Here is a 61,958-nt window from a genome sequence, read left to right as displayed (position 1 = left end):
AAGTGTGTTGGATCCATGGAAAGGAAGCGGTGCTGATAAGACGAGAGGATCATATGTAAGTGCAGGAAACAGGAAACAGGAAATAGGGTTAGAACAAGAGCATTTCCAATCATTGTGAAGGCACAAAAGTTATCTAAGAAAGTCCCTGAGAACAGAATCCTTCCACTGGGTCCATAATTGGGGTTTTATTTACCCCCCAAAAAAACTTTTATAAAACCAGGACAAACTTAATTACTAGGCCTATTAAAAGAGGTCAACAAAAGATAACTCCCAATCCCCAATCCCACTCAATATGACACTAGTGAAGCTGAGACATTAACAGAATGATATGAGGGAACACATATTTACTGACTTGGCCAAACCACATGACACACAAGGAGTAAACAAAATGAGTGCAAAGTACAACTTAATAAAAGGCAAACCAACTAAACCCAAATCCCAGCCCATGACACAGCAGCCTGGTGAGCTTTCTCCAGTTAGGGTTAAATCCTGGAGAAAACTAACAGTGTGTTCAGGGGCAAATTTGACGTAATTTTACATTTCTTTTAGCTGGACTTCTCCCCAAATGTGACCAACAATGTACAAATATGAAAATAAAATGCTTTTCTCAAATTTTTGTGCACCTGATATACATTTTACATATGCAAATGTACAAGTTTGACCTGTGTTTATTTTTTAAAAATTCAAAAATCAGCATTTAAACATGTTGTATTCATCATATTCTATAAAATGAATACATAGCATACACTTTGTTTGCTCTCTTATAGCTTCAGGAAGGAGCTATAAGGAATAAATCAAACATTTATTATTGACTAATGGAAAATGTATGAATGTGAATTGGTGGAGAGACTAATTATGAGTCAGAATATGAACTGCATGTAAGGGTTAAGCATCCTCAGCCCTTGGCCTCACCTCAGGCCCTCTTCATTTCTGTGGTCATACCTGTTCCCAAGCAAATTTACACTTAATTAATAATAATCACAAATCCACATAATTTGTCAAGTATGTCTTAAAACAACAGTCAGAGGCACAAATTAAAACTCTGTAATCATTCCTCCTGTTCATACTGACTATTAGAAGATCCCTTCATAATGTCATAATTAACATTCAATGTAAGTGATGGAGGACAAAAATCCACAGTCCTCCTGTGCAAAAAAATATTTAAAAGCAAAGAATTAGAAGCTAATTCAAAGCTTCAAATGAGTCGAATCAAGTAGATATCTTTCAACGTTACGGCCTTTAAGTGCTAAAGTTCCTCTTTGTGTTACTATACTTCCATCACAGCCCAACAGGGAAACACACAGAGGGAATTTGATGCTAATGAGTCTGTAAATGTGGCAGATATCCACTTGATAAGATTAACTCAGACTGTTTAACATCAACAGTTAAATGTATCTTTGCTCAAAACAAGGACTGTAGACTTTGGCCCACATCACTTACATTGAAAGCACATCTGGAGGAGATCTTTTAATGTTCAGTATGGATAGGAGGAAGGATTACAGCAATAATCAATAATCTTCATTTAGGCACCTAACTGTTATTTTAAGTAAGACTTAAGAAAACCTGTGTATCTATCCTAAACCCTTACATACTGTTTTTATTTTCCACCTTTGCAGTATGTTTGAAATCAAGTTTAACCCGGTCTAAGAATCACCTCGTGAAAAGTGTCTATACCAAATTTTGAACCACAGATCTGTTAAAATCCACCAATAGTCGATCTGACTGATCAATAAATGGGTGATTAAACCTTGATTAATGATTCAGAGAGCAGAGAGAGTGTATTTTTAAGGTTTTAAACCACTCATTTTTGGAGTAAAAGCATCTACATCTACTATCACACAATATAATGTCCTAACATAGCAATAATGATTGAAATGTATTTTATTGAAAGTGAAAATGACAAGAACTTTATGGAGCTGTGGGGTTTATTGTATAACAATTAGAGCCATCAGTCTTCACTGCTACATCAAAAAAAGAAATCTTCATAACTAGCCTACTATCTTATTAAAACAATTAATTTAACAAAAAGACAATTCAATACGGGTCTAATTTGACACGTATTGAATATTTTTATTCTTGTGCATTTTGGGCCACTTCAGGAAAAGTCATCAAATTTCAGGGTAAAAGACATTTGTGTGTGTTTTTTGTTGTTGTTTGTTTCTTTTTAACAGGTTAAATGGTGTTAGATGTTTGGCGCCACCTACAGGACAATGGTGTCAGCAATGATCAAGGTTCGAGCTCCGGGCAGCCAATAGTCAGTCACCGCTCTTTCCCAGACGAAAAGCACCACTTCCCTGCTGCACTTTCCCTTAGTGTGCAGTCAGTGAACGAGGCGCGGTGACTTGCAGCAGCTGGACACGATGATCTCCAACACGGCTCTTTGCACCAGATATCTGCGGATCAACTGTGCAGCTTTCTCCAGAGCTGCAGAGGTTTTACGGAGGCCATTGGCACGCTGTCCAGTACTATTACCAGCAGCAAGTCGGTGAGTTGGATACATTAGATTAAAATATTTCCAAAATAAGACCACAAAAAAAGAAGAAGCTTGAGACCACTTCTCCAAAGTTTCATCGTGTTTGAGTTCAGTCAATAGGCCATTCTTCCACTCACAATTAAAGCTCATGAATCAGATGTTAGGCTCTAATTAGTATTACTACTATAGACCACATCTGTTACAAAACAACACAACACACTACATATTCCTTGAGAAACTCACTTTTGCCATTATCTTCTGTAAAACATCTTTCGGGTACATAGTTTATTATAAAAGTTATTTATAGTACTTGCTGAACTACTTCCCCATTGATAATTATGATAAGATATGCGGTTGTTTTTATGGGCAATCAGTGAAGGAATCAAAGTTGCTGCTTAAGTGCTATTCCCAGGAAAAAGGAGGTGGGGCATAAGAAAAAAAACAGCGCTGTGTTTTTTTGCAGCAAACACAAAGCATTTTATATAAAATAAACCAAAAATGCATGTATAATTATTATTGCATTATCATTATACCTTCAAAAGTGACCTTTAAGCACAGATTCATTCAGCTTTGCAGCCTGCAGATTTGCACACGACTGAGATTCACAAATGAAAGTTGATAATATGAAGTGAAGTGTTTATGTTGGAAAGCTGCAGCAGGAGTTCAATGGGACCTAACCCTAATCCTAACCTTAGCCTGTATTCCTGTAACAACATATTTTATCTATTTATTTTTACTTCACTGTATTATTTGCGCTTCAAGCTACTTAGGTTTTCTACTCTACTAATCCACAGAGAGAAATACTGTCCACCACACTTATTTCACAGCTATAGTTACAAGCTATAAACTTTCCAGGAACTAAGTGCTTCATTTAATTTACTCAAGCACTTTAAGTAAACACAATTTTCAGGGCACTTTTATACTTCATACTTCTACCCCACTACATTTATTTGACAGCTTTAGTTACTTTTCAGAAGAAGATTTGACACAATGGATAATATAACAAGCTTTTAAACTACAACACATTGTTAAAGCAGTGTGTAGTTGGGCTCACATTTCAGATGTCTATGAGTTGTTAACAGCTCCATCAAATAGTGATTTTACCCTGTAAACTTCTCAGATGGTTTCATTTCAATAAATGTTCAAATGATCCAATATTTCAGCAAAAATCAAACATTAGAGAAGAAGTCTAAAAAAAAAGAAAACAGATTTGTGTATCAGAACTTTGCTTTTCTTGTCTTTGCTCTCTGATTTGGTAGGTAGATGCTTTATTATTAACCCCCGGGAACATCTACATTTTGTTTTTGAGTTGTACTTGTGGCTCGCTGTGTACTATATTAAATAGAAGATGGGGAAAGTACAGTCCCCTGTGGTTCCCCTCTGCAGCTGACTGAAGTCTCTGATGTGCATTTCCACAGTCTGACATATTGTGGTCTGCCTGTAAAGTAACCTGTGATCCAGGTCACAACATGTGGCTCCACTTGCCCCCTGGCTAGCCTTTCTCTCGATCAGTGTAGCTGTACAGTGTTCAAGATGTAGGAGGTGATTGTTTACCTCCTCTGACCTGTTGGTCTGCATTGTGTTGCTCTGTATCTCTTTCCAGGGGGGAGGGGTGATAACAGGCCATATCCAGGACGGGTTGGTTCTTTTATGATACAGCTGGCTTTCTTGCATAGTCGTCCAGTGTATATTTCATTTAGAGGTGGTAATGTGGTCCCGATGACATGCTCAGCAGCAGGTTGGGAGGCTTTCCATGTTGGGAAAGGTAAAAGTTTGTCAGTAGTTGTTGTGGGAGGTGGGCTAGGGTTTCTTCCCCTGGTATAAGATGTGTGTGTGGACCATGCAAATTACCTCAACCCTAAGGCTGAGGTTTGTGCAGGCAGGGTGGAGGAGGGGTACATAAACAGCTTTATGTTGTGGGGTAACAGGACAGTTGTTATTCTGCCCTTCCCAGTCCAGTCCAGCTTGGTGTCCAGGTGTAGTCCCAGGTAGCTGTAGACTACACCAAGTCTACATCCTCCCCCCTGATGGAAACAAGGGTGATTGATGTCTTAGTCCTCCTGAAATCTATCAACTTCCCCTTGTTTTTTTTTTTGCATGTTTAGCTACATGAGGTTTTGGTTGCCTCACCCCACAGTGCTGGAACTGTGTAGTGGAAAAGCTCCATAAATACATTTGCAATTAAAGTGGCTATAATCAATATGATCTCTGTCTGATTTGACAGTGTGTAAGGTGTTGTGGATTTTTAATGACAAACCTTCATGGAATCATCAGCGACTGTGCGGCTCCCCTGAGCTTGACAGATCATTTCAGACCCAGAAGGTGTTTGAGATAAGAACATATTTGACAAGCTGAACCCTTTAGGTGTGTGTTCTGAGCTCAGTCTTCCCAGTGTTTGGTTGTGCTATAATTTATTAATTTCTGCCTGCTTCTAAACTAATAATGCATGCAATTTGCTTTTTGACTGAGGCACTCTGCAAACTTGGTGTCTCACTTTGAAGGAGTCATTTTATAACAAGCTGATTTTGAGTCATATATTCCTCAATAAAGATAAAGGATTGTTTCTTTTAGTTCCATAAACTCCATGACACAACACCATAATTTGCAGTGCAGGAACAAGTGTCCTTGAACCTTTATCATTCCCCTTATCAATTAGGCTATCAGTTCAACAAACGATTAGGTCACTTTACACTTCATTACAGCCAACTCTCCTCCTCCTGTTGAGCCTCTTTAGAAGAGATGTACCGTAAAGGAAATCACTGAAGATCTCATCAACAGGAATCACTGAAACAATTTAACGTTGATAAAAGCAGTTCTGTATACTTCAACAACATGATAATCAAGAGTAAAGCTTAAGTAACGTTTTGGCTATAGGCTTAAAGGTGCAATATATGACATTTAGCCTCACTAAATGTCACACTAGCACCAGTGTCTCAGACCAAAACAAATGTGCGAGCCGTTTATTCAATTAAGTGGATGGATCTATGATAGCACCTTGGGGTACTCCACAATCCAGAGTGGATGTACAGTATGATGGATTCCTATTGTTTCCTATATTCCTTATTCAAACATTTACATTTATTCAGAACTATGTTTAATTTATATCTCTATACCACCACCTGTACCATTGTCTGAAACCTCTTTCTAACTCTTGTGTACCCTGTAGTGGCATTCATGTGGACTATCCGCCCATCATCCCGACTCTCACTAGCAGCTACGCCCATGGCACCGGTTCCACGACTTTGCTTCACACCACAGTAGCACAGACCCTGCAGAAGACTGTCGAGCAATGGCCTGACCGAGAGGCCATGGCTTTTCTAGAAGACGGAGTCCGCAAGACCTTTGCACAGTTTTCCCAAGATGTAAGTCATTTCCTCAAAGCATATGTGTCCTGTAAATAAAAACAGCATGTTAATGTAAATCTCATTTGAGATCCTAGTTCTCTTTGTATGAAAAATCCAGTTAAGATTGGTTGATGTTGGATGCTGAAAAACCTCAAAGCAGCCTGCTCGCTTATTCTTTTGGTCCTGACTGAACTATCTCTCCAACTATCAGATTGACTGCCATGAAACTTGGCTCAGATATTTGCCTCTCCCTCAGGATAACCTGCTTTAAATAGCTTTTGTAATCTCATTTTTCCGGTACTTTGGTTTATGACTGTCAGCCTCAGCTGGACTTTGTGTGTTGTGGTAATTAGAAAATGTTATTATTCTAGGTGTCTATGGTGATCGTTGGCTGTGACACATCAGCATGTTAGTGTGATTAATTTGAGCATGTTTACATTTAGCTCAAACATCCTGTAAGTACAGACTCACAGAGCCGTTGGTGTGGATGTAAACGTTTATGAATATATTTATTAAGACAGTAAAAATTAAATTGTGGTTTTGTAAATGAGAATATCTCCACGCAGCATACAGTAGCATACAGGATACACTTTACAACCTTTATTAACTGATAAGAAGTAATTGGCTTATAATTTGCCTCACCTGACCCTCAGAGCAAGCCCCTATTACAGAAAAAAAGACGTAATCAGATTACAGGTACATTTTGTAAAATGTGGATTATTTAGCTGGATTACAATTTCAAAACCCATTTTACAGTAAAGAACGATGTACACAATGTACTACCATGCACTGTAGGAGTCCCAAACACGAGCAGAGCAGGAACGAGAGGGAAACAATAACGTCTCCACACTAACTGCGTGTAGCAACTTGTGGTGGGCTTTGTGAATTAGACATGTTTTGCTTATGTGCATAGAAAGGGAATGTATCATATATAAATGGGCACAGGCACAATGACGCTATATGCTTGGTAGCACAGTTTGCAGCTGCATTTCACATTTTGCGGGTGAATTAGATACTATTATTTGTCTAATTTTCACTGCTACGCAATCCTTTGTATATTTGGCCCTAAATATTGCATATTTGGTATTTAGGTAATCCAAAAGTAACGTACAAGTAACTTGGATTGTGTTACTGACCACATTTTTTAAGAGGTAACTATTAATTGTATGAGAATACATTTTAAAACTAACCCTCCCAACTCAAGCTATAACATCACAAGTTTCGTGGTGTTCTTGTAAAATTAAACATTGTCCAAGTCAAGGCGGATGTATCAGACAGTAAGGTAACTTCCTGTCAGGCTCCACTGAGATGCTTTCAATAATTACTGTGCACTTAAAGCTTTTGCACTGGTTCACCTCTCAGGCAATAGAGAGATCACCTCTTCTTAATGGTGGTAGTTGTTGGGGCCATATGCAAATGTGAGGAAGCCTGCAGGCACTATTCAGGGATTTAAAAAATCGCTGCCACGTCTTATGCAGTGTGCATATTGTGTGAAAGAAAAAAATTGACCTACATTTCATTTATGCACAAGCAGGGGGCCGAAAAGTAAGGAATGATCAACTCATGGAAAGATCAACATGTGAAGTTGTTTTTGTGCTTTAACCCTCCTGTTGTCCTCGAGTCAAGGAATGAAGGGAGGAAGAAGGAAGGAATGGAGGGAGGATGGAAGGAAGGAGGGAAGGAAAGGAAAGAAGGAAGGGAGGTAGGAAGGAAGGAAAGGAAAGGAAAGAAGGAAGGGAGGTAGGAAAGGAAGGAAGGAAGGACGGAGGAAGGAAGGTAGGAGGGAGGGAGGAAAGAAGGGAGGAAGGAAGGAAGGGAGGAAAGAGAGAGGAAGGAAAGAAAGAGAGAAGGGGGAGGGAGGAAGGATAGACGGAAGGAAGGAACAGTCAAAACAGATGGGGTCCATTTGACCCGGGAGGACGACATAAAGGTTAAACTGCAGAAATCACAGAAGCATATTCATGACTGTTGAATGAGGAGTGTGGATGTATATCTGTCTCTGTGATCAATGCTTGGTTGATCAGTTTGGTGAGTTTTTAAGAGTTTAGTGTGCAATTTATAGACAGTTGGGCAAACTCGTGGCTTTGGATGACAAATACATCACGTTGTTACACTAAATCCAGTACAGACTTAGTTTCTTGTGACTGAAGTTTTTCCTAGTCCAAAATCCAGAATAATATTTAGATCATTGGTCATTTCTCCTCAAATGGAAAGTGTGAGTTTTTGACTTGATTAGACTAAACAAGACATGTGGAGACAACCCATTTGCTCTCCAGCCCAAACACTTATTTGCATGATTAATCAACTGTGAATGTGACAGAGAGTTGCAACCCTACTGCAGACATTATGCCTTGTCATTGTAGGAAAAGCACAGCATGCAGGGAAAAAGTATACAGTCTGTGAACTTTCACCCAGTAAGCTAAAGAAATGTAGAGCACAGAGTGGAGATTATACAAATGTACAGTAAGGCGATGTCGCAGATTGGTTATATTAACTGGACATAAGTAGAGTTCAAACAATGTTCAGATACCAGAAGTAATATGAACGATCTACCCCAGTATAATTATAATTTGTATAATTACTGCTTTGCTAAATATAAGACATACATGTTCTGTTTCTCCTCCCTACTCTGTACTTGCACTATTAGAGTCAGCCCTCATTGCAGATTAAGGTTTAATAATATCAGTGATTCTTTTTCTTTTTATATTGCATAACTTCATAACTGTTTTAACCACCCTACTGTTAAGATATATTTGTCCTCAGCAGTTTTGTTTGGAACAAAATATTGTTTTTGTAAAAATATGCTTGTTTCAGCATCTATAAACTCATTAAACTCAGTCCATGTTGAGGTGTTAGACTTTGCTCTTTTGAGGCAGATGTTGATGTTCTGCAAACTGGTATGAAGTAAAACTGAAACTGTTCTAAATTTCTACCAGTCTTAACAAGTTAATTGTTTACTGAGCTCTGAGATGCTTCATCTAGTATTCATGTGACAAGTCATAACATGTCCCAAACTTTTCTATATTGTGCCAACAACCAGAACACACAGGAACAACAAATCATTTTATGATATGAATTTAATGTATGAGGGTAAATTGTTCCACTGAAATAATATTTAAAATAATCTTTAAAATACAGCATTTTTTAGCTTGTTTCTGTAGAGACTAAAATTCGAAGGTCAGACTTGGTATAACCCAAAAAAGCTAGAAACACTTGTGTGACAAGTTTTTCTCCTTACATTAAATGATTGAGATTAAGAATACCTCAAGCTTGGTTTATAGCCAGTTATGCATTTAAAGTATGAATGTGTGTTTTGTCATATCTCCTGCAGCTCCTGTCAACACACAAGTTTTACCTTTTTGTGTGTTAATTTGTCCGCAGGTGGACCAGGCTGCAGCCGGGCTGCTGGCACTTGGACTGGAGAAAGGAGACCGTCTTGGTATGTGGGGACCCAACACTTATGAATGGATCCTGTTCCAGTTTGCAACAGCCAAAGCTGGCATTATATTGGTGAGTCCAGGCTGCAGTAGAGTGTATGCATATCCTAATGTTTTATCAGGTGTTAGGAAGAGAAAAAAAGGCATTCACATTTTGGATAGTATTAATTCAACCAGACAGATTTATCTACAGCTATGGCATTGGTATGGCCTTGCACTATGAAACTTTCATTTGATACTTAGCAAATGACTCTAACCGTAATAGATATGTATATATATAAATACACACACACACACACACACACACACACACACATTCAGCTGAATTTGACAGATCCAGATTAAGGCCCTACCATCACATACATCACCACACACAAATTATGAATCTAAAAAAATATTTACAATATTTACAATGTGCAAAGTTTGAAGTCCAAATCAATTAAAGTATAAATCTGTGACACTTTTTTCTTATTGTCAACAGAACAACAAAAACAACAATACATTCATCCTACCAACAAGTATGTGTGTGTATCCAAAGTCTGGTGTTCTTCTTTGCCATTGTTGTCCAAAAACTATTAAAAACATATCAATGAGCCATATCGCTGCACTGCATCATATGTCTGTAGCTTATTTTGACTCAGTCTCAAGTGCACCGTATTTCTAGTGGAAAGTAGCTAAAGCCTGCTTAAAAAACTCACTAAATTGCGATGCATGCGCTAATTTGCATATCATCAATTCAATTCACATTTTCTGAAAAGTAAATGAAATCAAACTAAACTTCACTGTCTTTAACTTAAATATTAGTAGTATTAGTAGTAGTCCAGAATTAAAATATTTAGAGTAAAAACAAAGATTTATTGCTGAGTGCCATTTTGGGGAAGGGTCATCAAGGTCAACAGGGGTTTTAAATTCACCAAATTATCGTTGTCAGTAAGAAATGTATAGAATATCAGGTCTTGTGCTTTAACATTAATCAACACAAACGAAGTAAATCTCAAAAAGATCTGGACACATAGTTCATAATGGGACAAAGGTTATATGTTTTGTGTTTTTGTTGCTTTTTGGGTCTTTTTCTGTTGAGTATTCCTGAGAAAAACATCAATAAAAGATTAAAGAGGAACGAAAAGAAGTAAGGAGTAAGGAAATTGATTAAATGATAACCAATCATCAATGAAAATAGCTACACAAAGTGGAGGTAAAATAAGTGCTCAGGTCATATTTTGTCAGTAATCTGTCCTTCATATATTGTCTTTGCTTCAGCTCTGGTCCAGGTTTAAGTCACTCAATGTTTTATATCTTCAACATTACAAGTAACTCTTTATAATTTCACCACCAAACAGGTGTCTGTGAACCCAGCGTATCAACTGCAGGAAGTGGAGTTTGCATTGCGGAAGGTGCGTGATTTTACATATCAATTTACCGCAGTGGCATCCAGAGACTGAACCACATCAGGAAAAGGTTGAATCCTCTGCTTCTCTCTCTCCACAGGTCGGATGTAAAGCTATAGTGTGCCCATCAGAGTTTAAGACTCAGAAATACTGTGACATGCTGAGAAAGATATGTCCAGAGATCGAGTCCTCCACCCCAGGAGATATCAAGAGTGCCAGGTACAGTCACATGGTCACATCTGAACTTTCCAGTAATCTGCATGAAGTGATGGAGGACTGCAAAACACACAGTGGTGGAAGATGTGTTCAGATCCTTTACTTAATTAAAAGTGCCAATACAATAAGTGGGAACGTGGATGTGAGATGATTAATGAGAGAGAAAAGAAGAATAAACAAAGAAAGAATAACGTTTTCAGTTTTTAAACTTTTTGGTCAAATATTGGATCATTTGAACATCTGTTTAAATTGTTTGATTGTATCAAATCTTCATATGAAAAGTAAATAAAGGTGTCAAATAAATGTAGTGGAGTAGAAAGTACAATATTTCTCTCTGAAATGTGGTGGAGTGGAAGTATAAAGATGCATCAAATGGAAATATCAAAAGGTACCTCAAAACTGTACTTAGTTACTTTCCAGCACTGCGAACAGTCAAGGCAGTTTGCTATTGGTCAAAAATTCACTTACATAAACTCCACTGATCATGGTGATTGCATTATTTTATTTTATCATGAAATTCAGCTGTTTTAAAGGCTGGAGTGATTTGGCCTTTAATAGATTTGGGTTTTTTTTGTCAAATATGAAAATGTATTTGAAGGGATGCTGCCACACTTGAGTAAACTGAGCTCCATCTGACCTCCAGCCTGTTTGTACATGTACTGTATAGAAAGGTTCATGTTTGTCTTTCAGTTAGGATTAACAGAATTTGAACTGTACCATGCTGGTTTAACATTGAGAGACAAAGCTGCCAGATGTTACAGTATAACTTGGGGTGTGAAACAGTATCTGTTATGAAACACGACCCACATCGGTGTTTATTTTGTTCCCCCCCTCCAGACTCCCAGACCTCCGCTCTGTGATCGTCCTGGACAGACGACAGCCAGGAATGCACCATTTTGAGGACGTGATGCAGGCGGGCAGCAGTCAGTACGTGAAGCAGCTTCAGGATCTGCAAAAGAAGATCTCGTTTGATGACCCCATAAACATCCAGTTCACTTCGGTAATAGTTGCATAATTTCTGCTGAATTTCTGCAAAAGTCCCCCCGCCCCACTCCAATGACGCTATATGCTAGCTGGAACATGAGTCCTGTAATTTGAGTCATGAGGGTGTGGCAGGATTTGCTCCTTTTTGGCTGGTTGCCCTAGTTTTTCCAACTCATTGAGACTATTTGCACACACAATTATAGCTTCCTGAACACTAGCCTCAACACTTTGACCCTTAACATGATGGTCTTACCATGGTGTCTTGACTGAAATGTTTGTCCTTTTACATTTTTCACACTTTGTCACATATTAATTAAATAAGTAAGTGATTATTAGTTTTTTTTTTTTACAGATGTTTGCTTAACATTCAAAGGTTTAACTCTACCATATCTTCATCACATAAAAAGCAAACATGATGAAAAGCAAAGTTATCTAGTGTATACTGTATAGAATATAGGCTCAAAATTAAAGGTTTAAAGGTTTATGTTTACTTTGTAAGATCACTGTTGGCTTCATCATGTTTAAAGAGCAATAATTCTTTCTGTCTTTTTAAATACAATAACTCATGCCTAATATCTGTCACTAGGGCACAACTGGAGCTCCAAAGGGCGCTACATTATCACATCACAACATTGTCAACAACGCCTACTTTGTTGGCAAACGAGTTGGATACACCTGGAGGGTGAGTTTGACTATTTATTAACCTCTTCTGACCTGTGAGTGTTTTTTAGGCCCCAGAATTATTCATTTAAAGAGTTGATGAGTGAAATAGGGGTATGGTATACTTTGGAAGATGATTGAGCATAGCTGGAGTCCTAAATCTAACAACCAGTATAGTTGTGAAATTGCAGAATTGTCTGTGTAAGCTAAAGCTAAATATAGTGTCTGTGGTGTAGAGCTCTATTGTTGTCCAAAATACTGAAAATACTGACTAGAGCAGCAAATGTGGGTTAGTCCATGTCTGAATATGGTCTTCGACAGTGCCTAGACGTACTTTAGAAAAATAAACTATTTATGATTTATTTTCCATATCCATGTCTCTCAAAAGAAAAGGAAAGTCAGCTTACATTCAATAAGTGATTCCTCCGGTGCATTTTACATTTTTTTTTACCGTTTCCTCTCCTGATTGTGTCCCTCTAGCCTCACACTCGTGTCTGTTTGCCTGTGCCTTTGTACCACTGTTTCGGCTCTGTGGGTGGTGGGATGTGCATGGCCGTACATGGCCTCTCCTTGGTCTTTCCCTCTGCTGGGTACGATGGAGCGGCCAACTTAGCAGCCGTGGAGAGTGAAAGGTAACATCAGAAGTCATTAGCCCACACAAGACTTTTGAAAATGTGCTCAGGCCTGCTAACATTACTGTCTTTCAGAGTGTGGCTCAGGTTAAAGCTACAGTGAAGATTCTGGTAAACTAAAAGGTCAAAGAGCATCCACTAAGAATTAAGAAGGGGGCTAAATAACGCTCCAAAGTTAGGCTAAATTTGGACATTTTCAGAGCTGTCCTTTGACTTCTCATCTCAAGATATCTGAATGAAAACTGGTTCTATGTGTACCAATTAGTCTCCCCTGTACAAGCATGCCCACTTTATGCTAATCCCATGCAGTTTTGAGGAAAAACAGTTTTTTCACTTATACTAAAAATGGTATTATTATATTATAATAATATTTCAGCATGCTGGGATGATGTAATCCCAGCATGCCCATAGAAGCCATTTCATTGTAGTGAGATCATTTTTTTGAAACTCACCTACCATGATGTCTATGATAATCACAGCTTCATGAAACTTTACAACTGCAAACTAGAGGCCTCGGTCATTCAGAGGATGTACGGTTTTTCTACATATATTGACAATAAGGGGTTTTCTGAGCAATTTCCCTAACAGGAGTTCTCACCATCCAGTTGCCGAAAAAAGGCATTTTTTACAGAAATCTGTCAAAAGTTTGTGAAACCAATCAGTGCATCAATTTTTCAATGGTGTTTCTCAAAGTTTTGGTGTCTTAATGTTGTAGTTTGGAGGAATTTTTTTGACATATTTTTTATATGAGACATATGAGATCCTAAACTTCTCAAATTTGAATAGGTGCCTAACCAAAACACATTGTTTGTAACTGGAAAACTTCAGAAATGGGGCTCCGCTGCTCTGCTTCATCTCAAATGAATCCTCAGGTTGCCAGTTTTTGATGATGTATACCACTTCTATGTGGTATATTCTGTTTGCCTGCTATCTGTCCCCAAAAAGCCCCCCTAAAAAGACAAAAATGGGTCTATGGTACAACGGGGAGTCAAAGAGGTTAATCCTCTGCTTGGCAAATTGTCATGAGGTTTAATACCCTGTACAAAAGGATTAAATGAGCTCACATTTTAATTACCAATAATTCTGTACTGCTTGTACCACAGCACTGTACCTTGATGCTCTGTGACATGCAGCTGAGAAAGGGTTGCTTTGTGATTTAAGCTTATTTCAAATTAAATGCTGGTTATTAAGTCTAAAGGAATTCAGTCTTCTAGTCTTGATCTGTCTGCACGGCGGTTAAAACCATGAGAACTGGTTGTCACTCATCTGGTATTTCCTCGTCCTACATGAAGCAATGATTCAACCGTAAAGTGCAAACATGTCACACATCACCTTACAACTTGATGAGGTGTCAGTGTTGTGTTGATTGTGTGTTTCTGCTGAAACTGAGACAACAACAAAAACCCCACTTTTACACAGTCTTGATCAGCACTGCCAAGTTCAACAGTTTTATTACAGTTTTGTGAGCTGAGGGTTCAGGGGCCGCTTGCTTTCCCCAAAATTTGTTGAGTAAACAACACACGCATATATTTTCTGAGATATTGGTGCAAGTGCGACATCTAGTGGTTGCTGAATATCATATATTGCATTTTAAGTAACAATGCAGACATATTAGCAACACAAATGTACTTTAAGTATCAAAAGTATATCAAAAAGTATCAAAAATAATGATTTGAATGTTGTTGTTATTGAGGCACTAACATGTAAGTGGTACTAACATGTTTTAGTTGAGTTCATTTTGACTACTTCATAAAATGCATCACATTTTACAACCTGGTCATTTCGTATGTACGTAATCTGTAAAGTAACTGCCAGATACTATAAATGTGACAGGGTAAAAAAAAGTGCAATATTTCCCTCTGAAAACTACCATAAAATGGAAATATTGGAGGTACTTATGTACAGTAATAGAGTAAATGTTCTTATTACATTCCACAAGTAGAAAAAAATAAGTTTAGTGGAGACAATGAATGAGAGAAACCATCTGTGTGTGTGTGTGTGTGTGTGTGTGTGTGTGTGTGTGTGTGTGTGTGTGTGTGTGTGTGTGTGTGTATTTCCAGTTGAAGTCGAAGGTTAATCGTGGGTTGGTGTTTTAGTTTCTGGGAAGCATTAGTGTCAAATGGACACTTCCTGAGTGGGATCAGATATCATAAAGACAAATTGAAGCATCTCCACATTTGCATTTCTCATTCAGTCTTATGTAAGTAGAAAACACTTCCAGCAGGTTACATGTTTGCCAACAATCAATCTCCAGGGTATATTCAAATTTCCATGTTCCATGTTCAAACATCCCCAAAACTATTTAGGTGACTCTGACCTAAATAGCAGCCTTTCTGCCTTCCACTGAAGTAAAATATGACTCTTCTCAGTCAGTTTTTATCTGCTGCAGATTTAAAGTGAAGGAAAAGTTTCATTCTAAGAAAGAGGCATACAAAAAAAAAAAAAAAAACCTGTACGCTTTTGTTTATGGTTCAATGGATTTACCTCCCGTCACTGTGTAAGCAGTCAGTGTTTGTCCAGCTTGGAAAGCTTAAAGGGATCAAATGAACACAATCACTTTTGGGCAATAATGTGTGTGTTTTTATATCTTCATACATTCTTGTATGAAGTGTCTGTGTTGTATTTTTATATTTTAAATGATATTCTAAGATGTCAGACTATAAGACAATGTTTTTTAAAGTAGTAAAAACATATAAAACTGTCTTCAAAGGATATCAAGAACAAAAGTTTCCCATTGTTTTAAAATCAGAAATACCAATTATTTATTTATTTATTTATTTTAATTTCTGTAAAAGATAAATCACAGCATGAATAACAATCTAATTTTGGAGCATTTCAAAGAGACACTAAGGACCACTAAGGAGCTGCGTAGAGAGTCAATGAGTTATATTTTAATCCGCTGTTACACACTCAAGTCCACTAGGTGGCGTTAAAATCCCTAAAAGCTGGTTTTCCAACTGCCATTAAAACTCAAATGAGGAGAAGAAGAAGAAAAGTTTTTCATTTCAACTTGCTAAAAAATGCAATGTCAGCTGCAGTCGTTGGTTTTTATTTTGAATTATGGAAAACAGTATAGTAAACTACAGTAAGTAAAATCTTAAGGAATTGATAACAGAAATTGATAAATAAAAAATATGGTGGTCAGTTAAGAGACGCATTACAAAATCAATAGGTGTTATTATACACCAGGTACACTTTAAAAATATATATAACTCCTGGACGACATTTAATTGTTAGAAGTGTAAAAACGAAACTTTACTTTTTCTTCATTCTTCGTTTCTCGTTTTTAGAAACAAGTAATTAAAACCAGAATCTCCTCAACTATGCTCATCTGGAGTCTGCTCTCATCTGCCACCGGGTATATCCAAATGAAATTATACGGGCTTGTAGCCTACTGGCAGGCTTTACTGTTGATTTAAAGATTGTTCTCCTCCATTGGAAGAGCCAAAACCACATCTTGCTGAATAATTAACATTGATGGCAGCCATTGCCTCTTGAATCTCTAACCGCAAGGACTAATAATTACCAAGGGAGGTTTTATGAAGTTTGGTCTAATTGTTCCGATAAACGAAGGAACCTAACAAATATACCTACAATTATTTTTGTTGTTGTTTAAAGGAAAATGTGCTACCCCAGATATTGATACGTGCTTGTTTATTTTTTATTTATTATGTATATGTCCCCTTTTCCTCACAGATGTACCTTCATCTACGGGACCCCCACCATGTATGTTGATATGATTGGCCAGATGGGCTTGCATAAATATGACTTGTCGTCAGTGCAAGCAGGTGAGAAAAGACTCAAATGCTGCTTTTGGGACACATAACAGCTGAATGCTCATTAGCTGTTATATGTGCCTTTTGTTTGTGCTGTTTTTTATGTATATAAATATGTACATAGGTCTGTCTGAATCTGACTTTTCCTTCTGTCGTATAGTGTTTATTCACATTTCCAATGCTGTTTTTTTGTTTTTGTGGTGTAGGCATCATGGCCGGTTCCCCTTGTCCTCCAGAGATTGTGAAGAAGGTCATGTCTGTAATGGGCATCGAGGGAATAACAGTGAGTTAATCTTAAAAATATAGCTTCAATATTGGTGTAAATAATTGAAACTCTTATTCATCCCACCAAACAACTCTCTTTGCTTTATAACAAGATGCAATTCAGCTTTGACCCACTAGGTGGAGACAAATCACTAGAATAATATCCAGTAGATTTAGCAAACACATGAGTATAAACCTTCTTATATACAGTCTATGGTATAAACTCTGCTTTTGAAAAGAAAACGAGACAAAAAAGAAGTATTAGTTTAATAAAAGATTTATTGGATGTGAGCAGCCTCCACCTCCAAAAGTCCAGAAAAAAAATATTGAATAAACATAAGATATGCTTAAAGTCTACACTTGTCAGTAACCCTCATATTTGGTGTGCAAGAAACTTTTTCTTTCTGTTCGAATCAGCTTTTCAAATGAATTTAAAACATTAAGTGTGATACAAAGAATTTGCATGATGGTAAAGACACAGTTTGTGTTTTTTAGGTTTAAAGTCTTCTTGAATTATCATGTGTGCACATTCTTAGCTGTGGTAGAAATGAACTAAATCCAGTTTTATAGATCTACTGTGTGGGATGTTGAAATATCTTAATAAGAGGGAAATTATGTCTCCCTTTGTCCACCTACTAAGCTTGCCCACATCTTCAAATCTTACTGTCTTTTAAATTTCTTGGGGAAATAGGTCTTCAGTCACTGTGTCTTTTCTGTGATGGTCTCAGGTGTTTTCTCAGTCGATGAGGGGTAAAACTGACATTACAAAGCAGCGAAGAGGGTAAACAAGAGCATTGATGCCTGCCTGAGCGACATTTGTAGGATGATTAACATTTAGCTTATATTTGAAGGATCATCTTTATCTTTTTTGGAGCCATATCTGTTTTGATGATCAATTCTTTACGCAGGTAACCAACTAAATAAAGGAGCATCTCCTGTTTTAGGAACTCCAGTAACTTAAATCTACACCAATACGTTTTATATTAACAATGGATCAATTTGCTACATGTAATGTTCAATGTATTTCTCGTAGTGACAAACCCAACTCTAAGAAGCTTTATAGCCTCATTTAGCTTTGTGTTTCTTGCCTGCAAACTCTAGTTTCATCCACCGTGTTCCTAGCACCAGCACGCCCCTGTTTTGCTGAACTGCAACAGACAGACAAAACTATCTGGTGAACATTGTAGAGCATTTATCAGCTTATAGTTAATCTAGATCTAAACAGAGCTAAAATTAGAGTGAATATTGGACTGTGGACAGAAATAAGAATCCAAATGAATGCTAATGTTGCTCTGTTTCTTCTTGATGACAGAATAAACTATTTGGTAACACAAGGTGATATAATATCAGTGTTGTGTTCTTCACTGCCCCCTTGTGGCCAAAGAAATAATAATGTTAAAATGAATGCAGCTTCAAAGTTTCAATATGCAAGTTGTGGAAACTTGGTACTTTGGCCGTCTCTGATTGGATAGACGGATGAGGCTCACTTTAAAGTGGAAACAGACAGCTGTTTTTGCTTTAACTTATCATTTATGATGTCTAGAAAATAGACAGAAAATATGTTATCACTGTTTCGGTTGTGCAGTTTCTTTCATTTTGTAAAAACATGAACATGCTACCAACCCAGTTTGCTTTTCTCAACACATACTAAACATTTTATATCTGCTTTTAATGTCAAGTAAATGAAGAAACTTACGCTTTAGTTCCTAGTTATGTCTTCTAATGTTACTCTCCCCTCCCCTCCACACCAACGCCATCCTCTGCTGTAGTTACTTGTCTATGCGAAGCAATAACTCAGACTATGTTACCACTATGCAATGCACATCTTTAAAATAGCTTTTGCCTTTTCCCAAATACAGAATTTTGACAATTTCAATCAACTTCAATTTCAATGAACATGCCTTTTTCTTCTCTCTTATTGGTGCCATTTCTTCAGGGAGCTACTCTCTGAGGAAAATGGAAAGTGATCTGGTTGTCATTGCAACACCAGAGCAAACAATAATACCATTTGGAAATGCTCAGGGTGAGGGGGAGTTGAAAAGTTGTCTGTTTCCACTTTAAACATGGAAGAGAATATCTTTGTACTGCTGCCAGTCTGTTCAATGAGCCTGAATCACAGATGTCTTTGACAACACTAAGAACATTAAGATATGCTTTGGCGCATACTTCAACAAAAATATAAGAAATACTGCAGCTTCAGGCTCATCTGGTTTGTCCTTACATTATATTCAGGCTAATTAAGACACTGGAACATAAGAGAATACTATCTTCAGTAAATAACATTCAGACTTTTCTCTGTATTCACTGTTCTGAGGAAAAGGCAACACATCTTTCCTTAATAGTCTTTGTAGCTGTTGTTTATTGAAATGCATCCTTTATTTGGGTGTTTACCTGAATTTTGTACACTTCCACTTCATACTTAAGTCTTCATTTTTGGTATAAATGAAGGAATATGAAATGAAATGAGGTCCATAAAGCTCTTCATGTGTTTGCGTGTGAGAGAGACAGACAAAGAGAGAGCACGTGTATGTACATTATGAATGTGTTGGACAACATCTGGCAGATGAATAGATGGACAGTCACGAAGTAGAATGAGTGAGCGTTGCTTTCTTTGCACATGTAGCCGGTCACCTGGACAGGCTCCTCCTCAGCGTCTCCTGCGGAAAAGACACACAATCAGCAGCCAAATCAAACAGTCTCCCCTCCATAAGAGACCCCATGACCTGGACTCTGTGTACTGGACCCCAGGGCCAACATGGAAAAGTTCACACAGGGACAGAGTAGAGAACAGAGAGTTCTGTGGTCAGGAAGAGAGAAGGGAAAAACAAAATCATGCAAAGCCAACTCTGGGCCACTCCAAAACCATCATAAACCTCATGTGGTAACGTCTGAATCCAGGAGTCCAGCTGAAAACCTTCCCCAGACCATCACAGGAGGTCTGTGATTTTAGACTTGAATACAGGCCATAATGAAGAACAAAGCAATACCTCAAATATTTGGTAGTGGTCAGTGAGGGTGTCACTTAAAAAAACAGAACTACCATTTAACTGTAGGGAAGTATTTGGAAGGATAAAAAAAAGAAAGAAAAGAAAGCAAGCTGAGAGATGATTTATAATGACTTGATGATAATTTAAGTGGTTGGCAGTATAGTACACCCCTAACCAGCCACCAAGACTTTAAAAGGGGACATCATCATGCACATTTCCAGGTATTTATCTGACTAGTTTAAAAAAACTCCTTATTTATCTTATACAGGCCCTTTATGCAACCCGTTAGTTCAGCCTTTTCTGACATATACATTTTGTAAATTTCTCATCACATCATTTGTTTGTACTGTACCTGTTCAGTTGTGTGTTCAATGACGTGCACCCTTTTTGGCTCTCTTCTGCTTGACTCTGCAGCCACTAAAGGCGGTGCTGTCTCTGACTTGCTTGCCTTTCTGTGGAGGTGGAGAAGCACACACTGCATCTGGACGATTGCGGCTCGAGTCCATCCACCTTTTTTTTAAGTGTAGAAACCAAAAGAAAATGAGCATTTGTGAGGACTCAGAGGGTTGGACAACTTATATAAATAAAGAGAAGGGCTGCTTATTTGAACATTTAAGATACAGAGCTTCTTGGGTGATATTATAGCTCAGTGTCTCGCTATTTGTAGGGTCAGTCAGTTGATCGGTCCACTGCTTTGGTCTAGGCTGAAATATCTTGACAAATATTGGATGGATTGGCCCATTTGGTACAAACATTGAAGGTACTCAGAGGATGAATCCTAATGTCTTTGGACTTCACCCAGACTGTTTTTCTAGTGCAGCAGGTTGACATTTCTGGTAGAAAGTCAAGTCTTGACTACTATTGAATGTAAAAGTTTCAATCACTTTTCATCTACCACCATGTCAAAACTACTACATACTTTGGTTTATATCCAGATACCTACAAAACTGCCACTCCCATTAGACTCAGCTATCTTTGTGAATAGTGCAAATTACCAAGTATTAGCATGCTTAGACACTATACTCAGACAGTGAACATGGTAAACATTATACCATATTAAAATTGTTATTGTGGGCATGTTAGTTTGTTGATGTTAGCTTTTAGAGACTAAGTACAGCCTAACAGAGCTACTAGTATGGTGTTGTCCTACTGTTTTAGGTGAATCTCTTACCTGCGTAGCGCAGCAAGCTGACATGTGCAGGTCCATGGGTTGTTGGAGAGGGTGAGGTTTGTGATGGTACCAAACTCGAGGCTTCTCGGAAGAAGCTTTAGCTTGTTGTTGTCCAGGTTTAGCAACTTGACTGCTGTCACACCAGAAAACGCACCCTCAGAGAACTAGAAAGACAGAGAAATTCAAGAGTTGTTTTTCATTTTTACATCACAGCACTGAGGGATTCCTACTGGGATTTTCAATTCACTCGGTTTCTAAAAGCCTTTTAAGATGCTCCCTTTAAAAAAAATTTTTTTTTGTCTTTCATTCAGAAAGTGTCTCATATTTGGCATTTTTAATTCCTCCTTCTGAATGTGATAAAGAAGAATATTTTAAAAGATTATCTTGTACTGTTGCGAGTCAAATGCGATGAAATCACATGAAAGATGTGTGTCTGTTTTTAGCATACTGATAAATTTGAATTCATCAGTTGATACAAACATCAGGAAACTAACCAAGCTTGTGTGCAGTTTGCATACAGCGTTGGTAAAAACATGCTACACATGGCATGCTGACCCATCACCGCCACTCATCCTCGTGTCTGTCAGAAGGCAGACAGATGTGCAGAGTTGGGGAATCTCGCCAGTGTTGCTCTGGCATGAAAGACTCCTCTCATCCTTCCCTGTGCACCGGCACTTGTGTAAACACTGACAGTCACTACCCTCCTTTTTTCCACTTGTGCTTCGTATGAATCTGCGAGGGTGCTAAAAGCTTCAGAGAGGTGCTAGATGAACCGATGTGCGTTGTGTCAAGTTTAGTCTCCTCCTAAACTTGGAGGATGAGAGAGGAGTTGGACATGAAGGGCTTTTTTATGTGAGTCTGGCTGTTTTAAAAGTGTCCTTTGGAAATTTCCACTGTAGAGCGACGTGTAGCTGAGGGTATGGTATTTTGAAGCAATGGAAGATGGATGACTTCCAGCATGGCCGGGGTGTTTTTGCTCTCTGTCGTCTCCCTCTTCGGGCCGCTCCTTTGCCAGGAAGGCTTGCAAAGGGCCCAATTGTCCATTCAACTGGGGCGATGGCAAACTAAAAATACTCCTCTTCATGGACTGTGGAACACCCTGCCTCTATTTACCTGTCTCCTAACCCCTCCTGACCTGTTTACAAGACCCTCCTAACGAAAGTAGAAAACACACCTAGCTGAAAATAACACTTGTGTAATAATTAGACTCAGACATGCTTGGCTAAGGTCCAGCAAACAAAAACACTCTAAAAATATCTGCATTTGGCTGGAAAATGGCTTAGTCTCTCTGGCCATGTGTGCTGCGCTCGCCGTCTTCTGCTGCTTCCACCTGGCTCTTGCACAGTCCCAGCGTGAGAAGGTTGTTGTTGTACAGTTTCCCCTCGGGGATGCCTCCATACTGTGGCACAGGTACACTTAAATATAGGATTAACCTCAAGTATGAAGCAAATGTGCTCTCAGGAATGTCTGAAAAATAGCATGGTATAGCATAGAGCTTATACTGTACACATTCAGTATATAGCTGTGGAAAAGCTGGAAGATCGACATTTTACAGTCAGAAATATGTGAGCATCATTCTCGAGGTTAATCTGATCCCATGTGGCAGGTTGTATTTAGACTGATATGTCATGTGAATTAGAAACCTGGAGATCTATTCTATGTGTAAAAATGTAATGAAGCTTTTGGCCATCTCAGATTACACTTTAAATTTAGGAGAGACCAGCACAACCACCAGTCATCAGGTTCCCTTTGAAAGCAAGATATTTAGATCTGCAATTACTTTTGTTTTGAGTTTCTTTAAGAAGAGATTTTCTAAATTATTTGATTCTAGCTGCTCAAGTTTGAATATTTCTGAGGTTTTTGGGCTTCTGTGATAATAAACTAAATATCTTTGAGATGTGGACAAAATAAGACATTCAAGATGTCACCTTGGGCAATTTTATAGACCAAACAACTAATCTAATAACAAAAAATAGTATTTTTAGTTGCAGCCCTAAAGATATTATTAATATGTTAGTTCATCCAAAGTACAGGATGAACTCTACTAGCATCATGCAAATATTTTTTTGTTTTTATTCTCCTGGTTCTAGTGCCTCCACCCAAACACTAATAGTATGTGTAATCCCCCCCAAAAACACTATTTCTGCCAAAGAAATAGTCCCTCTTGATTGTATTGTCTTGGTCATTCAGAGTAACACTGACACTTTTTGGAAAAACAAGCTGTTTTTTCAGTGCATCCACCTCCATTATTTTGGAGATTTATATAATAAAACCTGAGGAAATATAACCAGGATGGTCTCCTTTTTTTGTCCTTTGGGTGAACCAACACTTTTATAGTACCTTCAAATGGAAGGTTATGACTAATGGTTTGGCTTTGGTTGCTTGAATTGAAGAGAAGTACCTCTAAGAGTATGTTATTTTCACAGGTCTGACATAGTGAACATGTGCAGAGTCACAGTATCACCCTATGAACCAGTCAACAAAGAGGTTGTTTCTTAACTTTGTAGCCTTTTCAATCAACGTGTGTTCTTAATTACATAATCAAGGATTACTCAGTTGTTCTTCCAGCAGAGAAACGCCTCGCTGTTTCCAGCACATGTGCATCCTGAAGCTCGACCCAAAACACATTCCTTTTTTTATAAAAACAATGGAAAAACACCTCATCCTGAGCCAGATGGGGAGGCAGCAGATCACACAAAATCAACTTCTGCATTAGGTACAGTTACACACTTTATAGTAGGATTTATGATCTAGTGTAGATGTATCCGTTTACATCAGACATATGTTGGGCACGAGATTAGAAAAATGCCTGAAGGCTGTTTTGTGAAGGGGCGGGGGCGTTGGCTGTTGGAAAGTCGGTACATGTAAATATGCTGATGAAGTGTATGCCAGACCAAAACAAATAAACAAACATTAAGACGGACATAAAAATATCTTTTCATAAGATAAACACATTATTCTGCTTCTTATTACATTTATTGAAAGCTGAAGTAGCTGAATATGTGTATTCTATCTTACCTTGCAATTTCAGAGTCCTATAAGGAGTTAAAAGTGACATAATCCTAATCCCCTGAACTCTGAGCTAAAGACAAGCCACCTTTCAGCCAGTCTTTTAGGTATTAGGTATAGTCTTTCAAAAAACATAGCTCAATATATTCAGAATATTTTGACATCTGACAAGGAGCACTTAATCTATTTTACTGTACAAATGTAAACCAATTTTTAAGCTTTGACTGTCCACATTCTAGACGTTAGATATTACAGAGTCCTGCTAAGTCTGTGTAGTAAATACCAGGTGAAACTATTGACTCACCCTTTCCAGACCCATGTTGTCCAGGTGTAGTTTCTCCATGTAGCGCCCAAAGCTCTGGAAGGCGTTGTCTGGGATGGTCCTCATGGGGTTCCTCCCCAGCGTGAGTTCCTCCACCACTCGCAGTTTGCTCATTGCCACACTGGGATAGGTGGACAGCTTGTTCCTATCCAGGTGAAGTATAGCGAGGTTCTCCACGTCGTCCAGACAGCCCGGCTGCATGGTCAACAGCTCGTTCCCGCTCATGTGCAGCCAGCGTAAATCTTTGGCACCTGTGAACGTACCCGACCTCAACTCCCGGAGCTTGTTGTCATTGAGCTGCAGAATAAAGAGGTTGATCATTGGGGAGAAGATGCCCTTAGCCAGGTCACTTATCTGGTTCCCATCTAGATAGAGGTAAGTGAGCTCGGTCAGGTCATCGAAGGCGCCCGGCTTGATGCTGCTGATCTCGTTGTTGGACAGGTAGAGGTAGATGAGCTTCTTCAGCCCCTTGAAGGCCTGGGATCCAATCTCTCGGAGTTGGCAGTTCTGCATGTGCAGAGAGATGAGTCCCTTGCTTTCGCTGAAGGCCCCGGTGGGTATGCTGCCTAAGTTGTTCCTCTGCAAGTTCAGCAGACGGGTGGCCTCCGACACCCGAGGGATCTTCTTGAGCCCGACGTTGTCACAGATGACATGCTGAAGGTCACCGTGGCAGTGGCACAAGGTGGGGCACTGGCCCGGGGCGCCCTGCACTGCGGGGCCCAGGACCAGGAGGCAGGTCCCCAGCAACAACCAGCTCACACACCGCATCCTGACAGACTCCTAAATGTCTGCCAACTTTGTTATAGGGTGTCTTCCAGTCTTTTAGCAGAGCAAGAAAATGCAGAAAAATCCTCCAGAGAGAAGCAGTGCTGAGTCGTGTAAAGAGGAAAAGGCAAAAGTGTGTTTGTGTGTGTGTGGGTGTGTGTGTGTGTGTTGAGAGAGAGAAACAGGCAGAGAGAAGGAGTGTAAAGGTGACTGAGCAAAGGTGGGCAGTGCAGAGAGACATTCACTTTGAGAGGAGGATGGCCAGTCAACAGAACACACATCACTATTTATAACATTTACTTGAGGAAAAAAAACGAGGAGGGCTTGCCAGGGTGTTGGAGTGAGAGGTTTGCAAGAGGAAGTCAAGTGTCTATGAGAATTTTAACCCTAAATGAGCAGGAAGACGGCACTCAGCCTCAGCTAGAGGCTTCATTTTTACAGTACTTGCATGAACGCTCAGATAATTTGAACAAACAAATGCTCATACATCCATTTTTTGTGTTTTTTTTTTTTAAACAACATTACAGTAACCTGCAGGTGTATGTTAACAACGTGGCGTGAGGTCAGGATCGATCTGTGCATGCTGCCAGACGTCTCTATTGTTTTTCAGTCTGCGGTGGCAGGAAAAGGAGCCACTCCTGTGCAGCTGTTTTATAACCGATAATAGTCTCCAGATGGTTGGCAGGAGGAGAGATGCTGTTTCAAGTCAAAACAATCGCAAAAAGATACTTCCATCATGCCAGGAATGAAAGTTTGAGATGCCACTTTACATTCCTGTGTGCATTCTTTTCCGTCTTTTTTGTTATGTAATGTAATGGTCTTTTGCAGTGATTGTTGCTGTCAGGAGTCTCTAAGCTTATTTTTCAAAGTCTGCTGTTGCTGTGACCAAAAAAGAAAAACGGGACTTACTGATGAGAGGTTATGGGTCAGATCTGAGAATAAACTTTGTTTTTTTTGTGCTCATGATACTTACTTTGAGTATTAAAATAAAATGTAAAAAAGCAGAAGTCTTGTTGCCTAGCTTAGGTCTGTGGATAGTTTGGCTAAGATTGATGGACCCACCCAGGATAAATGGAATCTAGAGTTTACTTAACAGATCTAACATTTTATTGGGAATATCGTCTCCTCCCTGATTTTCCAGGTAACCTCCTCTAAAATGCTGTACAGGTCTTATTTGTCCAACAGATTTTAACTTTTCTGCCTCTGAGTGAGTTTGCACCTGTGAGCAGTAAATTATGTGTCACAGATCTGGCTTCTTCTCCTTTGAATATTTTCCTTTTTCTTCTTTCTTCATGGGTTCATCTCATCTGTTGTTGTAAATCAGAATTAGCAAAGGACATGTAGAAAGTATTCAAAAATAGAAATACTGAAGAACATTTGTTGAATAATAATATTGAGTTTACAGCAGAAACATTTAGTTTATATGTAGGGTAAATTCTAGCCTTTTCAAATATGATGGTTTTCAGCTGTTTTTCAGGTTTTATATCATTATAATCTGAGTTTTCCTGCTTTTTGCTCAAGTGGTGTTACTGAGTGTACAGTAAGTTACAAGTAACAAGAAATAACTGCAGATATTAGTTCAGGAAATTGTATTATTTCTGTCACCCATCCAAATACTTTCAGGTTCACCTCACCCGGACAGAAAAAGAGAAAGATTTGTTTTAAGGCTCAGTCTGTGATTGTTTGACTGTAATGCTTCTCTTGGCTCACAAGATCAGATCTTTAAAAAGAAAAAATCCCTGGAGAAGCCACCAGGACAAGATCTTTTTGTTTAAAGATCACCCTAAAAAATATTTCAGACAATGCAAAAAGAAAAGAGAAATAAAATAGGTCTTGATTTAAAATAATGATAGAAGTAAGAGATCTCTGCATCAGATGTGCCACATACCTCACTGAGCTCACAGGCTTGCACTTGTTTGCTCCTGTGCAGTTATGAAACCTCTGGTAGACAATTAGGAAAGAGAGAGGGGGGGTCAGTCTGGTTACCTGGACATCCTTGTGACGTGTGGTTTGTGTTTGTGATTGACAGATTGGATATGGCACCACAGAGAACAGCCCTGTGACGTTCTGTGCTTCGCCAGAAGACAACATGAAGAGGAAGTCCGAGACAGTCGGGTACATCATGGAACACTTAGAGGTACCAGAGCGTGGTATTAACTATTAAACATGACGAATACATGAATGTAAAAAATGCGTTATTAGACTACATTATGAGTTCATGAGCAGTAAGTTTAACCTGCTGAATCAACATCATGCTTCACTGGTGTCAACAATGTTTATTGCTGAAATTAAAACCATGATGCCAATAAGAACATTTTCCCAAATCAATATACATACACTCAATAGCTACACTTGTACACTCAGCCAATCATGTAGCAGAAACTCAATGCATTAAACCATGCAGAGCAAACCAAACATCAGAGTGGAGAAGAAATGTGATCCAAAATCACTCTGACTGTGGAATGATTGTTGGTGCCAGACGGACTGGTTTGAGTATCTCAGTCCTGCTGATCTGGGATTTTCACGTACAGAGTTTACAGAAGGAAAAAAACTGGAGATGATGTTGAAGCGGAGATATGCAGTCGACAAATCTGCAGCAACAGTGTGAGGCCATTATATCCACATGAACCAGGAATGTTTCCAACACCACAAATAATTCAGATTGTTCTGGTCACAAAGTGGGTGGTTTCCACTGTAGGTAATAAAAATAGAAATAAGTCGACTTCTGAGTGTATAATATGGCAAAAAAAAGGTTAAACTGACCTCTTTATTGTACTTGTTGTCATCTAGGAGTCTTTAAACGTGTATAAAGTGTCTGAGTAGCTTGAAAAGTGGTCTAAAAAGTCCATGTAAAAATATATATATATATATAATATCATTAAATATATTACATTCATATGTATACGTACTCTTAATATGTATAAAAAAAGGAAACTTGTATCAGTTTTTAATTGGATTACATTTGCCTGGTAGCCATCAATACAACAATATGATCCTGTTATCAGAAAAATGGCTCGACTGAAGGTCCATAGATGATAACATTTGCTAAATAAAAGCAATAAAATGTTTTAAAAATATGAATCTACTGCTCCACAGGCTAAAATTGTGGACCCTACAACTGGAGAGCTCCTACCTCTGGGCATGTTGGGGGAGATTATGATCCGAGGCTACTGTGTGATGTTGGAGTACTGGGGCGACAAAGCCAAAACTGATGAAGTCATCTCTAAAGACGGCTGGTACAGAACAGGGTGAGTATTTTCACACACATCTTCAAGCAGTATGAACCTGGAGTTTGAACAGCGACGTCAGAATAGAGTAAAACAATGATCTGCAGCATTTAATGTTTTCTTTAAATCAGAAATGGGAAGCATCTGTTACGTAGAGATAGTGCTTGTGTCCGAATATTTAGACAACCACCAAGAAAATGTTTGCTATTAGACGATTATTATGATTATTCAATGACTAAATATTTTGTCTAAATGCTGATTTTGATTTCCAGTCCAGTCGCTGATGTTTTAATGTTGCCTGTTTCCTGCAGAGACATTGGCAGCTTGGATGCGTACAGCTACTGCCGAATCGAGGGCAGGATTAAAGACATGATCATCAGAGGAGGAGAGAACATTTACCCGGCTGAGATCGAACAGTTCCTGCACACACACCCCAAAGTGAAGGAAGCACAGGTGAGCTCAAACAGCAACAGCCCACAACCATTTTATACAGATTTTATTGCTACTTCATTCAATACTCTGTTGTACAAAATGCTACTGCTCCCCTTCCAAATTATCTTTACACAAATACATTTTTTAAGTATTCAAATTGTTAAAATATTTATCAAATAACTGTACAAAGCGGTATTATTACCACTGACTGTAAGCTGCTGCAGTAGTGGGCCAATAGCACATCACATTAAATCAAAGACTGCTGTGAAAAACCATATAAATAGTCATTTTTTTCTAAATTAAGGTACCAAAAGGATCAAATGCAGGTAGCATTTAGGTCTAGAAGTTTCAATACTAGTTGGTTTCAATAATAGTTCCTCTTGTTTCTGTTGGTCAGGTGGTCGGAGTGGAGGATTATCGAATGGGCGAAGAAGTCTGTGCCTGTATCAAACTGGTGGACGGACAGGAGTGTACTGAAAAGGAAATTAGAGCTTACTGCAAGGAACAGGTGAGGCACGATTCAATATTTCATAATAAATAATAAACATGTATTATTATTTACATTTGTGATGATTTTGACCCTGACCTCCTGATCTGCTCTTTACAGATTGCTCACTTCAAGATTCCTCGCTACGTACTTTTTGTAACCAGCTACCCGCTCACTATTACTGGAAAGGTAATTTCCCAAATCTCCATTTTTTAACCAAAAGTAAGACTGAATGCTCCTGAAAATGTCAAATGGTGTAACCACAAAAGAATGATAAATATTTTATCCACCTACAGTGTATTTAAGTGGACTCACACTAATAATGACTTAAATGGTTCCTGACCTCCATGATTCCCCAGATTAAATGTAATATTTAGAATTGTATTACATTACTTTTATTTAATATAAAAGTTATAATGTAAGATCATGCCAAACTAGTTGATGGTGTTTTATTGAGAATTTACTGTTTTTAAGCAAGTTGAATTATTTGGTACAAAGTTTTTATGGTTACACCACTTAGACATTTTTGCCATAATCCTCTGATATATTCTCTCAAAATGGATTAAAAGCAGAAATTTGATGCTGAGTCCACAAAAAAGGATGTGTGCAAGTTATTCAGACGTTCATTTTCAAATTTTAACCCCTTTTTAAATTTGACTAAACCACATGGACACAACAACCCATCATTGACCCATATTCCTACATACAGTATAGATGACATAAACAACTTTTATATTAGTGGGTTAATTAAAATGAGATGAGCTATAATTAGCTACTGCTGTAATCTGTGATAAGTTAGGCAAGGGGCGAATACAAAAACATCTACTCCCCTCTGCTTCTTGTTTCTCTCATGGGACGCCGTTTAAAATAATTTACTGTAGACATGGCGTTGTGTTTGAACAGCCCTGCCCTGCATGCCCCCAGACAGGAGGGAAAGGGAGCTATTAGTTAGTCTGCACGCACACCACGTCCTGTTAGATGAACCCAGGAGGGCCCGGCAGACCTCGTCCCCAAGGCAGCGTATCAGATCGACCAGACTCCTTTATTTCACCGGGATAATCCGCTCAGTGTTAACGGTGCTTTTCCAGAGACTTCTAGGTATCAACACAGGACACAATAAAACAATTAAAACACATCAAATAGTAGCATTAGTCAGCATACTTTCTCAGTCAAGTGTACTGGCATCCAGATTTCAGTTTACATTTGAAAGCCTGCAGATTAGTTTGTTCCCCGTCTAGCTGATTTCAGATAGTGGCACCAAAATACCTCAAGCTGCTCTTGAATGGAGCGTTTTCAGGAGATGTGGATCAATCCCCCCCCCCCCAAAGTGTCCATTCTCGTCTAGGAGACACGTGATGAATAGACTTACAGACCAGTGTTATTGCAATTCTGTCTGCAATAATAATTATAATGACTTTATTTGTAGAGCAACTTTCATACATGAGATGGAGCCCAAAATACTTCACATACAACAAAAGGCACACATGACAGACCACAGAATTTGTGAGTTCAGTCAATGAAATAACCTAAATGAAGGTATTTTATCATTTTGATTAAAAATAATCCTGAAAATCTAATAAAACCAGAATAAGCCTTTTTGTTTTGCCATATGAAAATGTGTTGTTTTAGATTAAATAAATAAACCCTACAACCAAACCAAACTGACTTATTAAAGCTACTTACGGCGAGTTGGAGGGCTTCGACATCTTGGTAACTGAGTTTTTGTACAATATAAATAAGGCAGTAGCTATATAAAATCATAATGATGGGGAAAAAAATAGAATTAAAACCAGATAAACCATCCTGCTAGAAGCTATCTTAGATCAGCTAGCCTACTTTTAGGAGGATAAACCTTCGAAAATCAAAACTATGGCACAGGGTAAGGGACAAAATTAAGACTTGCGTTTGAGGCTATATCCTTTCCTACCCAATGATGGTAACTGAGAGACTCAGCGGAGGGAAGTGAGAGCTGACTATTCATTCGACCAAGGTGGTAACTGATGCATCTAACCCGTCTAACCTAGCTACCCGCTGGATTAGCTACTGGTTTAGCTGGTCACTACACATCATCTAGCCTCGGCTCTTCATCTTCATTTCCCGTCACCATGCCTCTCATTTACCAGCACCGGCTTATCATTGGCCACATCAGTAGCTGGCTTCGGCAAGGATATATCATCCACTCCCTATAGTCTTAATTTTGTCCATTACCCTGCCCCAAGACAGCAAGATGCTGAAGGGATAGCTGCCGTGGTACAATCAGCCGACCAATAGCTAAATCTTTGATTGTTGAAGAGTTTCTAAACCCACTAATGGTGTATATATATCGTCTTATTGTCCAACTCTGACTGAATATGTTTTAAGTGCTTTAATCTCCTGAAAATAACATTCAATTTGTCTTCTTCTCAGATCCAGAAGCACAAACTACGAGATATCGCTGAAGAGCAGCTGGGACTGAAGAAGGAAAAATGAGGGGCCAACAGCTCATACAGTCCATGGAGAGAAAGAAAGAGAGAGAGATAGATTAATTAGTGTGTGTTATATCCTACAAACACCAATTGGAGTTACATACCCAGCCATCAAAACATCTTAAAACCGGTTTTTAAAATGTATTAAAGGCAGCCATTGTGCCTTCGGTAGACATGATGGATGGGTATAAAGCTGTCCTGAGCCAAATGATTGTGTATCTTCTTGTAACCAGCTGTTAAAGGATCATATTCTATATTTTTTCTTACTGTCAATGAATCCAATGAAAAGCCCAACAATCATTTTAACTCCTTTATCACCACAAACACACGCACACTGTGGTCCAGTTTGAGTCCGTAAACGCTGTCCCGCTGCAGTAAATACACACTAGAGGATCAAATGTGTATTAATCCGCAGCTGAAAATAGTTCCTAACAAATGCGCTATTTGCACCTGTTTCAGTAAAGTTGGCTGAAAACTACAGTGGCCAGCTGTTTAAGGAAATTACTGAGCTTTTTAAAAATTAAAAATATAACTATGTATTTGTAATCAGTTTCTTAAATATCTACATAAATATGAGCTGGGCCCACACAGGGCTCTCAGACCCCATTCTGGTCCCTGTTCTTCGCACATGGATGACCGAGTTATCCAGATTAAAATGTCGAGTTTGACACAAATCCAGATATTTTTTTTTTTAGTCCTCCTTGGGTATTTTATTATTAATCTGGAACTGTTGTCATAGCAACAAGTCTTGAAACCCAAATCTGTAACGGTGACAGTTAGGTGGATCATGATTAAGGCCTTTTAGGATCAATAAATGTTCAGATACAGCCATCTAATGAAAGAATTATGACATAATTATGATTTGTTGTAATTATAACGTGATTTACTCATACATTTGGATACTCGGAGCAAAAAGACATGAACCTTAAAGGACCAATGGATAACATTTAGTTTAACTTTTGAACACTAAACTTTGACTGCCTGCAGAATTCACTTTACTGAAGGTCGTTTATGCATATAAAACTTATTTTATGTAATGAAAGAGAAAGAGAAACACTGTGAATCATGATGTATAATAAAATAACAGCAGTACCAATACAGGATCATATAAGAATCATGCTTTTTGTCTTGAATTTTGAGAGTTCATAACACGCCTACCTCATTTAACAGCAATTACATCATGAGCACCAAATGAGAATTGACAGCATTATTTTAGTCTAGCCTCAATTAGCCAAGCCACATTTGAAGAACAGAGTCTTTTCATTAGATTTGTTGACATAAAGGAAAATACTCAACCATAAAAGTATCTTCCCAGGCTGCTGACCCATTGCATTCAGACATGCAGAATATTAAAGATCAGTGCAGAGCTTTTTTTGTAATTGCTGAATCACAGTTCCCCATTGTTCTTCTTTTCATCAAGCAGAAGCTATAAAAATCTTTTTATATATCAACTTGGAAATAAACTTCATACCACATTATTAAAACCAGGCGTGGGTGTTTCTCTTTTTACGGGAAGAATTGAGGTATTTTTATTGATCTCGGCGGCAGGTGTACGCCTCCTAAGCCCTTGGAATGTCTTTGTGGTGTTGAACAGCAGCGAGTATCACAGACACACACCCAAAGCTGTGAAGAATTTCCTCTCGAGTCTGACCCGAGTACATGTGCAGCCTACCTGACGCTGGGCTAGAGGATCGGATGTCGTCTTCTGTCTAGACCTGAAGGACTCGGCCCAGAAATAGCTCTTAGGAGCCCAGAAGAAAACAAACAGCACTCCTGGCTCTTAAGAAGGAACCTCAAGGTTTATTTAACATTTTTTATTTGACATATTTTGGGTTTGGATTGAATGTCTCAGGACATGGTATTCTTCTGTCGAGTGCCAAGTGCAAGAGGCAACCAGTTAGCTTTAACCTGCTCCTGAGTCTGAGGAAATCACTTCAAACCCAAAGGAATGTACATTTTTGGGGTGAGGATAAGTAGTCCATCTCTTTTTTCACAAGCATGACTTAGTGAGAAATGTGGCCAGTTCTCTCTGTACACTTTTTAAGCTGCGATTTGGAAATAAACTAAATTAAATCTTCCTGTTGTTTCTGTGTTTTAAGCAATCAGCTGTACTCACTAATTAACTCATAGTTTGTGCTGCCAATAGCTGACACTTCAACAAAAAACGTCGAGCTCCCTCGTGTGGTAAAAAGAGAGCACAACATCTAAAGTTTCAAGCATCTTCTACGACATGTACACTTGTGGAATGAATCTATATTTAAGGGAATAAAGATGCATAAAAAAGACTCAAGATGTCACTGAAAAAAAAAAATCATACTGTTAAAAATCTGAAGACAGGTTGTGATCAGATTACTTTCATAGCTGTTACTGTATTGTTATTGGTACTTTTAACATTTGTTTCAGTCTTTTCTATGTGTTGTAACATAAGGAGGGATCTTGTTCTTGTGTTCTGCCATTCCAAATCTTAAATAATACATTTCATGGTGAATGTATGTGGAGGGAAAGTAAGAGATATCTTAAAGCTGATTGTGTGTTTCCATCTTTATGGCAGCAGTTAAGAGAAGATCTTTTCCTTCTTGAACATGAAAAACCTCTGTGTACAAAGCCAGTTCCATAAAAAATGATTTTCCCAGTTTGGTGTGATAGAACTTGACTGGCCTGCACAGTGCTCTGACCTCAACCCCATCAACACCAACGAGCCGCTCCTTATCACCCAACATGAGTGTTGGACCTCTCTGATGCTCTCTGCAGCAAATCCCTGCAGCCAGGCTCCAAAGTCTGATGAAAAGTGTAAAAATCAGAAGAGAGGAGCAGATTAATGCCCATGATTTTGTTATGATTTGAACATGGTGAAGTTTTTGACCATCCGAATATTTTTGGCCACACAATTGAAGCCGCGTCTGTACTCTCACAGAGAGCAAACCTAGCCACTATTCACTATAAACTCATATAAACATTACAGTAGCCGTAATGTGTTAGTCTTTGGGCAGCGGGATGCCGACCGCAGTCTGCTGTTGTCCCTGCATCTGCTGCTCCGCTCGGGCCACCTGCTCCTTGCTGCAGCAGTCCTGCAGAAACACAGCGGCCAGGTTACGCAGGCGTGGGCTCTCTGACAGGGAGAAGCGCAGCATACACTGCAGTATGGCTGGGTCAGTGATCTCAGAGCGTGATGATGGCGTTGTGAGGTTCATGAGCGTAGTGATGGCTGACAGGATTATCTCTTCCCGACGGCTTGCCAAACGATTAGTGACCAAGGCGATCCCACCACTCTGCAGGATGATGTCTCTGCATTCAGGGTCCATACTGAGGTTACACAGCCCCCCTGAGAAGAGAACACATACAAGAAACCTCAGTGATACTTTGATAGTTTGGTTATGTAAAAACAGTAGGAGAGAAATACAGTGTAGTGTAGTTAAAGGAAGATTTGTGATGATATGTATGAGGTGCTCACCCATCCCAAACTCCACAAAGTTCTCATTCTCCTCAGTGAGCATGTCCAAGAAAAGGTCGGCCACCTGCAGCTCCCTCAGATACTCCATGTTCTTCGGGTCGTATGCAAAGTTAGCCAGGTTAGCGAGCACTTGCTCCTTTGCCTCTGATGTAATGAAATTGTATTATGTTATGTGAGTAAAACTGATTTTATCTTTAACTCAGAAAATACCTTCGTCACAGTTCTTATATATCCAGATTTAAAGGGATTAACTTTTTTTACATCCTTAAATATTGGAATTAATATTTGGTATATTATTGATAAGTATATTTGCACTCCTCCACTACTGCATCCTTCTTTATATTTAAGGCTGTAAAAATGTGAAGGTTATGTTGTCATGTCAAAATAAGGACAGAAAAATAAACTGTGGAACAAAACTGAAGGTTTATGTTTAGATGAAATAATGCAAAATATAGAGACTACATTTGTGCAATACCTATTCCCATATACACTCTTCAGGAGGGAAAAAACTAATAAAATAAAAAGTATTTCTTAGGATGATATTGGTCTTTTCTTGACAACATAAATTACAGTTATGTTCACACATGACTGAACTTTAAAACTTCTAAACGAGTGTTGTCAGCATTATCTAAAGTATTTACCTTTATTTAATTTGACTTTATATTTCTCTATGTTTTTGTGTTGTAATTTTGTTTTTCTTTATGCATTAAAGTGTCTTTTATATGTGCAATAAAAGGATATTTTTTAATTCCTTGAAATTACCAATATTATTACATTTTATTCTAAGGAACATTAGAAAGCGGAATCCTTTATAAATATTATACAAATAGTTGAAAAACGTCAAGAGCTTGTCGGCTTTTTTAAAAACGGAAGAGAAACAGCAGTCTGTAATCCAAACGAAACAAAACTGGACATCTTTGGTTGCAAGTGATCAGCCCATTTCAGATTGTTTTGATATTTTATAGACAAAAAGACTAATCACTCAATCTAGAATAAACAATATCTAATAAAACAGATTAAACTTTACTGACCTTCACTGTCTGTGTCCTGAAACTCAGTCACCAGAGTCTGTAAGTATTCAAACCGGTCAGACGAAGCTTTCCTCCACATGTTTCTCCTTTACTGGGACTAAAATATGTGTATTTTATAGTCTATTTCAGCAGAAAAACTCCCAAAAAACATCAAAACAAACGTCAACAGTCATTTAAAGCGAGCTCATGTTTAGGTGCGTCCATGTAATGAGTCCGACGGAACTACAGCTTCATAAAAGAAATGTTCCGCTTTAGAAATAAAACATATAACGTTATAAAACAGCTTGTAGTATTAAATTAAAATTGCATCGTGTTTATTAATTCAAAACAGTAATATATCTTAGATATGTGTGTTAACTTAGGTGGTTATCAGCTTTTTTTAAAAATGGGAAATGGAAGTGAATGATACGTGCATATCAAAAAAGGAAACACACCCCACCAAAATAAAAGAAACCCATTAAAAATATATATTAAATGGTTTATATCCATCCAGTGTCTTGTTAAGACAGAGATTTGGAATAGAAACCAGTAGTTGTGCGTTTTGTGATGATACTGAAACTACTGATCATTTATTTTTCCTGTGTATGTATTCTGAAGCTCGACGGCTGGATGTTCATGAATGACTTTTCCCAAAGATTCCTGAAAACTTCTCCCAAAGGGACAATATCTATGGGCTCCGTATGGACAATTATAAAGATGACAATTAAATGACAGACAGACTTTTTGGCAAACAACATCCTAATCCCTGGGGAATTATTCATTCATAAATCAACATGTATGAAGGTGAAACGGAGGTTTAGTATGATTCATAATGATTTTATATAAAAGCCTTAAAACTCATGAAAAATAGAACTGTAGTGGTTCCATTTAGCATTATAGAAGAATATGTAACTTTATTAACTTTATTTTATCTAATGTTATTTCATTAATGTTACTGAAATGTCACTTAGGCTATCAAAATGTTCAAGTGCCTTGTTACAATATTGGTGGAATAAAACTAAAACTCATAAATATACAAACAAATGTGAAGATGAAGCTTCAAAACCAGAATAAGATTTGACCCACTTTCCACTTTCAAATACTTTTCAAAAATTGGCTTCACTGTAGCAATTGAAATCAAAAGATGAAAGGATACATTTTTAGTCTTCACTTCGTCTTTTTATTATCAGTATTATCAGCATTTAAAAAAGAAAATCACCACAACTAAACGCTTTCAAAAAACCTGAAACAACTTATGCAGTAACGAAACAGTGATGCTGGTTGAAACGCTGACAGTAACATCAACATGACCAGTAACATCAACAGCTGTAATCTCTGCTGCAATAATTTAAAATAACAAACTAAAAGCCAGCAGACTCATTAATGTATGCACTTACTGTAATAATGCACGTGTTTACACTATGAACTGAGATTAAACAGTTTAGACCTGGGTGCATCCAGCAGCTGGTGCACATTCAAAACACCTGAACTAGAGAACAAATAACAAAAACAAATAAGCAATAAAACAAAACCCAAAACAAAAAACACAATCCAACTTTGTTAGAATACCTAGAAAACACTCTTACACAGTAGAACCAGACTGCTAGTTTTATTGTATGGCTTATTTATGCAACTCTCCCACTTATCTATGGATTTTTTCTATCAGTTATAGCTTTGTGGATTTCCACACAGGCTAGTAACATCTCTCTCTCTCTCTCTCTCTCTCTCTCTCTCTCTCTCCCACTCTCTCTCTCTCTCTCTCTCTCTCTCTCTCTCTCTCTCTCTCTCTCTCTCTCTCTCTCTCTCTCTCTCTCTCTCTCTCTCTCTTCAGGTTGTGCTAACTTAAAGTGAGATTACAGACTGCACAAACACATGCTCACATATCAAACTGTATATTACAGCAGTAATAACAATAAACAGAATAGAATATCTCAACAAAAATTAAAATCAAAATATGAGTAGCGATAAGAAACACAATGAAAATCAAAATAACAGTATTGAAATATACAAATATGGAAACACACAGAAGATATTTACAGACAGTGTGAAGAATTTAGTGGCATCAAGTACAACAGACTTAAAATATAATATTCACAAGTACGTTTTAGTTAGCGTGTAATCACCTGATAATAAGAATTGATGTGTTTTGGTTTTTGGTTGTTTTGGTGGACTTGACTTTGTGTCTGACAGTGGAGCTGTTCAGCGAAGAGTAATCTTCACTTCTTCTGATTCCTGTCAGTCACTGTTGGATGAAGCTCTCCTCTCCACTCTACCTCCCAGTAACATGGTCCAGTCACAGACTCTCTACACAAGCTGGTGCTGCTGCTGCTTCAACCTCTCTGGATCATCAGGATACAGCTGATCCTCTCTCAACACACTGCTGGGTGTTTACTCTCTTACTGAGATCATCACCAGCTGATGAGAAGAGAGAAGAGAACAGAGGTCATAAATCAGTGTTTAGTGAGACTCACTTCATCAGCTGTCTGTCAGTGATTCAGCACATCCAGTATAAAGAGCAGCAGGAAAAGACCAGATGTAGAACAACTGTGCAGCGTAGCCTGCTTCCTTTCAGCTCTCATGTTAATGTGTTAATGAGTGAACACACTGAGCTCCAAGTTCACAAACCTGCAGAGATTTTTGTTATTAAGCCTGTTTACTCTGCGGATTTCACTTAACTTTCCATTTACTGTTGTTACATGTGACCTGCTGTTAAATGTAAAGCCAAAGTCTATGTGTGTTAATGAAGATCTTCTCTGTTTGCAAATATCATCTGACAAACATGAAGACTGTCACTAAACATATATGAAGGAAACAAAATCAGTGATGGACAGATATAAAGATGTGATTCCACATGGTTACTAAACGTAATGAAGGTACTGTGAAATCAGAGCCAGTGATCTGCAGGCTGCAGTCAGACTGATCAAGAGCTCTGAGAAAGATGAACTGATCAATTGTTTAGTGTTGAAGTGAAAAAAAAAATCAGATCAGATTTGATGGTACAACAGTTTGATGAATGAGAACCACTGTCTCTAGATCTGGTCATCATTCTCTTCTCACAGCTTCACAGAGGAAAGCAGCACTGGGAGGGTTGGATGTTCACCAGGAAGTACTGGATGTTTGCTTTGATACTAACTGTGTTTAATACAATACTGCTGAAACCAATCTAGCCAAATCCAACTCTGTACTGACCTCAGAATCTCCAGTCGATAGTCTGGACTCTCCTTAAGATCAGACAGCAGCTTCACGTTTGAATCCAGTAGGTTGTTTCCTCTCAGATCCAACTCTCTCAGATGGGAGGGGTTGAACTTCAGAGCTGAGGCCAGAGAAGTACAGCTGATCTTTGTCAACTCGCAGAGTCTCAATCTGAATGAAAATAAATGATGTCACTTTAGAGGACAAAGTTAATGCTTGAAATCATTCAGTGTTTCATAATCTGTTCAGAGCCGAAGAAGGTTTAAATGTAGATGTTTAGAAAATAAAAACTCCAAACAACTGAACCCAACAGGATGCAGGTTAAAAACTGTCAAATACAAACAGTAAAAAAGGAGCATTTTTAGCATTACATTAAATATGAAGAACAAAAATCAATCAATCAATCTTTATTTGTATAGCGCCAAATCACAACAAAGTCATCTCAAGGCACTTTACACATAGAGCAGGTTCTAAACTGTACTCTTCAGGTTTTAAAGTCTAAAAAGATGCTCAATGTGGATCAATATAAAGTCTATGTAGCCACAGATGTTTTAATGTTATTGAAATTGATTGAAAGAAAGATGAATGTTTGAATGTATGTTTTAAAAGTGTTAACTATGGTTCAAAAAATAATAATTAAATTGTATTTCAATATTTGGAAATAAACATTTGTCTACATCTGAAGGGGATTTTACCTCATAAACATAATCCTGAAGTGTCACCACAATTTTCAGATCATATTAATCTCAGAACAAAAGTAAAAAATGTTGTCTGACCTCAGAATCTCCAGTCTGCAGTGTGGACACTTCACAAAATCACACAGTAGCTTTATTTCTGAATCCTGCAGGAAATTGTAGCTCAGATCCAGCTCTCTCAGATGGGAGGGGTTGGACTTCAGAGCTGAGACCAGTGAAGCACAGCTGATCTTTGACAAACTGCAGCCACTCAATCTGAATAAAGAATAAACCATGTGGATACAAATCCATTATAATCCATCAGATCTGTTCAGGTATTAAATGTACAATTCAACATTATTATGACCTTATCAATGAGTTTTTCCCTAAAATGAGCCGATTGACTTTGTCATTGTGTAACTGTGGATCATCATGTCAGCTTTCTACAGACATCATCCAAATGTTACCACAACATTTTTACACCTATTCATTTCAACACAGATCAATAAAATGCTGCTGCTCAAGTCTGTAAAAAGGATCAAATTGAATGTGTTGGATTAAAAAGCTTGTGCATTCATTTTAATTATCTTCTTCCTGTAAATGGTAACAATTCATGTGTAAGTTCATATAAAAACACTAGAGAACTTGAGTAAATACAGAGCAATTAATATTTCCCTCCAACTGAGGCACTTATTTCCAACCACAGATTAACTTTCATCACTCTCACTGCTGACTGACTGTGATCAGCACTAAACACCAGACTGTCACATGACTTCCCTTTAAATTGGTGGTGCAGCTACACAAAATGACATAATTTTTTGACAGGAAGCATCATGTAAATGTTTAAGTGTCACTGGTGGCAAACTCAGACTAGACTAAAGATACAAACTATATTGGTAAATATGATTGGCTCTCTGTGTCTGTGTTTTAAAGCGTGTCAAAAAGAGAGGCGTTCCTGCAAATAGTGTGTTCTCAAAGTAAAATTGTTCAATGATTTAATGTTTTTAGGTCCATGTATCATTCGTTCATTTGATACTCATTTGAGAAGAAATTTGTTTTTGATATTTAATTTTTCCAATTTCCGTAGCCCAGAAGTTATTTATTGACTTCTCCTTCGGATGTGTGAAGGACTGTAGGAGTTCAGAATGGAGACAAGCCAAACCAAAAGCAGCTGCAATTTTCACACTGGGACTATTTATAAGTCACAACAATTCAATATTTTTTCAGGTGAGAAAGCAACTATGTAGATTCCTAGTGCAGTTAGGATAAACTGTAAAATGTAACATTATTTATAACTAAACATAATAACTGTGTTCATGAGTGTAAACTCAGCAGCTACAAAGTCTTTTTTGCTCTCAAAGTTTTTGTTTCAACTGAAAAACAATGATGAGAATAACTGGTGAACAATTTTGGCAACAAGCAGCTGTAACACTGAAGACAATTTGAAAGTCTGTAAGTTTTATAGTTTGCATGTATGTAAAGGAAGGATGTAGATGTTTCAGTGGTTGATATTTTATTACCTGAAAAATTAGAAAATATAACTATAGTTATTGTTTTTCTGAAGGAATTTTAGCTGATAATTTTGTCAGATAATGAAGAGCCTTTTTCAGTGACGGTGGACTAGTGACATCATTCTGAACCCAGTTGTGAACAGGAATTTTTTAAGGTCAGGTCTTCTGTTGGTACTGGAGTGGACTGAGAGTAACAAAGCATACATGGTTTTAGAGTAGATTATAGTAGTCTGTACAATATTTCCTCTCTCCTCTGCTCTCCTACCAATCTTCTTGAAATAGGGATGAACAATTAATGTCTGAACAATTAATCTTTTTCTTTTAAATGGCGTGCTTTAATTTTCAAATCACAAGAGGTAGCCTACAATATTTTCTAAAGGTGAAATGTGTTTCGAAATACCATTTTAAATTAAATATTGTCATGTTGCAGAGATCTACAGACTTAAGATCTTTTTTTGGTTCAGATCCCTGCAAAAATCACACCATGATCATTTTTAACATGCTTCTCAATTAAAAGAGAATAATTATGTAAAAATTATCATTCCTACAAATCATTTCACTGTGGCAAAAATATGTTTTTTCCAAATCAATCAATCCTTTCTTGAAAGGTCAATTCTGATAGATACAAAGTTGAGGATAACCTACTACCTACCTACAAGTGTGACACCTCAGGTCATATTGGGTGTAATCTGCATGTTTTTGTAGAGATGTGTTAGTTTCACTTTAAAGACCGTGTAAAGTGAAAATATATTTGTGTTCTGAGTTAGTCACATCACAGACAGATGTGTTATTAACCATCCTTCCAAATTTGAATGCTAGAAAAATTGTCTAAGTATGTAAAATTATCTTTTAAAATCATGAAAAATCAAGCACTTCTCTGTGCTGCTAAACGCTGGGGGCGTGTCTGCTGAAGGCGCTGGAAACACACCCACGCGCGGAAGGGGGCCGCCTCCGTGTAACATAGCAACAGTAGCAATGGACGCTAGCGCTAACAACAGCATTGCAGTGACCCAGCCCTACATGTTTGAGCCATCAGAGCCAGATACTGACTCGGAGTCAGACAATGAACATGCACAATCTCGTGCCTCACAGTCTGCAACAGAATGGTAATGTATTTCTCCTATTTATGCAAGTTAGCAATATGTATTACTGACTATGGGAGTCTACAGTTAGCCGAGTTAGCCGCCAAGCTAGCAACCGAGTTACGCTCCCACTGACTATTATAGCCTAGCAAAAACTTTAGGGTTTCATGTAATGAAGAATTGTGATTGTTTTGTCTGTTCACAGATTAAACAACACTTGACTTTTATTACTGTTTCGTTAATTTAATTACTCCTTTTGTTTATACCTAATAAAGGTAGTACTAGTATTTGTTTTAGAGTGTAGTGGGTGGTAAACCCAAGTAAATTCAGTTTGTCCAGCTTTGAGAGGCAGTTTACTCGTTTTTTCAGATCACATTATTCAACAAATGTGGGGAAACGCATTAGGTAACTAATTAGACTACAAAAAAGTAAAATATAACACTAGCCAGTTTCACTTAGTCAGTTACTTACTTGTGTCTTCTGATTAATTTGTGGATTGCTGAATGTCATCATTACATCACACAGGCTGAATAAGACAATATGCTTCAACTGATTAGGTCATTTTGCTTTACCAGGCTTCATACTGAACTGACAACTGAAATGGTTAACATTTGTCACACTGTGATTAAAAATGTACTTGTGCAGGTGCACGTGGAGAATGCAGAACAATGCCCACAGAGGTTGAACATGTCTGCTGCAAGGAGCTGAATGCTGTATGTAAATAAAAACTGTTTTTCACAATAATAATTCAAATAATGAATACATAAGCAGCAGCATACTAGATGTCTAGCACTAAAACACCTATTACACATATTCCTATAGGTTCAGAGTAGATGTGGAGAGCTGCCTGAAGAGCCACACTGCATGACTCTTCATCCAGGCCTGAACCCCTACTCCCTGCAGAATGCCCTAAACATTTATCAGGCAGATCATGGACCACTGGCGGAAAAGGAAAGATTTGGGTAACGTAGACAATATAATAATTGTTTTACTGATTTCGGATATTTATAAATTACACTTGTGTTGATCAAATGACATGCCTTTCAAAGAGAGGTAAGGTTTAGTACCCGGGAATAAACTTACATCATTTATACAATCATGTTATAGTTAACTAATGTATACAGTGTATTTCATTTACACTTAAAGCACATGAGTGATGCTTGACTGTATCCATTTTAATCCTTCATCTTCCTGAGCTATATATAAACTCTCATGTTGGACAGATAAATACTGGTTCATTCTTTAGCTGTTTTTCACTACATAGTAAATCAACCAACATGTACATCACCTTGATATATAGATGTATAAACTGAATGCACATGATTGGACATTTATACAAGCAATCATAGGTTTATTATTATTATTAATTCTGAAAATGTAGCTGTGTGGTCGTGGAAATTCTTTGGAATAAAAAAACTGCTGTCCATTTTCTTGTCCATCCATTTAGCCAATATGATGAGGTAGACTGCAGGTTGATGAATCAAACTCATCTTCCGAGGTCCCAATCTGTAAGACATGACAAAAAATGTGGAGGGAAAGGCTTTTTGTTTATTACATCAATCAAACAAATAAGTTCAGTTTGGTTTGGGATAGGTTCTTCTAAAAGACAACACATGTCAATAATGTTTTGTGAAAGACAGCTCCAGTGTCAAATTTGATTACACAGAGGACAACATACCAAAAAGAAACATACATAAAAATATAAATCAAAGTATTTTTCTACATTTTTTATTACAGGCGTGCTCGCTATCTGGCCTACAGGAGTTTTGTGTCCTGGTGCTGGGGATACCTGGGAAAGGACAACCGGGTTGTCATCCCCTCCTGTGTTGTCCTCCGCATTCATCAGGAGTACCCTGATGAAGATGGGGAATACACAGGTTTTAAACCTCCCCTTTAGATTGTTTTATTATTTATAGTTTATTGCTTGCTTATATTGTTATTTGTTTATAAAATGTGTCCAATGTAAAATAAATGTATTATTGAGTAATGATATATTTGTGTGTGTCACAACTTACTTCTTTTACAATGGAGGCTGGTGGAGCTCTGGTCCTGAGATTGGCTGAGGCAGGAGTAGGCTTGGGCGGTATAAAGGTGTTGCAGTATACCAAGGTGCTTTCTGAGTGCTTCATACTGTTATAGTGGTTTAATTTCAAATGTTTTAGTCACCACGGAAATTAGTCTCCAGAAATGTGTAATAAATACCATACACCAAGGTAAATGTCTGGAAGCTATGAAGGCTTGAAAAAAAAATATATACCGCCCAAGTCTAGGCACAAGGTAAGTCACAGGAACAGTGGCTGCCAGATATGCTGGAGGAAGACACTGAGACCTGTACATGGGAAAAGAAAACAGGAATAAGGAAAAGAGACATTAGGCTGTCATCATGACCACTGCATACATACACACAACATACCTCGTGGGTACCTCGGAAGCCACTTTGACGTTCATTTTAGGTGTCCCTCGGTCCATGTTTTACATTACACACAAACGTAAAACCTCAGTCTACATATAATTCCTTGTCATAGCTATATTGGTGCACATAAAATATTACCTGTCGGTTATCATTGTGTTGTCGGATGGATGACGCTCAGGGAATAAGGCCAAATTATGTCACGATTACATGCATGCTAACATTACACGGGCATGACAGGGTGCATGATTTAAAATCACTTTCAGGATTTGCACATTCAGCAAAATGCATTTAATTGCCTAAATGTACAGTATTATAACTTATAAGCACATAACGTTACTTACACTCTCTGACGGGCACATAATGCCGGTGGCGGTGATGATGGCACCTGCTGTCGGCGAGATGGGAGGATGTAAGCGGTGAGGGAGACGGTCGGTGGCGGGCTGGTGGCGGTGATATAGGCACCTGCTGCCGGCGGGATGGGAGGATGTAAGCCGGGGAGGGAGACGGTCGGTGGCGGGCACGTAATGCCAGTAGCACCTGCTGCCGGCGGGACAGGGGACGTAAGCCGGGGAGGGGGACGGTCGGTGGCGGGCACGTAATGCCAGTAGCACCGGCGGGACGAGAGGACGTAAGCCGGGGAGGGAGGCGGTCGGTGCGGCACCTCTAACCAGACACAACGGACTGCTCAAAAACCCAGACTTCCAGTGAAGATGCACACACGAGGAGGCGTCATGACTAGTTAGCTAGCTGAAAATTACTGTAATTGATGCTATCCAAAACGCGAGAGCGAGCTGGAAAACGACTGAGGCTAATGCGCTGAATGTATTTATACTGCAGCAGCAGCAGGGGCGGGTTTATGATAATCAGGGCCGCGTTACGTAACGCGGCCCTGATTTCAGACCCGCCTACTAAATCCTGACACAGAAATCTGGAAACACAGTTTGTGAAGCCTAGCTCCACAATTCAAATCTAAATGGTTGAAATGCTTTTTACACCTTTTTTAGAAATACATTTATGACCTATTTAATGTGTTTAGAAGAAAATGTCTGATTTCACTTTACACGGTCTTTAATGCGTAGCTGCTATGACAAGCTTTCGCTGTGGAAAAGTCTTTTGGCGCCATCTTGTGAAAAAATATATCACTGCACATTTGAAACTGAAGATTTTTTTTTTGTTAAATGTATTCAGAGAAAAACTGTATATTTCTGTAATTTATAATAGAAATGACTAATGTGTTCGTGGTTGCAGTCCTATTGTTCCTGACTTAAGAGTTGAGGTTAGATGCGGTAGATTTCTCCTCTCCTCTGTCTCCTTTCACAGGATCCTCCTGCTCATCAGCCTGACCTCCTGTGCAGTTTACACCTTTGCTGTAATATCCATAAATGTTAATAACAAAATACATTCTCAGCATCACTAACACATGATCTATGAGTAATAACATTAACAGAATGTATTAAAGATTGTAAAAATGCCTTATTGCTATTGGGGAAAGTGTTCTTTATTCAGTTACTGCTCTTTTTTTAGTCATTATTGTGTCATGCATCACCTTTTCTATATTGCTGCATTTTTTTAACTCTTTAGTTTTGCAGCCTCAGTTCTCAGTTTTCTGGTCCTGACTTTCCCTCTCTGTCTGCCAAACAGGAACTTATTACTGCACTATATGAATTACTAATAACTAATTATGCCAAAATTATTCTTCGTTTAAGTACTAATGAGCAGAGGCGGACAGAGTACACAGCTTCCTTACTTGAGTAAAAGTACAGATACCCCTTGCTAAATTTTACTGTACCCAAGTAAATGTACTCCGTTACTGTCCGGCTCTGCTAATTAGTAGGCCTAGTATTGGATTAGTACTAGAAGTAAGATCTAGTAGCGCCTTAGCACCTTTACCGTAACAACACGAAAAACGCGCATCAAAATCCAAGTGGCGACTGGCTATACCGTGTTTTCGCTAAAAAGGGTTAGGGTCACTTTTTGAAGAAACGACGTCCCAGCGTTGGTAACTGTATGTATAGTGTTTTAGTCAGTAACCATTGCCATTCAACTGTAAGGTATGGCTTGTCATATCCCGTTTATCAGTTGAGTTACGAATTAACATTATCTATCTGTTATTCTTATCAAAAGCATCAACCGAGCGCCAGTGCATCACGAGAAGAGCTAAAATGTTTGAAGCTAACAAACAGTTAAACAACTGTCCAAGTTTGTCACATAAGCAACATTAATTTGATAGTTACAGTACGTGGTCACACTTTAAAAATAATGACGTCGCCACCGAGCAGATGTAACGGTAGCGTGGCCGAGTGGTCTAAGGCGCTGGATTTAGGCTCCAGTCATTTCGATGGCGTGGGTTCGAATCCCACCGCTGCCAATACCTTTTCTTTGCTGTATATTTAATTAACACACCAAAGCTAAACACATTTTATAGCATTTGGCTGCTACGTACAAATGTTTATAAGATTTTTAAAAACACCTTATATAGACTCTCTTCCCTCTTGCCAACGTCTGCCTAGAAGTCATCATATAACAGGGGCAGGTACAGTGGTGCCATCTTGTGGCTGAATGTGTTACTACACTTATATAAAAATACAGATTCACAATTGTTCAAGTTTGGTCCAAAACAATGGTCAGGTGCCTATATACACATTAACACATTTATTATGTTGTAATCATTCCTCTTATTCATAGAAGATTCCTTCATTATATATTGTTCTTTATTCTTTTTTCTATTGATGCTCTTCTAATTTTACTGTATTTGCTGCTGAATACTGCAAGTTTCCCCATGCTGGTACAAAAAAAACAACAACCTTATCTTATCTTCATAATGCATGATGTAAGTGTAAGTGATGCGGGACAAAACCTACCATCCTCATTTCGAGCAAAAATTTATTTTATCTGAACATCATACGTGCCATCTAACTTAGTCAAAGAGAGGATGATATGTTCCACAATTAGTCTTTAAATTCCCCCGTGTGCATCTCAATGGAGATAGGCAGTGTTTGCTTGTTCAGCTGCAGTGGAAGGATCATAAAAAAGGAGGGAATCTGACAGTAATTTTGAAAGATTAATTTCAATTTGGACGACTAGCTTCAGATAAACTTTGGAAGAGATCATTTACAGTGAAAACACATTATGAAGGGATCTCCTAATGGTCAGTATGAACACAAGGAACGATTACAGCAAGAACAATGTGTCAATGTTTGTGTGGGCACCTGAGTGTTGCCAGTTTTTCGTGTCATATTGGGTGTTTGATCGCTACTCTTATCACAGATTTCTAGTCTGTCTTAAAACAACAGCCTGGTGCTCATATGAACACTGAAAGAGGTTTTCCACGCTGTAAAAATTCCTCCTGTTTACACTGGCTATATATACAAAACAGCAGTGTTGGAGAGTAACTTGGTAGCTACATGTAATTAATATTTAAATTAAAATTAAAATCCTCATGAAAATTTATTTTTTAAACATATTTAAAATGTTACTGAATACACATATTGCTGTTTATAATTCTTTGAAGTCAATATTTTTTTATATTTTGCAAGTAAATCATGACGTGTGCTTAAATGGTGTCACAGTACCAATTAAGCCCATGCCAGACTTTTGACTTTTTTCATCAAATATCTTTATTAGCACACACATAATGACCAATATGACCTCATGAAATCTGACAAACACATTTAAAAAATCACAGCTCACTGCAAGTTTAGCTCACCTGCCATGAGATTACCCATAATTCCATAGGCGGCCTCCATACCAAACATATTAGCTGCAATTCTCCGTAACTCTGCAAAAAAAGGCATATAATGTAAGATAATATTTCACATGTAAAGATGCACAATAATTCCTCCATTTCATAATATTAATTAGGATCCATTCTGCTCTGCTATCTTCATGCTGCTATATAATAATTTAAATATTTTTGGCGAACTAAGGGTTTTGATCATAGACTGTAGGCTATATAAGAAATACTGTATTGAAGAAGGCTTTAAACTAGCGATTGAGACCATAAACACATTTTGAAAACGATTACTGAGGTTAGAAATCAAGTGAGAAGTTGGTGAATTCTCCATTGACTTGTATAGAGACGGAAGACCTTTTGACACCAAAGCGGTTGCCCCCTGGTGGCCTTTTGATAGAATGCAGTTCTAAATTACTTCCGTGCTGGCCTCATTCAGAGGACCGGCTGTTCAGGAACTACTGCCAGCTTTTCGTGTCACATTGAGTGTTTGATCGCTACTCTTTCACAGTTTTTCTAGTCTGTCTTAAAACAACAGCCTGGTGCTCATATGAACACTGAAAGAGGTTTTCCACGCTGTAAAAATTCCTCCTGTTTATACTGGCTATTAAAAATTTCCCTTTCTATGAGCTTTCAACTTAAGTAACAGGGGCCAAAATCCACATTTAAAAGTACATGTGAAGCTTATATGAGGTTTCAGCAGTCTGAGTCATATCAAGTGGATATCTGCCACATTTACAGACTTTTAAGCATCAAATTCCCTCTTTGTGTTTCCCTGGTGGAAGCACAGTAACAAAAAGAGGGACTTTGGCAGCTTTTGGAGGGACTGCAGCTTAAAAAAGATTAAAGAAAACTCTGCAAGAAAATGTTTTTACAGACATGATGTGCAGCTTTCAGTCATGTTCAATGAAGGTGTTATTGTGCTGAACTTTGGATTATTGCTATCGACAATCATTGACTGAGAGGAAAGTTATTAGATGACCAATGAGCCTGATCAACGTGCACAGAGCAGTGTGAACCTCAAGGTGGAGCCACTATGCAAACAAAGCTAATTATAATACACAGAAATACATTGATTTAGGTAGAAAAAGTGATGGTCTCCAATGTCAAAATTGAACTCAACTTGCTAGATAATGACAAAACTGCAACTTTTATTGTGTCAAAACTGTGATTAGTAAGTAATGACTTATGACACACATATACAAAACAGCATTGTTGGAGAGTAACTTGTTAGCTACATGTAATTAATATTTAAATGTGTAATTAAAATACTCATGAAAATGTCTTCTTTTTTTTTACATATTTAACATGTTACTGAAAATATATTGCTTTTTTTAATTCTTTGAAATCAATATTTTTTTATATTTTGCAAATAAATCATGACTTAAATCATGTGCTTAAATGGTGTCACAGTACCAATTAAGCCCATGTCAGACTTTTGACTTTTTTCATCAAATATCTATATTTTATTTTCCAAAATCTACATACATTTTCAAATGAGAGATAAATCTTGCTTTATAAGAAATGATCTCCCTTGTAAATCATGTTAGTATCCATGAAAAACACCTACTTTATGATATTATACTGGATTAAAAAAAAGTGCCAGAATTGAATCAACCACTCATTGACAGCCTGTCAGTAAAAACTAAACATTGCAAACTTTCATATAGGAGATAATTACTGCAGAATAATACAGTGGATCACTTTAGACAGAGCAACTGATCGTGTTATTGTGTCTGCAGCAGTGTTTTCTGATTACTTTGCTGCTTGTGAAGCATGAACATACTCCACCACTTGTACAGATGAGATGAGAATAGCAATAACATTTAGTTGAGGTATTTTATTTAGGGGTTGCTAACAAACAGATTCAACCTCTGCTATGACAACTTTAATATAAAGAGGACTCTGATCCAAAGTGCAGTATCCTATGATTTAGTCTTTTTCTAGATTCGTCTGTTGAGAATACTCAAGATTAGTTTTAGAAACTTGGGGAAACATCAGGTTTCACTGGGCTCTGAGTTTTTCCTTCAAGAACTGAGAAGCCACATATTGCATTTTCTGGATGGCCATCTGTGTATCTTCAGGCGATATCCCGAGATGCCACACAGCCCGTACTGAATTTCCAAAATGAGGGTACATGAGGACTTGGATCCCCTGTCCCAGTGCAGTCTCTTCTCCCTCCGCAACCTGGGCCATGCGTGCACAGAACTCAGAGGGACTCAACGTGGGTTCCTGTATTCGGAAACGCAGGATGTTTGTCTCCACGGCTGCCATGTCTACAGCGAACAGAGGAGGGTCACACTCTAGCAAAGCTGGGAGAGGAGAAAGAAACAAGAAGTTACGAGCAGGACCACAACAGCAGAATAAACCTTTACAGGGAAATGAGAACTACTACTCACCTTGAGCAAATGTTTTTGCATTGTGGTGGTCTTCCTCCAGTCTTCCCACCATCTCCAGCAGAGACAGTTTTCCAGCTGCTGCTATTACACCAGCCTGCCGCATCCCACCACCCAGAGCTTTACGGCACCGCAATGCCCGGGATATGAAATCTTTAGGTCCAGCCAGCATGGTTCCCACGGGGGCACCCAAACCCTGTTACACACCCAGAAACGTTTCAGTCAATCGAAAATTAATCTGAAACTATTCTGATAATCAATTCATCATTTCGAGTCAAGATAAATGCATTCATATTTAAGAAGCCCAAGCCAGAGAATTCTGTCTCTTCTTAAATATGAATGTTTTCTGCTTTCATTAGTTCTCTGTGATAGTAAACTGACTATTTTTGGGGTTAATGGGCACAAAACAACACTTGTGATTTCATCTTCGACTTTGAGAAATACTGATAGACATTTTTCACCATTTTAACCAAGCACATTGTCAATTAATCAAGAAAATCAATTAAGAAAATAATCATTAGTTGCAGCCTTATATGACTGACTTTTCTTTCAGGAAGTTTTGTAGTTTGTCAAAGTTCTTTGTCGGTCACTTGTTGAATTACACAAAATGTCGCTGACAGTGATATATCTGTGACAGGCCAATATCAGCCAATAATATCAGCTGATCGATATATCGGTTGGGCTCTACTTGTAATTACCATTAAATTAAAATTCCTAATAATTACCCGCCATGCATTGCAAAAAGTGTGATTACAGTAGTTAATTGTGAGAATTTAATGTAAAAACCTGGTGATTGTTAATAGTTTGCAGTATGTTCTGGTGCACTTTGTGTGTGTTTTTATTTAGCTGTCCCACCTTGGAGAGACACACACTGACGGTGTGTGTGTGCTGCAGTATAGTGGAAGGAGGCACACCCTGGGCCACAGCAGCGTTCATCACCCTGGCTCCATCCATATGAACTGACAGGCCATATTTGTCCGCTACTGCACGCACCTTGGATACGGAAACACATGAAAACACATCTGCTGAATTCTGAATTGTTTGCCCCGATGTAGCGAGTATCACAGCTGCATTCACACAAGGCCACACATTATATAAAATGATGTATACAGTGTACACACACCTGCTGCAGGAAAGGCAGAGGCAACACACGTCCTCCCTGTATGTTGTGTGTGTTCTCCACACATATGAGGCGTGAGCGGGGGTAGTGGGGGTCGGGGTACCCGTGGCGGATCTTTGACTCCAGCTGCTCCAAATCAAACGTCCCGTCGGGAAGGGTGTTCACCGTGGTGGCGTGGACACCGGCCAGCTGTGTCAACACAACAAACACACATTGAATTTTTCCATTTAGGAAAAAAAAAGACATGTTGTAGATGTGGTAAAGGGTTTAGCTGCTTAGTTAAACTCACCTGTGCGCTCCCTCCTTGCTCGTAGATGTGTAAATGAGACAGATCACCCACAATCATCTCATCGCCTCGCTCCCTGCAGTGCACCATCACTGCATGATGAATAGCATGCACATAACGACCAATATGACCTCATAAAATCTGACAAACACATTAAAAAAACACAGCTCACTGGAAACTTAGCTCACCTGCGATGAGATTACTCATAGTTCCAGTAGGGACAAACAGGGCGGCCTCCATACCAAACAGATTAGCTGCAATTTTCTGTAACTCTGCAAAAAAAAGGCATATAATGTAAGATTTAGATAATATGTCACATGTAAAGATGCACATGTTCCTGCATTCATGTTGAATAATTCCTCTATTCCATAATACCTGTTAGGATACATTCTGCATTTTTGGAGAACTAAGGGTTTTGATATGTAGATGTACGGTTAAGCAGGGACAAAGCACTACAAACCAGTACAATAACACATCTATAAAGCTATTTATATCTAGTCAGCAGTCCTTGATTCAGTTATTCAGGAACCACTGCCAGCTTTTTGTGTCATATTGAGTGTTTGATCGCTACTCTTTCACAGTTTTTCTAGTCTGTCTTAAAACAACAGCCTGGTGCTCATATGAACACTGAAAGAGGTTTTCCACGCTGTAAAAATTCCTCCTGTTTATACTGGCTATTAAAAATTTCCCTTTCAATGAGCTTTCAACGTAAGTAACAGGGGCCAAAATCCACATTTAAAATGTGAAGCTTATATGAGGCTTCAGCAGTCTGAGTCATATCAAGTGGATATCTGCCACATTTACAGACTTTTTAGCATCAAATTCCCTCTTTGTGTTTCCCTGGTGGAAGCACAGTAACAAAAAAAAGGACTTTGGCTCTAAAAACACTGCAACATTGAAAGATATCTACTCGATTAGACCAAATTGGATGGCAGAAGATTTATAATAGTTTCAGATAAACTATTAAATACATTTTTCGTGCAGACTGATTGTTGATATTGTCCCTCATCACTTCCATTATAAGTGCATTATGAAGGGATAATGCAGTGGTTCTGGTTGAGGGGGCTCAATAAGGGGTCCCGAGGAAAAAGGGGAATTGCTTATTTTCACTTATCATCAATAACACAGTGACAGAATGTAGCCTATGATTGTTTTTGGTCATGGGTTTCATATACTTACTGTAATAAAACATAAAATCTAAACCAAAAGCAAAGGACCTTGGAGGACCTTGCTCTAATTTGTTTGTTTTCTAATAAGTTTGGGGTCTCATGTGACCTGTTTCAACACTCATTTGGACTCCTGTCTGCTTTAAATCTCAGTTGAACAGCTGTGAACTCGTCCTTTAAATCTTTCTTGAGTCACACACAAGATCATCGGTACCGTTAACAGTCGGGTCTTCGCCCATCACATCATCTCCAACCTCGGCCTCCGCCATGGCTTGACGCATCGCTGCACCGGGTTTGGTCACGGTGTCGCTACGGAGGTCCACGACCTGCACCCGGGCCGCCCGTCCTGCCCCGGTGTCTCTGGGCTTCCCCGAGGTGTAGTAACCTCTGACGGCGGCTGCATGTCGAGCATGAAGCGGCTTGTTGTAGGTGACTGCAGCGTGGTTCAAAAAATTAACGAAAACCCTGCAAGAAAATGTTCTTACAGACATGATGTGCAGCTTTCAATCATGTTCATTGAAGGTGTTATTGTGCTGAACTTTGGATTATTGCTATCGACAATTATTGACTGAGAGGAAAGTTAATGGATGACCGATGAGCCTGATCAACATGCACAGAGCAGTGTGGACCTCAAGGTGGCGCCACTATGCAAACAAAGCTAATTATAATACACAGAAATACATTGATTTAGGTAGAAAGAGTGATTGTCCCCTATGTCAAAATTTAACTCACTAGATAATAACAAAACTGCAACTTTTATGTAAAATGTGTAATTAAAGCACTCATGAAAGTGTTGATGATTATAAAGGGGGTTACAGACCTTTAAGATTTAGCTCAGGAGGGTTTTTTTTGGGGTTTTTTTTTTTTACATATTTAACATGTTACTGAATACATATATTGCTGTTTTAAATTCTTTGAAATCAATATTTTTTATATTTTGTAAATAAATCATGATGAGTCACAGTACCAATTAAGTCCATGTCAGACTTTTGACTTTTTTCATCAAATATCTTTATTTTATATTCCAAGATTTACATGAACTAATTAATACATTTTCAAATGAGCGATAAATCTAGCTTTATAAGAAATTATCTCCCTTGTAAATCATGTCAGTATCCATGAAAAACACCTACTTTATGATATTATACTGGATTGAAAAAAAAGTGCCAGAATTGAATCAACCACTCATTGACAGTCTGTCAATAAAAACTAAACATTGCAAACTTTCATATAGGAGATAATTACTGCAGAATAATACAGTGGATCACTTTAGACAGAGCAACTGATCGTGTTATTGTGTCTGCAGCAGTGTTTTCTGATTACTTTGCTGCTTGTGAAGCATGAACATACTCTGCCACTTCTACAGATGAGAACAGCAATAACATTTAGTTGAGGTATTTTATTTAGGGGTTGCTAACAAACAGATTCAACCTCTGCTATGACTACTTTTATTTTCTTGCTTTCCCTCAAAAACATTCCCAGATGTACTCCTTTCACTCAATTACCTTTTATCAGAATACATTATATTTTATGTAAAGTTTGCGTTTCTTTCTAATTCCCATACATATATATTTATTCATACATATAATAATAATAATCTTTATTTATAGAGTACTTTTCTACACTTGTGTTATACAGTGCTTCACACAAGGCAACAGCTTCAAAACAAGCAGATCATAAAAATAAAATAAGCAAATGAAACAAATTACAGTATCGACAGCAAAAGGGAAGACAATAAAAAACAGCAAAATTAAAGAAAAGTATGTTTTAAAAGATTTAAAGGTGCAGTGTGCAGGATTTGGTGACAGCTAGTGGTGAGGTTGCAAATTGCAAAAAAACTGAATTTCCATTGAGTTGTGCAAAAGTGGGAAAAAACATGAACGTTCCTCTCTAGAGCCAGTGTTTGGTTTGTCCATTCTGAGCTACTGTAGAAACATAGCGGGGTCTGTGGAAGAGGACCTGCTCCCTATGTAGATATAAAGGTCTCATTCTAAGATATTACAATGACGCAAAAAATAAAGATAATAAAAACATACTTGTGAATATTATACTCCAATTCTGCCAACTGTTCTGAAAGGTGCCACTAAATTGTACACACTGCACCTTTAAAAGAGGTCATTGATACTGCTGACCTGATTTCCTTCTGTGGCTTCAGGGCCCTGATTGTGAACGCTTTGTCAGCTCTAATTTTCAGCTATGTGTCAGGAACAAATGAAAGACCTCTGCCCGAGGATCTCAGGCTACGTACTGGCTCGTATGTGACTAATACGAGCCGGTACGTAGCTGCCCCACTGTACACTATCAGCTGTTAAGAAAGTTGCTTGTGCTGCAGCTTTATTGGCTCCATTGATGTGGTCACCATTTGAATTTTTGAATGCATACCGCCCGCCCTCTCGTCTCACCGCCAGTTTTCACCATGTATGCCAGCATGCTTCGTGCAGTGAATTAGTCACTTTCCATAGACGATGTATGAGTGCATAATGTGTCATCAATCAGTTCACGTACAATAGTGCTGCACCATAATAGTTCTGATATATAGCATGGAGAGAGTCAACAGCAAGATCTTAAAATCTATTCTGAAACATACTGGGAGCTAGTGCAAGGAAGATAAAATAGGCGCAATATGGTCATTTCCCTTCAGTCTTGTTAAAGAAAGCCTTGCAGCTGAGTTCTGCACAATCTGGAGCCGATTAATAGATTTTTAGTCAATGCAGGTGAAGAGGCTGTTGCAATAGTCGAAGCATGAGGAGATGAAGGCGTGTAAAATGGTCTCTGTCAGATAAAATAGATTGTATTAAGAAAATATTTCTAAGATGATAAAAACAAGACTGCACATGTTTTTTTTGTGTATGCTGCTCAAAGCTGAAGTTGCTATCAAACCAAATACAGGCTTGATGTGTTCCAGCACCAGCAGATAACAGGAATTGTTTTGTAATGTGTTTGGAGACAACAACATAGATCTCTGTTTTGTTTTAGTTAAGCTGTGACATTCAGTTTTTGACATAATATATTCATTTAGGTACATCTGCATGTCATCGGCATAACAGGATGTATGGCTAATGTGTCTCTGGTGAAGCTTGTATGGGTCAATCATGTGGTGTAACCCATTGTGAATTTGGTGTAACCAGTATTTTTACTGGTTAACACATTTTACACAGTTAAACTTATTTTTAGGATATGTCCTGCTTTCAAATTTAATATAGAAATACTCCAAAAAATATTTTTATAAGTGCACTTGAATACACTGTAGGTGGATGAAATATTTGATATTTATCACCACTTTTGTGGTTTCTTCTAACATTTTCAGAAGCATTCAGTCTTACTTTTGGTTAAAAATGGTGCAAATGTCATTCCAAATGACTTAAAACCAACATAAATACAAAATATACATATTAATAAGCCTCGTGTTCGACAGGTGGAAGTGAACCATCTCAAAGCTGTACCAGATAGTCCTACCCAATGCCTCAAATAACACTCAGCACTGACTTGCTTTCACCGCTCCCCTCACCCCATTAGTGCTGCATGTATGTACGTAAATATCTCTGTGCATCTGTGTGTGTCCGTCTGTTCCTGTGCCAGTGTGTACGAGATGTTTACACTATGTTGTCATGAATGCTCTGAAATAACTGCGACGCCCGCAGATTCTTCAGGGGTCATAAACCTGCTTTTGGATTGACCTTTTCTCCCAGTGCTCGGCTGTAAAGCTAATTCCTAACTTATTTAATGTCTCTTATTGTAGCGAGCGAGAAAGGAGGTGAAACCATGTCTCCCCTCCCCCTACCTCTCACCTCCCAACACACATGCACACACATAACATTATGGGGAAACACTCTGGCCTCAAACTAAACTGGTTATATCCAGCCTTGTCCTCTATTTTTATCTGAAATAAAGCTTCAGTTCCTTCATGTCTCTAGGACTATGTCAATATTTGGAGGTGAAGGCTTGTGGGAATTTATCTGGTGTGGAGTGAGATTAAGCTACGAGGGAGGTGCGCTCTTAACAAAACAGCTTCCTCCTCCCTCTTACTCTCACTTTTTCCTTCTGACCTACAAATGGTACGACTACTATTCACATCACAGGCACCATCTCCCTCCCTCCCTCCCTCTCCACCACCCCAACCCTACACTCAAACACACATTTCCCACTCGCATGCATACTCATGCTGTCTTTGTTTGATTTTAATCACTTGTGTTATCAGGACCACACCAAGCTGTAGTTGATATTGCCAGTAACAGAGCCAGGTTTTATGGGCCATAACAAGTCATCATTAAAAGTCATTAGCAAACATCAGCATCGTAAAAAGGCCACAGTTAGTCTCGAGAGTCTCGCAAGAGCCGTGAAATGAGAGAGATAAAGATGCATCGGTAAGCAAGACAAAGCCACGATGGATAACCGTGATAAGACGGAGAATGTGGGGGACGTCCTGAGCAGGAGTTTTCCGGGATCACTGCTGGCACCGAATTCTGTAACCTCACACTTTTGTTTACGTGTATGTGTGTGTGTGTGTGTGTGTGTGTGTGTGTGTGTGCGCGTGTGTGTGTAAGTGTGTATGTGTGTGCATTTGCTCTCTGTGTCTTTGGTTGTGTGTGTGTGTGTGTGTGTGTGTGTTTTGTTTTCTCTCAAATGCCTTCCAGCATTCCTTGCCTGTGCGTGGAGGGAGAGTGGTGTTTTGGAGAAAATATTGAATTAGAGAAAAAGAGGCAGAGAGAGAGAGAGAAATGAAGGAGAGGGAGAAATATTGACTCCTTCTGGGAAGGAGCGAGACGGCAACGCCTTTCCAATAACCATAAACCCACTGGGCTGAAAATAGACGGGCCGAATGAATAAACGAATGTGTTCATCCCACATGAGCTCTTCTCTTTCACAGATGGAGGGGAATGGAGGTGACTCCCCCCCCCTTCTCCTCCTCCTTCTTCTTCTTCCCTCCTTCCCTTCCCTTCTCTCTTTCTCTCTCTTTCTCTCTCTCTCTCTCCTTTCACTGAGGCCATCATTTCTTCACCATGACGAGAGATATTAACCGGAACAAAACAGGTGTTTATGGGAAGCCTTCCCCTCAAATGAGGTTTTTACACACACACACACAGTCACACAAACGTTGCACACATACACACACACACACACACACACACACACACAAACGTCGCACACACACTTCCCAGTTCAGTGTCAAGGTGTCGACATCAGTGCCTGCGAAACAAGAGTAACATCTGTTTCACATTTCACACTAACCCCCTACTTCATATGTCATGGACCATGTGGACATGCTTTACTCCACACAAACACACACACATACACACATATACACACACACACACATATACATTGCTCTTAAGAAGCAGGGAGGCTCAATGGTGCAAATTCTTTCTTTCCCTTTCTCTCAAAGCAGAGTGGGGGTTGTTCTCTGTGCCACAGTCGTGTGTCTTTAAAGGCTCTGTGTGCGGTTAGGTTTAGGCAATAAAAAAACTTTGGTTAAGAGTTAATGAAAGATCGTTGTTTCATTTAAATATTAATAAACTCCTGCTTCAAGTCATTTCAGGCTTTTTTTCTGTATTAAAACCAAGACTGTGATCTTTCTCCAACCTTAAAGTTTTTCTTCTTGTTCCTTCAGTTGGACGTTTGAGTTTCACTGTGCAGAATGATGCATTTGCAGAGTTTGACACTTGAAGGCTGTTTTCACTGTAACTACTTAAAAAATTAATTAAAAAATCACATTTTAAGGGACTGGCCTACAAACATGATTTATGTCATTACAACTAGTTTGGAAGCTAACATGGTGAAGTATTCAACTCACACTAGTGTGACGTGGAAGCTTGAAGTCTCCAGTGTACATAAACTAAACAGGACTTGACAGTGAAGTTGGAGACATTTTGTGTCCAACAGGAAAATGTCTGAAATGAAAAATACTTGCAAACATAGAGATTTTTAATGAGGGAGAAGGACAAGATGCCATTTTAAGGATTTTAACATGGTAATCATACTTTTATTTGTGGAAAAACCATATCCGGCACTTGTAACTTGCCAAATACATGAATTAGCAACATGTTCTTGTTCTGTTGACAGAAAACATTATTCAGCCAGACATGTTTGCTGTTGCAATTTGGTTGTATATGAACCTAATTTCTAGGAGACAGGGTGTCTGTATGGCCAAAAGTACACGGACTCCTGAACATTACAAACATAAACATGAGCTGAACATCTGATTCCAAAACCATGGGCCTTAATCTGCTGCAATAACAGCCTCCTCTCTTCTGTCAAGGCTTTTTGCAAGATTTTGGCTGCAGGGATTTGCTCCCATTCAACCTCAAGAGCATTAGCGAGGTCAACCACTGATGCTGGACGATAAGGCCTGACCCACAATCAGTGTTCTCGTTCATCTCAAAGCAGTTGCGTGGTGTTATGGTCAATGTTCTGTGCAAGTTCTTACCAGACTTATTAACTCACATACAACACATACCTTCCTGAAATTGTTGCCACCAGCTAGAAGTACAATACTATCCAAAACATCATTGTATGCTGTAACAGAAAGATTTCCCTTCATTGGACCTGAGAAGTTTAACTCAAACCATGAAACCCAGACCATATTGTTTAGTTTTGGCTCTTTGTGACATTTTGACATATTCGTCAATATGATGGTGATGAATAGAATTATTTTTACGATCCTCAAAGGATTAAAAAAAATGACTTGCAAAACTCCAAAGCATCACATATTTCCACAGAACTTGCTGTGAACTGTTTTCGTTGGAACTGCTTTCAACCCAGCAAATTGTCCCAATTAAAACTCTTGACAGCCAATTCTGTGGATGATGGTAACAGGAAAATTGTTCCTGGAAAAGGGGGCGAAAGATTTTTAAATGTTTAGCACCACAAAAATAAGTTTAAGTCCCTTCTATTGTATTTGGTGGTTGATTTTTAGTACTGAACAAAAGGTTGAGGCAGTTGAGTAGATATTTAAATTGGTATCCATTATGCAATACCGTCAGAGAGGCATCTGTTCGGCCCTAGATTCATTCTGCAGCATGACAATGACCCCAAACATACAGCTAGAGTCATAAAAAACTATCTCCAGTGACAGCAAGAACAAAGAGTCCTGCAACAGATGGTATGGCCCCAACAGAGCCCTGATCTCAACATCACCGGGTCAGTTTGGGATCACACGAAGAGACAGAGACAAGCCTGAAAAGCTGTGCGCGTGTACCGAGGAGAACTGGTGCCGTTTTAAAGGCAAAGCGTGGTCACTGCACCAAATGTGGATTTGATTTAGGTTTCTGTTGTTTATTGCTCTGTATGAAAAATCCTCCTTACTTTTTTTTTCAGTGCCTAAAACTTTTGCACAGTACTGCATGCATGCCACTAGTACCTTTTCTGTGATTTGGGTGAACTGTCCCTTTAAAGCAGTGTGGTGAAGATAGTTGTTGTGTGACACTGTGAGGTAAGGTTAACCAGACCATCAAGATTACCCGCTGTAGTAATCAACTGCGACCGCCATCGCCTGTGTGTCATCTCATCCTTCATTCATCCACTTAATGACTTCTCCACTCACTCACTCAGTCATTTCTCGTTTCGTTCATTCAGCTGTAATTATAGACCATGACCAGCTTGTACAATTTCACTTCCGAGAACAGTGGCATCTCTCTCTTTTTTTTCTTTTTTCCTTTTTTCCTTTTTTTTATTTACCTCCTTTCTCCTTCATTCATTTACCAGACCTTCAATTCACCCCTCGCAGCGATCCTGTCAACCTCCTGACCCTTTTTTCACTCCTCCTCCTCCTCCTCCTGCTTCTCCTCCTCCTCCTCCTCTTCATCCTCCTTTCCCACATTACCCACTCCTCTCTCGCTCTCTCTCTGGGAAGTCATGTGACTTCTCTGAAGCTGAGCCCTATAAACCAGCA

At 38.5% G+C, this 61,958-nt stretch overlaps 4 protein-coding genes and 1 non-coding gene across 5 annotated transcripts; 2 read left to right on the top strand and 3 right to left on the bottom strand.

Annotated features, from left to right (window-relative positions):
• The first annotated feature begins 2,266 nt into the window (after nucleotides 1–2,266).
• On the top strand, nucleotides 2,267–34,245 carry acsf2 (acyl-CoA synthetase family member 2). Its single transcript, XM_053341677.1, has 16 exons — nucleotides 2,267–2,485; nucleotides 5,640–5,835; nucleotides 9,199–9,327; nucleotides 10,595–10,648; nucleotides 10,743–10,861; nucleotides 11,696–11,858; nucleotides 12,429–12,524; nucleotides 12,983–13,134; nucleotides 16,831–16,922; nucleotides 17,117–17,193; nucleotides 27,458–27,565; nucleotides 28,525–28,676; nucleotides 28,967–29,108; nucleotides 29,485–29,595; nucleotides 29,695–29,763; nucleotides 31,981–34,245. Exons 1-16 carry the CDS (start codon nucleotides 2,361–2,363, stop codon nucleotides 32,041–32,043), a joined length of 1,848 nt encoding a protein of 615 aa, XP_053197652.1. The 5' UTR covers nucleotides 2,267–2,360; the 3' UTR covers nucleotides 32,044–34,245.
• chad (chondroadherin) lies at nucleotides 19,244–25,431 on the bottom strand. The gene is made up of 4 exons (XM_053341683.1): nucleotides 24,646–25,431; nucleotides 21,333–21,496; nucleotides 20,514–20,671; nucleotides 19,244–19,831 (listed from the first exon to the last, which is right to left on the bottom strand). Exons 1-3 carry the CDS (start codon nucleotides 25,429–25,431, stop codon nucleotides 20,530–20,532), a joined length of 1,092 nt encoding a protein of 363 aa, XP_053197658.1. The 3' UTR covers nucleotides 19,244–19,831; nucleotides 20,514–20,529.
• Nucleotides 34,246–34,927: 682 nt separating the features above from the next.
• On the bottom strand, nucleotides 34,928–36,698 carry armc7 (armadillo repeat containing 7). Its single transcript, XM_053341686.1, has 3 exons — nucleotides 36,522–36,698; nucleotides 35,491–35,634; nucleotides 34,928–35,361 (listed from the first exon to the last, which is right to left on the bottom strand). Exons 1-3 carry the CDS (start codon nucleotides 36,598–36,600, stop codon nucleotides 35,015–35,017), a joined length of 570 nt encoding a protein of 189 aa, XP_053197661.1. The 5' UTR covers nucleotides 36,601–36,698; the 3' UTR covers nucleotides 34,928–35,014.
• A 10,960-nt stretch (nucleotides 36,699–47,658) lies between these two features.
• trnal-uag (transfer RNA leucine (anticodon UAG)) lies at nucleotides 47,659–47,740 on the top strand. The gene has a single exon. It is a non-coding gene; the product is annotated as a tRNA-Leu (tRNA).
• Nucleotides 47,741–50,927: 3,187 nt separating this feature from the next.
• Nucleotides 50,928–54,596, bottom strand: tha1 (threonine aldolase 1). The gene is made up of 7 exons (XM_053341680.1): nucleotides 54,285–54,596; nucleotides 53,093–53,176; nucleotides 52,908–52,996; nucleotides 52,622–52,807; nucleotides 52,354–52,491; nucleotides 51,502–51,694; nucleotides 50,928–51,414 (listed from the first exon to the last, which is right to left on the bottom strand). Exons 1-7 carry the CDS (start codon nucleotides 54,559–54,561, stop codon nucleotides 51,107–51,109), a joined length of 1,275 nt encoding a protein of 424 aa, XP_053197655.1. The 5' UTR covers nucleotides 54,562–54,596; the 3' UTR covers nucleotides 50,928–51,106.
• Nucleotides 54,597–61,958: the final 7,362 nt, after the last annotated feature.

The sequence above is a fragment of the Scomber japonicus genome, chromosome 20, assembly GCF_027409825.1.
Source record: "Scomber japonicus isolate fScoJap1 chromosome 20, fScoJap1.pri, whole genome shotgun sequence".
NCBI lineage: Eukaryota > Metazoa > Chordata > Actinopteri > Scombriformes > Scombridae > Scomber > Scomber japonicus.
The sequence above is the reverse complement of the archived record's forward strand: the minus strand, read 5'-3'. Positions and strand labels throughout refer to the sequence as shown.

Bases quoted from the DNA above. Each gene is read 5' to 3' on its own strand.
- armc7 (XM_053341686.1), bottom strand. From the start codon at position 36,600: ATGTGGAGGAAAGCTTCGTCTGACCGGTTTGAATACTTACAGACTCTG. The intron at 35,635-36,521 runs GTCAGTAAAGTT...TCATTACATCAG, and splicing joins TCAGGACACAGACAGTGAAG to AGGCAAAGGAGCAAGTGCTC. The intron at 35,362-35,490 runs GTGAGCACCTCA...TTCTCTTCTCAG, and splicing joins CTTTGTGGAGTTTGGGATGG to GGGGGCTGTGTAACCTCAGT.
- acsf2 (XM_053341677.1), top strand. From the start codon at position 2,361: ATGATCTCCAACACGGCTCTTTGCACCAGATATCTGCGGATCAACTGT. The intron at 9,328-10,594 runs GTGAGTCCAGGC...ACCACCAAACAG, and splicing joins CCAAAGCTGGCATTATATTG to GTGTCTGTGAACCCAGCGTA. The intron at 28,677-28,966 runs GTGAGTATTTTC...TGTTTCCTGCAG, and splicing joins GACGGCTGGTACAGAACAGG to AGACATTGGCAGCTTGGATG.
- chad (XM_053341683.1), bottom strand. From the start codon at position 25,431: ATGCGGTGTGTGAGCTGGTTGTTGCTGGGGACCTGCCTCCTGGTCCTG. The intron at 21,497-24,645 runs GTGAGTCAATAG...CTGTCTTTCTAG, and splicing joins ACAACATGGGTCTGGAAAGG to TTCTCTGAGGGTGCGTTTTC. The intron at 20,672-21,332 runs GTAAGAGATTCA...CTTAAAAAAAAG, and splicing joins CAGCTTGCTGCGCTACGCAG to GTGGATGGACTCGAGCCGCA.
- tha1 (XM_053341680.1), bottom strand. From the start codon at position 54,561: ATGTCTGTAAGAACATTTTCTTGCAGGGTTTTCGTTAATTTTTTGAAC. The intron at 53,177-54,284 runs GTACCGATGATC...TTTTTTTTGCAG, and splicing joins CGAAGACCCGACTGTTAACG to AGTTACAGAAAATTGCAGCT. The intron at 52,492-52,621 runs GTGTGTGTACAC...TCCGTATCCAAG, and splicing joins CTCTGCCTTTCCTGCAGCAG to GTGCGTGCAGTAGCGGACAA.